Source organism: Parasteatoda tepidariorum, chromosome 4, assembly GCF_043381705.1.
Source record: "Parasteatoda tepidariorum isolate YZ-2023 chromosome 4, CAS_Ptep_4.0, whole genome shotgun sequence".
NCBI lineage: Eukaryota > Metazoa > Arthropoda > Arachnida > Araneae > Theridiidae > Parasteatoda > Parasteatoda tepidariorum.
The window spans coordinates 5684218-5737949 of NC_092207.1; the positions used below are offsets into that span (position 1 = coordinate 5684218).

At 29.1% G+C, this 53732-nt stretch overlaps 2 protein-coding genes across 14 annotated transcripts; one reads left to right on the forward strand and one right to left on the reverse strand.

Annotated features, from left to right (window-relative positions):
* Positions 1 to 6820: 6820 nt before the first annotated feature.
* LOC107442440 (peptidylprolyl isomerase cyclophilin-33) lies at positions 6821 to 30059 on the reverse strand. Its single transcript, XM_016056011.4, has 12 exons — positions 29778 to 30059; positions 27619 to 27717; positions 25638 to 25681; positions 23768 to 23794; positions 21644 to 21725; positions 19241 to 19338; positions 15706 to 15832; positions 13388 to 13467; positions 13055 to 13160; positions 10943 to 11018; positions 7034 to 7100; positions 6821 to 6939 (listed from the first exon to the last, which is right to left on the reverse strand). Exons 1-12 carry the CDS (start codon positions 29809 to 29811, stop codon positions 6871 to 6873), a joined length of 909 nt encoding a protein of 302 aa, XP_015911497.1. The 5' UTR covers positions 29812 to 30059; the 3' UTR covers positions 6821 to 6870.
* A 107-nt stretch (positions 30060 to 30166) lies between these two features.
* On the forward strand, positions 30167 to 38756 carry LOC107442438 (beta-1,4-galactosyltransferase galt-1). Of its 13 annotated transcripts, none has more exons than XM_016056007.3 (5): positions 30180 to 30353; positions 30998 to 31063; positions 31169 to 31310; positions 34472 to 34520; positions 35888 to 38756. In XM_016056007.3, exons 4-5 carry the CDS (start codon positions 34516 to 34518, stop codon positions 37281 to 37283), a joined length of 1401 nt encoding a protein of 466 aa, XP_015911493.2. In that variant the 5' UTR covers positions 30180 to 30353; positions 30998 to 31063; positions 31169 to 31310; positions 34472 to 34515; the 3' UTR covers positions 37284 to 38756. The 13 variants fall into 13 exon arrangements, with proteins under 13 accessions (XP_071035469.1, XP_015911496.2, XP_071035468.1 ...); XM_071179374.1 differs by having other exon boundaries at positions 30200 to 30353; positions 31195 to 31310; XM_016056010.4 differs by lacking the exon at positions 30998 to 31063 and having other exon boundaries at positions 30174 to 30299.
* Positions 38757 to 53732: the final 14976 nt, after the last annotated feature.

Consider the following 53732-nt stretch of genomic DNA (forward strand, 5'->3'; position numbering starts at 1 on the left):
GCATTGGAGGAAGTTTTTAAATATTAAAAAGGAAATTAAACCACAAACGCATTTCATTTTGGCAAAACTGCAGCTTTTATCTGTATTGACGTTTTGCTAAAGCCTTAGGAAGTTTAGAATTTTGATTTAGAACGCTCTAAACTTGTCCTGGTAGTCATTAGTAACAGTTACANCTTGAGACTATTTATTGTGTCGTTTTGCGTTTCCAATTTTATTTTGCAAGGGTCACGGTGCTCAGCTATTTTTTCGAGTGACTGTAGCATATTATTTGATAAAAAAGCATAATTTCATATGATGACGAAGCCTTTGAAAAATAACCTTCATATCCTATTTTGCGAAAAGAAGTGCATAAATTTATACTGCGAAATTACCAACTGAGTTACAAATCGAAACAAATATCAAAGTTTTTAACTGTAGGACTAAAGATGATCTTTATTTTGCCATGATGCAAATTGTAACAACTGGATTTTATTACTCGTTAAAACTTCGTTTAGAAAAAAAAGAAATAAAAAGAGAAAGATGCCATACAAAAAATTATTTATTTATTTTGTTTACAATATTTACAATGAAAGCAATAAAAAAAATGATGTTTGTTTGGCTCTTTCGTTAAAAATCTTGCTTCTGTTTACCTGCAAGTAGAAAAAGAAAGATGTTAAAGAAGTTGGTTTCAATCAGTAAGTTAGTTATTTTTAATAATCGGTTAAAAATTTATAATATAGATACTTAAATTTTTTGCTTCGATTATATAATAACAAAATCGAAGTTTCAAACTAATATTATCCATTATACAGAATTAAACAGAGCAATAACGTTTTCAATATTTATTATTAAATTTGCTTTTATTATTTTTGTTTAAAAATATGAAAACACAAAAAGTGTTTGTATAGATGCGTATCAGATATAATAAAAAATTTAATTATCATTTAAATTAAATTTTACAATTTAACTTTAAAATTAAAAATATAAAAAGTTATTTAACATTTTAAAATTCATAGCGTGCTAGCACTCATCAAATCATAATATGGAAAAATAGAATGTTAAATCTTTACCATAAACTGCATTGTGTTTCCTTGGTTCCAAAAGGATCAGATGTAACAACGAGAAAAGTTGGCGGAAATCGTTTTACTTCCGAAGCTTTTATAGGGGTGGTTGTATCGTTGTCCTTATCTTCTAAACAATCGGGGTTATGAAATTCTTGTACTTGAAAATACATTGTTAATAACTCATTTAACATATTGCACTACTTTCATGCACAAACTCAAATAAAAACTATTTTATTACTTTGAATAACATGGTGAGATAAATAATTGATAGTTCATAAATAGCTCCTAATTAATGTTGATATAATTTTAGATTGTAATAATTTTAGATACCAAGAGCAAGTATAAATTGGTGAATGAATTAGAAATTACAAGAATCAATTCACTGTTTCAGAAAAGGAATTTTATATCAGGATAGTACGTAGATTGTTGAATGTCCGATCCCGTGTAAAATCAGCTTTATTTGATGTACTTTTCTGAGATTCTAGTGATTCCTAATTTTTTTTTTTGGGGGGGGGGGAGCTTACGAGCACTAAACTCAAACTTCATTGAGTTGCCCATTTCAAATTCTTATATAAAATGTATAATTCCGATTCCCCAAAAAATCTGTGACATCTTTAAATTTTTTATTTATTTTTGAATGAGAAAAAATTTGTTCCGTCACATTAAAAAATTTGTGTAAAAGATGTAGATAAGAATAAAAGAATTCCATTAGAATATTTTGGTGCATGTTTTGGATTTACGTTCGCAGAACAAATTCAATCCACATTCAGGATCACTATTTGTCATGCCGTGTTCGTTCGGCAGTCCTCCGGGTGAATCGCTTGGATTGCATGCTTCTCCTTCCACTGTAAAGGAATAAAAATTACTTAAGAACGCCCAAAAAATAATTTTCCCTAACCTATAGTTTGCCTACGGTAAAAACTCCTCTAAGAAGCGAAAATTTCACGAAAATCGCTTTACTTCTGGTGCTAGTAGTAATGAGATTGCTAACACATCGGCTGATGCTAAAGTTGATTCTGCCAGTGCCAAAAAGTTAAAATCTGGCTATGAAGAAGTAAAAAATACTTTTACAGATAAACGTGAATCTGTAGAAGGTAATAGAATTGTCAGTTTGGCAAATTTAATTGCTATATTTTCCATGGTATGTTTCCCTCCCTGATTGTTTCTCTCTTGGATTAGAACTGGTAGAAGACTCTATCACAGGGTTATGCTCAAATATGACCATTAAATGCGAGCATTGTCCTTATTTGAAAGCATTTTCAACAACAGAGAAACAAAAAAATTCTTGCTGTATTAATTCATCAATTGTTTTAGTGCTACGTTTAATCGGGAAAGGATTTTCAGCTGGAAGAAAGTTATGAGCTTTCCTCTGTTTACCCTTTCTAGCAAAGGGTGCTTCTCGAAAGCAAGAAAAAAAACTGTTGAACACTGTGCAGAAGTTAACATGCAATCTGCTTTAGATGAAGTTCACGAGATGTTGCTAAATGTGGAATATCTGTCGATGGGACATGGCAACGCAGAGGATACTCATCATTAAATGGATATGTTAGTGCCATTTCCATCGACACTGGTAAAATTTTAGATGTTGAAGTCATGTCACAGTACTGTCGTATATGCTCAAAAGGTAACAAGTCATCAGAGCATATCTGTGCAAACTATAAAGGTTCAGTTGGTAATATGGAAGTTGTTGGTGCTTATCGCATCTTTGAACGGTCAAATGCAAAAAATGTGCAATATAGTGAATATTACGGTGACGGAGACTCGAAAGCGCCATTATATCACTTATGGGCTGTAATAGTGGCACAACTAAAAAAAAATATGTGTTTTGGACTAAGAACAGGTGTAAATATGAAAATACACATTCTTTCAGCAGCACAACTCATAATTCAACTTGAAGGTAATCTTCGTTTAAGCAAACTAAAGCATTTTGCTTAGCAATGAAAACTTGAAACCCACTTATCTCAAACTTGATTTTTTGAGTTGTGCCGCTATTGCAGCCCATGAGCGAGATAGTAAAAAATTGTCAAATCACTTTAAATGTACTGGTGTTTTTTTACATTGCATTATTAGTTAGTTCAAATGTAAAGATTTAATAATTTCTTTTTGGCAGCAAAACCTAACTTTTTTAAAATATTAATTTTAAACGTTATAAATGCAAGGAACAGATGTTAGAAATTTTCTTTTAGTGAAAAATGATATTACACTTTGGATTAAGATTTAATTTTTCTGGTTTTTGAAAATTTGACGCTTTAAAAGACTGAAAAATACATGCTTGAAATTTTACAAAATTAAATTTTGATTTCTGAAGGCCTTTTCCAAATCTAAGAACTAGAATCCAAAGGCCTTTTTTGTTAAAATGCCATAATGCATCCTTAGCATAAATTTAACATAATTTTTGGCACTAAATTAAATCAAGAGCTATAAAGTCTTAGATTTGTGTAAAACATAACTTTTGATGATTTATATTCTTAGATTTATAGTATTGTTTGAACGTTGAATCTCGGTAAATTTATAGATAACATTTTTTAATTTTAAAGAATATGAAAATAGTACTTAAAAAATATTAAACGGAAATTTCTTGCTATTTCGCTTTATAGTATTTGATTTCTTTTGACTTATAAAAACATTGGATTTTAAATTACTTGGCAGATTTCAATATTTTAATTTGCATACTACATGTAAAATCCTTATTTCTTAATTCTAATACAAAGTGTTTGTCACTAGCTCTCCTATGTTAATTTTATAAAAAAAATTAAATATTTTTTGAGGTGCTGTATGGAATACATTAAATTAAATAGTTATTAAAAGTATCATTTACTTCATCATACATTCTAAGTGTTTTAAGAACAGGTTTATTAAATTCCTTTAACCTGCTGAAACACGCGTAATCTTGTAGAAAAATAATTTCAAAAATTGTGAGTTTTTTGAGTTAGCAAATCTGTAAATTTACTTAATATTTCATATGAGATTTAACTTTGGTTAAAATCGCAGTAAATTGAATACATAAAATCGTAAGAATTTTTTTAAAGATTTCAGTAGCTATTAGGTACTGATTTTAATGTGCCGTAACATGATTGCTTACATGCCGTTTATTTATAGTCCAATATCTCTCCCATGCCCTGAGCATTTCCTCTGGAATAGACGACTTTACAAGAGGAAACAACGTTGAAGCATATAGTTTGTCTACGTTAAGAACTCCCTCTGCCACATAGTCTGAGGCCATCTGCTGTTATGGAAATAATAGTGCATTACTGGCAGGGTAGCTTCTCTTCACTAGAGAGCGAACACAATAGACCGTATAAAAAGATTACCTTTCTCTCGCCGACCTGTCATCTAACAAAGACCCCTCAGCCCTACTTGAAATAGTTATACTATAGTCACCGCCACGGTTTCAGACGAATGACTAGGGAAGTAAGCAAATTATATTTTTTTCTTGTTACTCCTAACACTTCTACTGATCGAAGTTTCGATTAAAGTTTGTCATAATTAAGTTCCGTAGAGATTTCTCAGATTTGCTTTGTTTCTGTTGTAAATATCTATTCTGCTACTTTTATTACGCGGCGTCTCAACTCTAGTCCATTCTGTTGTTTTAGATGGTTTTAATTTTGAATCTGGAGATTTAGCATGATTTTTCTCATTTTCAATATCATTATCAGAGCTGTGGTGGCTCAGAGGACAGAACGTTCGCCTTCCCCTTAAATGCGAATTTTCCTTTTCTGGCGAATTTTTTTTTATTAAATTCAATCATATTACATAATTTCATTAAATTATGTCCTAAACAAAACAAGTATTAGCTCTTTTAGAAATAGAATTTCAGAATTGCGACCCAAAACTTTACACCCTTGTGAAACTGAAGAACACTTTTTTGGTTAAATTTCTTCGATTCACGTTTGATCCCTATTCGATGGTAAATGGTTTCTCAACTGTAACTTTAGTTAACTGTCGAACTATAAGGTTCGTCCATCGAAGAAACCTGTTTTTTTTGGCAGGATACGTGAAAGAAATGATTGAATGACCAATGAAATAATTGATACCAGTTTTCTGAAGTATGGGTAAGGGGAGAATTTTTAACTGTGACTTTAGAATTAGAGTCTGCTCGCTAAGTTTCGATCTTATCATCGATATTTGTATCTATAATTATCTAAAATATTGCTTCTAAATCTTCTACAATAATTATTCATCTAAAATAATGCTCAAAGTATAATAATTTTTCAAACAACTTTTTTTAAAATAGAATTAAATAGTTGATTAAAAATAATTAATTAAAACAATTTCAAATACAATAATAATGAATTTTCATTTTTAAGATTTTCTTTAATAAACATTTTAAAGCTCTTTAGCATTTGTCTTGAATATAAAAATGCAATTACTAATCATTTTGCAATTTCAAAATACTTATGCATCAAAAAACACATTTAACCAAATCAGAAAACGCAAGACTGAATCAAGAACTGTTATGAGATAATATAACTTCAATTACCTTGTAGAAAACTATACTTAATCAAATATTGGCTATTTATTTTTATATAGTAATAAATAACAAACATGAATTAAAAGAAACTACTGATGAAGATCGAATCATAGTTTTAGATTTCAATCCTGAAATTGGGTTATAAATGCCAAGAAGTAATTCGAAATATTTGCATCTCTTAATTAAAACTAGTTATTGTTCAATCAGAGTATTATTTACATAAAATTGTCAGTAGGATTGTTTGTAGCAAATTGGCAATCGAAATGGGCTACAGCTGCGGTAGAGCAAAACTCTCTACCTATGGCAACACTTCGCATGTTTTCACCATAAGCATGTGGAAAGTCACAGAAAAAGGAAGTATGTTAGTTTCTGTCTTTATTTTCAAGTAGATAAAAAAAACTTTTAAGTTAGGAAACTATATGGAACTGAAACTTGCATTGAACATAGTTTTTAAAGAAAGCATAGTAGAAATTAAAAAAAAAATGTTTTTGACAATTAAATACGATAAATATTAAGAAAGGGAAAAATATAGTAGTGCATTACTATACAATTGAGAAGAGAAGGAGAGGGAAGGGTAAAGACATGGAAACAGCCTTCTTCCCAGATGGCGTATTCGATCGTTGCGCTCGCAAATAACCAAGTTTTTACCATTCTATACTCTTGGTTTTTCTCCATAGCTGCCGTTGAACAGCGAATATCTGCTTTATGATTGGTCTGTTCAACTTGGCTTTCGAAGTGTTGGTCACTTGACAAAAAACGTTCCAGATGAATCAGAAAACATTTTTTGCGAATAAATCGTTCAGAAACCAGCAGTTCGACCAAATTTGTTTCAGTTGCATAAGGGTTTCATACTCTGTAATTACTGTCTGTCTTATACTCTGTAACATAATTTATTAATTTTTTTAATTTTTGTACTTGAAAATTGATTGTCAGAAAAACTAGATTACAATCAAAGGTGAAGTCACCAAATTAAAGACAATTATTTATATTCTTAATTCTAATTATGAAAGGTGAGAGTGCTATCACTATTATAATTATTTTTAATGTTAGATCAGTAAAAAGGTAAACACTAAAACATCAAGAGTCTAAAGAAAACATTTCACCCACGATGTTCGTTTATCATAAAGTAAAAAATAATAAGTTCAAAAAAAGAAGTTGAAAAAGTGAACTTAAAGGTTGAAATACATTTCAGAAATTAAAAAACTTAATTTGCAAATATTTATCAACACCTTTTTCATCTTTGAAAATTAAATTTGAATAAAACTAGTGGTGAAAGAAAATAATTTCTAAAGTATTGCACCAAGGATAAAATAAAAAATTACACTTTATTATACAGATTTTCTTCCATTAAAAATTTCACGTCAATTCTCCACAATTGCTTATTACAACTTTTTGGGAGGGCTTTCCACTTTTGCTGCCACATTTCTAAATGAAAAAAAAAAATATAAGGTGAACATGAAAAAATTATTATCTAACAAAGCATTAAAGAGTAAGACAACGCAGCAGCATTGATAATTACCTCCATTCTTTTCACGATTTCCATTCCACTGATCACCTGACCGAACACAACATGGAAGCCATCCAACCTTTAAGAAAAGTTGTATGAATAGATTGAGCTGCAGTTTGCAACAAAATTTCAAGAAAGTTAAAAAAAATCATGTTGTTGAATATTTAACAAGGTTTAAAATAAGCAAACAAGAAAAACCCTATATGTTACATCAAACTTCTAGGGGAGACAGTGCTGTAGTTAGGGGGGGGGGTATACCATTCCAAGAGATATTTGGTTTGATGTAGTGAAAAAAAATTTAAATGTTTGTTGCGTGCAGCCAGTTCCAAATTTATCTTAAAGGTAAACATCCACCCAATGTTTTCATAGCAGGTCCATATAAAAGGGAAACAAGTACCAGGCGTTCACAAACACATTTAATAAGGAAGATACAAAGACAATCAAAATAACAGACAAAACTCTGAGAGGTCTTCCTTCTCTAAAATCATAAAGCCATCCGCCCGTTCAAGGTTAACACCAACACATATATGCCTAACTCAGAGTGAAAAATAAAGACACTTTCCACAATATTTGAAAAAGATTTTGAACCAGTTTTTTTACTTTTACATTTTCTATTTATTTATTTTTTTTTTTTAATTTTTTTTACGAAGTGAAATATTTTTTGCTCAGTCTGGGGAAAATCATCTTTATTTTGACCAAAGTAAAAATTTTTACTATCCAGATTTTTAAAAAACAAGTGAATATTCAAATGTGAATAGTGCAATTTTCAGACTCACTTGCAATCACACACAATGAGAATAATCCTGTAAAAGAATGTCATTTCAGAAATGTAAACTGTGCTTCAAATTTGTGACGTAGTTGAAAAGCTAAGTAATTAGAGTAAATATATAAATTGGATTTACCAGTATTTAATAAGAACAAAATCTTTATATGAAGTTGCTTTTAACTAACTTCATGTAGTTTATAAATTTGTGAATATTAAATTATATTTCTTTATAACTCTGGTAAGCAAAGGAATCAGTTTAAGAGCAAATAATTATGTTCATGCAATAAAAAAAAAAAAGAGGAGCTCATAGAAATACCTTATTTTATATTTGAATAAAGACACTTTAAAATTAGTAACAAAACAAATCTGTATCCCTTTTTGGGTACATTTCCCCCTTCTAGCTATTAAAGCAGCGTGTTTAACAAATAAATAGTCAAAGTGCTTTTCAAGTGCTAATGAAGAATTGTGTACTCACTCAATTAGCAAAATTCCTTTATTAATAGCTTTTTTGATGAATGCATCAAAGATAAAAATAATGCTTATTAGTAGCAAATCCCCTTTTATTAAAAAAAAAATAAATGTCTTTTTTTAGAATTAAAACTGGTCAATTTAAATAGATCAGTATTTTGACAAATAATATGACACAGGAACCCACACCCAGAAATGCCATTACGTCTTTAGTGGTATTTATTCTAGGGTTGTTATATGATTATGTAAGAGAGAAATGGTAGTACTTTTGATAACTTTATACATAAATGAAACAAATTAATTTACATAATTGTAATAAAACACATTTTTTCTGAAGCTGACGTTTTTACATTGTTGACATTTTTTGTCACTAATTTCACTTGATGATACTCTGATTTTGTCACTATTTTCACTTGATGACAACACGAAAGCATCCATTTGCCAAAATGAAGATTAGATTTTTCTCTTCTCTAAAAGCATTTTTCATGAAAATATGAACATGCAACTTATCTTCCTATTGCTCCAAATACTTCATACATAATGGAACATGCTTCTACAGTATATACATTTTTCTACAATAAAAATGTGTTTGATATCATTTGCAAATAACTGCCTTTCTGTATAATTATGTACTGCAATCTGCAAATGAGAGCCGTGATGGCTCAGGGGATAGAACGTTCGCTTTCCAATGAAGTGAACTGGATTCAATTCCCCAGGGATGGCTGGTCGAAACGAATCCGCATCCGGCTTACACAGGGGTTGAAAAAACACGGGGATTTTTGAAAAAATTCAACCCGCCCAGGTTTTATTGAAAAAATCCGGGAAAAATTGGGTTTTATTTGAAAAAACCCGGGAAATATTGGGTTTTTTCATTTAGTGCTCATAAACTTTAAAATTTTACTGTGAAAATATTTTTATTCATTAAATAGTGTTGTATAAGCTTAAAAATAGAAATAAATCCAAAAAGTTTATATTAAATATATATAATAAAATTAAAATAAGTTTAAGTACTGCACTATCATTAATACATGTTTGAATCTTTATTGTTAAATAAATGACGTTTCACAATTTTTAACTATAAAATATAAATGCAACAGTAATATAAAAGGAACAAGTTTATTAATCTNAACTGTAGTCCGTGGATCGAGATTCAGACAGAAAGTAAAAGTTTATTAACAAAAAGCAAACAAACACATACAAATTTAAAAAGAACGCCATCTGGCGGTATAAAAAGAAAAAGACTTCGTAGCTATCCTTCCCAGGGAATGACAACAATATGTCTATAATTTTTCTTTGTTTTATTCTTCATTTTGAACTTATATATATATATATATTCTGGAAGCTCGGAATTTTTTCCATTCTTTTTTGGTCATAATTTTCCACTATTTTTTGATGAAAATTGTTGAATAACAATGTCAAGCATCATTGATTTTGGAAAGTATTCAGAATTGGAAATTTAGAATGCCATAACACCAGGCAGAAATTCTGGACGATACTTAGAAAGACAGTTTTCTGCTAATTGCTCTTGTTCATAATTTAAAAATTGTCCCCTTGTTTTGGGATCCAGGATGCATGTGCTAATAAATTAGGTAGCTGAACAGCTTGATGAAATCTTTTTACAAAATGCTTATGGGGTTCTAATTCATCATACATAAGTTAATTCATATTTCAACAGCTTCAGAAACAATTGATATCTGTTTTTTCAAATTGATAGTTAATTGGTAAAGCCCAAAATTATTTAATATTTTTGACATATTATTATTTGATTCATTTTGATGTTCAAGAGCAATCTCTTGATATTTATTGTAATTTTTGGCAAAAGTTTTTACACACTCACAATATGAACTCCACCAAGTATCATTTGGCGATTGGGGCATCAAGCAGTTTTTTTTCATTTGCCGATCATGTGCTTGATGCACATTTCTAAATTATTTGTTAACTTCCACGATGTATCCAATGATAGTATTAGGAGATACTTCTTTTTCAACCAAATTTAAAAAAACCAATTTGTGAAAAAACCCATCAAGTGGGTTTTTTCAAGGTGGGCCCACTTGGCGAACCCTGGGCTTACACTAACCACAGTGCCGACGTGAAATATCCTCAGTGGTAGAGCGATCACGAGTAACAGTTTCTTTGCCGTCAGGCTAGCCATGGGAGGTTCTCGTAGTCTTCCTCTCCATGTAATGCAAATGTGGATTAGTTCCATCAAAAAGTCCACCATAAAGGCAAATTTCTCCCAATACTTGATACAGGAGTTCCCTTGTCTTCTGGATTGGGTTCAAAATTACAAGGCTACAGAGTTGAACAACAGTAGTCGTAAACCCAAAAAATTGGGTCGGCTGTTCAACAGGATTATAAAAAAAATCTGCTAATTAAAATTTTCGTTATGTGTTACACACTATTTGATTCACAACTTCACATGCATTTTTGGATGACATGAAAGAAGTAACAAATTTAGACGAGGGAGTACTTTAGGCATTAAATATTATTGGGGGAAAAAACGGTTTGTTAAGTTGAAAGTAATTAGTTTCCAAACTTGGTGTAAAGTGTTATAAAAATTTTTCAAAAGCCATTAAAATATTATTAAAATAAAACAACATTTTCACACTTCCATTTTAATATTCGATTACCCAAATCAAAAACTTAAATGCAATGTAGAAAAATAAAAGAAAATATAATTCACCAACCATTCAGTTTTTGCAGTTGTGAGAAAAAATTGAGAACCATTGGAGTTTGGTCCTGAATTTGCCATTGATAGAAGCCCTGAAAATAAGAGAGAGTAAAACAATGTATAAATTAATATGGATGAATATAAATTAAATATAACACATACAGTAATACATAACTGGAGGAAGAATTTCTCAAATATTCGTGTATTTATTTTGATTCTTAAGTGTTAAATGTAAAGTTGTTTCAATATACTAGTTCAATAGACTGTTACAAACAGGGGTGTAGTAGAGCTGAAACACACCTGTATACAAGGTATCTGCTACATTTTAGATTTTCAAATTCATGACTAATTCCAAGAATTTTTCATTGCTTAATGAAGTTACTATTTTCTCAGACAAAAGCACAACAATAAAAGTAAAAAAGCATTATAATAATATTAATTGAAATGATAGGTATAACCAAAACTGCTATACTCTGCATCTTCACATTTATACTCACATCTCCACATATCACCTTACACTAATTGCAAGGTGATAAAAATTTTAGAAAAGAATAATGTAATTAATTAAAGAAAAACTATTAAAAAAGAAGATTGAATTTTAAAACAGTTTTTATTTTTGTCATGTTTGAACAATTTTGTTTTACTATTGTATTAACTTTCAGAATTAGAAAAAAAATATCTGCAATACGTGAACAGAAACTTGGCTTATTCAAAATCTTGAATAGAATCCTACATTTTTTATTTAACAGCAATTTGAATTTTCCAGTGAAAAAAATCTAAACTTCCCCTACAGAGTGTTGCAGTTTGGTTAAGAAACAAAACTGTTATTGTAAAATGGAAACAAAGTACAAATTACTTAAGGAGACACTTCGAGAAATATAGTTCAGATAAAGGAAAATAAAATCAGTAGTAGTACTGATATTGAAAATAAAATCAGAACTGATTTGATAAATTGAAAATCCTATTTAATGACACCAACCCTATTGGGAAGGAGCAGAGTTCAATGTCATTAAATGCATCTTTCAAAAACATTAAACACATGATATATTTGGATTCCATATCGAATGCAATATCATGCAAGATATTTGATTGTGCCCATACTATTTAGACAACCTGTACATAAAAATGTTATTTAATATTTCCCAGAATATCTTGTAAAATTTTTCTTGTAATAAACAGAGCTATTTTTTGTTGGCACACATATTAACATTAAACACACATTATCATTAAAATGAAAGATAAAATGGGTATTTTATAACTTAATCTTTTTGTAAACAATAAAATAAACTTTGATATGTTTAAATGAATAAAGTTTAAGGACCATAGTTCGATTGCTTTAAATTTAATTACTGAACAAAGAAACTAAACCGTTTCCAAGTAAAGATTAAATATGTAAAGCGTTGTGGCATAGCTAAAAAATTTACAAAATAAAGCTCTTCTTCGATGTGTGTGTTCTCACGCACGCACACAGACATCAGAAAATTAAGGGCCATTAAAGAAAATATAAATGTTCATATTCTTTTTCTTTTCGGTAACTGCACAGAGAACTTAAACCTATAGAAAGCTTTAAATTGTTTTGCAACTGAAGATACGAATTTGGCTTAAGTTTGAAAATGTGTTATCCTCAACAGATTTAGAAATCAATCAGATTTGAAATGAACTTGGGGGGGATAAATAGCATCCTGTGGAATTAGTAAATTCAATAAGCAAATATGATGGGAATTAATAATTAATTCACTGTAATTTTATTGTTTATACGTAACTGTTTTGTGTAGTTTGTTTCCCTGAAATTGTGCTGTCAATAAAATTATAAAATGAAAATTTTGATACATCAATGCAATTTAAAATTGGAACTATCAACCTGAATATGGAATAATTACTTCATCTCTGTACAGTAAAAATACTAAGCATAAAGAGGAAAAACCCTAAGAACACTTTTACGAAAGACATACACCAGAAAATCATATTTTTTCTCAGTTTTTAAAGGTTTTCTGCAGTTGCATGGAGAGAGGCTAGAAAATCAGAGTCTCACTGCCTTGTTATAAACCTGTCTTTTAGAGTAAACAAGTTTTGAAAAACTGAGTGAGAACACATATTTTGGAAGACAGATATTTAAACCACTGATTACCTGGTCCCGTGTGCTTCAGAGTGAAATTTTCATCTTCAAACTTTTTACCATAAATAGAACGCCCACCTGTTCCATTATGGTTTGTGAAATCTCCGCCTTGGCACATCTGTGGCAATAGTTAAGGAACACAAATAAATAAATGTATTTAACAATTAGTAATGAAGAAGTTCATTGGATAACTAAAGAATATTTATAGAATTGAAACTTCTAAAGCAATTGAAAAAATTCAGAGCTTAAGTCTTGTTTTGTAAAATAAAATGATTTTGATATAACTGAAGAAACCAGTTCAGAATATATTTTGATCAGACATGCTTTTTAAAATAAGAAGGATACAAATCCAGGTATAATACGATGAAAGGAGCTTCCTTTAAAACCAAATCCTTTTTCATGAGTACACAAACAGCGGAAGTTTTCTGAAAAAAATAAGAATTATAAACAATTTTGTTATAAAGAATGATATGAGTGACATTCAAATTTTCTATTTTCTTAACCGTTTCCCTGATTATCCTGAGTTAACTCGGGTATGTACATATTGCAATTATTTATTATCCCAAGAAAACTCGGCAAGACATTCAAATTTTCTATTTTCTTCACCGTTTCCCTGATTATCCTGAGTTAACTCGGGTATGTACATATTGCAATTATTTATTATCCCAAGAAAACTCGGCAAGACATTCAAATTTTCTATTTTCTTCACCGTTTCCCTGATTATCCTGAGTTAACTCGGGTATGTACATATTGCAATTATTTATTATCCCAAGAAAACTCGGCAAGACATTCAAATTTTCTATTTTCTTCACCGTTTCCCTGATTATCCTGAGTTAACTCGGGTATGTACATATTGCAATTATTTATTATCCCAAGAAAACTCGGGCGTAGCAGAATTTGTCAGTTTGTTTTATTTCATCACTGTTTTTACTCGGCTGGAAGCAAACAAAACATAATCTGCTGTGTTTGGAAATATGCCAAATTTTGTTTGAGAGTTTTGTTGTTGGATTGTGGGACTGTACACTTTGCACGATTGCATATACTATGGTTACTGAATTTACATAGAAAAAAAAAAGAATAAATAAAAATGGTGTATCACTTCACTAGTGTTTGGAAAGTATCACGTTGTGTTGTTCCTTGTTTTAAAAACTATCATACAAAGACTAATATTTAATTTTTTTTCATTTGCCCGAGATAATTCGGGATAGTAAACTGATGGTAAATTAAAAAATTTTTACGCATAAAAATTTTTTAAAATTTAACTTAAAACTCGTATATTATGTTTTGGTTTAGTTCCTTGTAGTTATTAATGAAATAAAAAAATAGATAAATGTTTTTTTTTTCTTTAAAAAAAAAAATCGGTAAGGGTTAAAAAAAAAGAGTACTTTTAAATGGGGACTTGAAACTACTTAAGCAGTTAAAAATCACAAATATTCAGGATGAAAAATTATGCAATTGCTAGACTTTGTATTTTCCTGCAAAAACATTTTTAAAATTGAAATTGTAGCTATAACCAGAAATGAGGCATTGCTTTTAATTAGAATTTCGTGTCTACTGCATTATTGTAACAGTTATACTTAAAAATATTTATTACTGTTACTAAAAATTTTTACAATGTCTGAAAATATATATAATTTATTTACAGAAATCGAAAATTATAAATTTAATGATTGAATACACAATTAAAGATTTATATAGGCACAATTCTACAAATACAAATGCATATTTGAGGCTGCAGTAAAGTTAAAAAACAAAATTCAATGTTTTTTTTTTAATAGAGTAAATTCCATTAAGAGAAATAAAAATTTTTACAGAATTAATATTAGGTAACTCATAGTAATACTATTGTTTCAGAAGAAAAAGGTGTACTAGTTTTGCAACGTTACCTCTTTATTTGTACACATATTCCATAACCTTAAGACCTTTCATTTAGTGATAGTAAAAGTCAATAAAGGAATTCTAACATTAAGATTGTAATTTTAAAATAAAATTGCAGGAATATGACTCAAAGATACAACCTTGCTTTAAAGAAGCTGAATTTTTAATTTTTCATAAGTATGAAAAAACCTTTAGTGCAGAAATTAACAGATTTATGAAATTGAAAAAGAAAAAAATACCACTCATGGGAGTAGCTGATTAACAAAGGCACATTTCCTCATCAAAGTTAGGGTAGTGTGGGACAAACAACAGGTGCAAAATATGCTGGAGGGCACTTTCGAGTTGATTGAGTGCATTTTTAATTTTACCTTGAGCATGACTTTCCAGACATAGAAAATATCCCGACTTTTTCGGTTTTTCAGAGATTTCCTAGTTAATTGCTATCATGGAAGTTTTTTTAAAAATTAGTTTATTCTTAACGTAAAATAAAATTTTACATATATTTTCCTCACATTGTTCACTGGATAAAATTTCTCTTTTCAAATAATAATAATAAAAAAAACTTTTGAGTATATATTTAAATATTAAACTAAAAAATATTTTCTGCAATAATAAATAGTTTTAAAAGAGAGATTGATTTTTTAAAAATATAAATCAAATAATTTTAACTGCACTTTAAATCCACTGGTTTAAATCACGCTAACCCTATTTGTATGAAGGCTAAAAATTGAAATATCAACAGAATTTTTTAAAAAAAGTGTCTATGCATTCAATAGCTTACTCACCAGCTGTAAGAGGGACAATGTCTTTACGCAACATGATTTGTACCCGGCCAATGTCTTCACTGTCTATTGCTATGTCAAAGTAGACTGTTGGATTCGATTTACGCTTCTTTTTCTCTGGTTCCTCTTCCTAAATAACATGAATATTTTCATCAGTACAGCAAATACAAAATATCTAAAAAGCTCTCAAAATATGTTAAATATCTAAAGAGATACAATAATATGGGAGATGTAAAAAATATATAGATACATAATAATTACACTTGATGAAATTGAAGATTCCTAGAGTAATGAATAAATAATAAAGTGGAGTCCTAATTATTTGAGGTGAGTGAACTAGACAAATCACAAGCTACTATATAAAATTTTAATTATTAAATTCATAAAATTTATTTAATAAATAAATGAAAGCAAGTTTTAAATTTCGGAGTTAGTAAATGCATATGAATAAATACACTTTCAATTCCAGTACTACCAAATATCAACAAGTTAATTATAACGTAAAATAACATAGCACTGTATTCCTGCCAACACTTATAGGAAAAATACATTCATTTTATACCATGTTTAAAAAAAATACACCTTTTTAATTTGAGAAGCAGCATTGAATGACAATACACTCACTTTATTGCCTTTATAGAGAAAATACACCCTTTTTATTTAGGAATCAGCACCTATTTATTTGCATGCATAGAGAAAACACACCTCTTTTAATTTAGGAATCAGGACTTATTTAATTGCATGTATAGAGAAAATACGCCCCTTTTATTTGAGAAGCATTTTACTGCAAATGTAAGAAAAATACATCCACTTATTTTTTTACTATATTGTTGTTTTGTTTTACTGCAGTAAAAAATGTGTTTTAGGTATTCAACAAGATTTATCAAACGTACAACATAATTAAGATACACACCATTGAACAAAATCGGTTAAATTTTGACGCATTGAAAATTCAAAGAGTTCCTTTTCTTTCACTTAAAATCTTGCAATCAATAATTATTTTTCCCTAACTTTATTGTTTAATAGATAAAAGTTTATTACGTTATAAAATATTTTTGAACTCTTCTTTCAATTAGGTACAGATTCTACTAATATTCAAAAACCAATGATAATCTAGCGAAAATTTTAATGCTGAAACTTTCCTTGGAAACATAACTATATATATCTAGTTATTATTTTAAGATAATTATCAGATCTCAAAGCAAATTCAAATTATTATTTTAAAATAATTATTAGATTAAAAAAAAAATTATTACTTTAATTTAATTATCAGATTAAAGCTCTGCTGCAGAAACTGGTGGTTAGCCAAGGGGTTAATAGCTCCCCAGCAGCCTTTCAAAAGTTGGATGCTTTTACTTTCCAGCACTCATCAATTTAAAGCTAATATCATGGTAAATTTTTTTCTTCTAAGAACCAGGTTCGAATCCTGGCGATGGCTGATCGATACGAATTTTGCATCCGGGTGGCACCGACCACAGGGTTGCAATGAAATATCCTCGGTGGTAGACGGATCATGGGTTAGAGTCTCTTCGTCATCAGACTAACCGTGAGAGGTTCGCGTGGTCTTCCTCTCCATGTAACGCAAATGTGGGTTAGTTCATCAAAAAGTTCTCCAGGAAGGCACATCTCTCCCAATACAGTACACTCTCGATTATCCGTGCTCGGATTATTCGGTTTGTGGATCATCCGTGCTCATTCCGGAGTATCACAGAAAATTTAAAGCGAAACAATTTCAAGATTAAAAAATTTTGATTCATGAAGTCATAACACTACCAAAGTTTTGGAAGCAATATTCCTCATTGGATGGCTGTAAATGAAATATCAACAGCATGGTCAAAGGTAAAATCTTCTACGTTATCACGATCGTGGAGAAAGATCATACTGCTTGATGAACAATCTTTTTCAGATATTCAAGAAGAATATGATAACAGTATTCTCGAACACGCAAAAGAAATTCGAAATTCTTAATGAAGAAAATTTAGAAGATGGGTTTCAAAGTGTGAGCCTGGCTTCCAGTATTTGACAGATGAAGACATCGTCATGTTATTAAATCAAATAATGATGATAGTAACTGATGTAGAAGATGTAGTAAATGAGGGGGGAAATACGATTTCTGTTGCTCTACGATCTGTGGAAACTTTATTAGATTATATGGGAGGATTTGATTACGGTGACATTACTAGGGTTCGTAAAAATATGTGTCCATATATGGCGCATTACACATCTTTTTAAACAGCAAACGTTAAAAGGAAAATTCCTAGTTTGATGTTATACAGCATGCAAATGTCAGTATTTTTTATTTGTACTGATATTAATTTTTTCTTTAATAAAAAGGAATTTTCGTATTATCCGTGTTTTTCGATTGTCCGTGCGACCTGTCCCGGTGATTAACCCGGATAATCGGGAGTGCACTGTACTTGATACAGGACTTCCCTCATCTTCTGGATTGGGTTCAAAATTACAAGGCTACGTAGTTGAATATTAGTCATAAGCCCACAAATTAAGTCGGCTGTTTGATGACGGTTATAATATAAAATGTTTTTTAAAGTACAATTTTTTTCTTCTAAATTTAATTATTTTTACAAGTCACAAAGGATTTTTTTTACTCATAAATTATTTCTTTAGATACTTACACAGCACTAGAATGTCTCTTTCTAAGTATCAACCCTGAATGGAGTTCAGGAGAAAACTGATAGCGTTCCAAAACAGAAAAGTTTTCAATGTTATTCAACAGGAAAACGTTTAGCAGTTTTATACACTTTTCAAAACAGGCAGGAAAAAACAGTTTTTATTTTCCTACAAAAATTCATGACATAACTATTGCCAAAAAACACATTTTGTGCAAATTTGCAACTCGACAGTTAAAGGATTAAGCTACAAGCTGAAGGTGAAAAAATATTTTTCAGAGGATAAGATAAAATTATAGATTGGAAAGATTAATTAAATATTTGGAAAAAAAATATTTCTATAAGAAAATAACAAAAAATAGTGCTCAGTCAGGTATATAGGTGGTCAGTGATTCCACTTATGTTGTATAGCAGAAAGGGTGATGCAAAAAAAAAGTTCTGATACATCCCTCCAGTTCCCTAATTCTCCAACATAAAAAGGTAGAAAAAAAAATAGTGTGTGAGATGATTTACTTCAGCAAATTTAAACTTAATCATTTTTTTGTTGTTGCTTTAACAGCAGTAGGAGAAAAAAAATTGAGTGCTTAATTTTTTTTAAAATTCTTTGTTTAATTTTTATTACTTAAAAATTTATTACATTAGTTATAACAAATTATTTTATTAGTTTCTCGTAATCACAAAATATTACATTTTAAATATAAGAATTTCTATTTTAAAGGTAAGTACATTTTTAAAACAGGAATTTGTATTACTTTTAATAGGAACCTGCTTTTATTAAAAAAAAAAAAAAAAAAACCTGATATTTGGAAGTTTTGGATTCTAAGGACACATAGTCTACAAAGTCCTGCAGAATCGCTGTCAGTAATTGGAAACTTTATATACATTGTTAGTACATTTTGAACATTTATTACTTCATTTTCATCAAGTTTTCTTTTATTTTCTCCATCAGGCTCATCTAGTGTAAGTGTTTCTCCTGCATGTTCTTTCAACCAAGCATCATCAGACCACACTATAAAAAGAGGGGAGGGGGGATAAACAAGACTTCAAATTATTAACTCAAAATAAATTCTTCAAAAATATATATATATTTACAATTATTCACATATATTGTATTAGTACTCACTATTGCAAAATCAAGCATTTACATTTTGTTTGTGCGGCATTGGGTTTCCAATTTTGCCTATTTAGGTACAGTTTTATCATTCTTTACTAAGGGTTAGGAACAAACACACACAGAAGTTTAATTTAAATTACACTGCTATTGTTTTTCAAATTAGTCTGTTCATTAACTGACTTTCTGCTTCTTCATAAAATTTGAAAAAGTTAAAATTAGTTTTTGAATGAGTTATTTTGAATCTGCGATGCAGTTTAAAAATTTCAAAATCTATTAGGTACATTCAGATACATACATTCTTAATACATTTCAGAATCTAAAAAAAGATATTATTTATTTTAAATTATTCAAAACAATGTTTTGAACATATTTGCAAAGCATAGCAATTTTTTTGTAAGGAACACAATCACTTTTTATTGAATATGCAAGGAAACTCCCTTTCATATAGAAAATATTTATCAAATATCCAGGTTAGTTAGAAACAAATATCCTAAGTAGATTTTACAATAAATAGGCACACTTATATTAATAAAATGTATTAGAATTTTTCCTCAGAAAAACAATTTATTTAAAAATAACACTGAACATTCAAAATGCAATTCCGTTTATGAAGAGGTTCACAACAGTAATATAGCCATCCTAGAACATACTTGTCATCAAGAACAAAAATAAATGTATACATCAAGCCTAATTTTAAAAATTATCACCAGCTTACAAGGGAAACTAGGGAAGTGTGACTCGCCAATTTTGAAATAAACTAGTGGGATGTATGCCTTATGAGGAATAATTTTAGGGGGAAACATTCGTTTCGGCCCATAGAAGGTCCTGTGAGAGATAAAAAATAATTCAATATATAGAGAAATCGGTATTTTATTACTTCAATGCAGACTATTAGTTATTGTAATTGTCTCATACTCCAATTAATTTTGTGGTACTTTGACGTACTATATAATGCATGTTTATCGTCAAAATTGATTTCGAAAATTTTATATATCTGTAGTTTTTCAGAAAAACCTGTATTTTAAAAAAAAATTGACATCAAATTTTCTTTTTTTTCTTTTCTTCGAAAAAGTTTCCAAATTAATTGGAGTATGTAATTGCAAATCAATTAATTAAGAAATAAATAATTAACAATTAATTAATAATTAATTTTCTGATTTGTTTATTAATTAGAAAACTAATTAATTATCCAATTAATTACAAATTAATTGGATTATGAAACAATTACAATAACTAATAGTCTACACTAAAGTAATAAAATACCGATTTTTCTATATATTGAATTATTTTTTATCTCTCACAGGACCTTCTAAGGGCTGAAACGAATGTTAAATAATTTATCAATTACCAAATTAATTAATTATCCAATTAATTAGATTATGAGACAATTACAGTAACTAATAGTCTGCATCGAAATAATAAAATACCGATTTTTCTATATATTGAATTATTTTTTATCTCTCACAGGACCTTCTACGGGCCGAAACAAATGTTGCCCCCTAAAATTATTCCTCATAAAGCATACATCCCACTAGTTTATTTCAAAATTGGCGAGTCACACTTCCCTAGTTTCCCTTGTTAGTGAATAGTATTGCTTAACAAATATTACCGACCCCTAATCAAAATTAAACAAAAAGTAAATCTCTAAACAAAATTTGAAACACAAGAAAAAGTTTTTTGAGCAAACTTCTTATAATCTGATTATAAGAAAACCTAACAAAATTGAGATGCATCAAAGTGTCATTTGTTGAATAAACAATCCTAATAGATTTTGGATTTAAGTCTTTTAATTTTCTCGAAATCTGCGGTTGTACATGTTATTTTGTTAAAGTTCTATACGATTTGAGATAGAATACAAACAAATTACTTTCTAAATTCAATTTTATTTATTTATTTTATAATTTTAAAGAATAGGATACATTTACAGAAATAATGAAATATAACTTTCCTTCCTTATTCTTCGATAGGACAACAATTTTTTCCCTATCCATAAAAAGTTTTTAGCAATGTCAATTAATTTTAATAAATTAAATAATAGGAAAGTAAGCTTGTTTTGGGACAAAAAAAAACAGGCAAAAATAAATAGTATGTTCCCCTTATTTTAAAATTTTACATTGAAATGAAAATGCTAAATATTAATTAAGAGTATAATATTAATAACATACAAAAAAGTAATTTGAAAAATACAAAAAGATAATACCTGCTCTTGTAGATCCTTCCTTTATTCTCATTGGTTTGGCAATATTCACTCTAATAGTACGGCCAAATAACTCAGAATCATTCTAATAATATACAATTTTATTAGTAAATACATTAGAATTTTAATGAAAAAACAATAGCAATATGGATGAAAAAAACAAGAATAAATGCACACACAGTCAAACTCGATTATAATAAGTACAAAGCGGGCACAATATTTGCTGCTTACAACCAAATGCTTGTAAAAAACTAGTGCATGAAAAATGATAAAAGTTAATACGCAATTGGCAAACAATACTACTCAATAGTAATACAGTACTTGCCTTATTTTTTATTTCTGTATAGTAAAAAAGAAGAATAATCTCATTGCTGCGTTATTGCTCTCCGAATACGACTCGTATCCCAAAAAACATCATCAACATAAAAAAGGATAGCGTCAACCCAAAAAACATCAAATGGAAATGTTTTTTAAAAAAAGGTTAGTCGAGCAAGAGAGGCAGAATTAAGAAAATATAATTGAGGTTTGCTTGTTTAACACGTTAACTGCGGCACGCACTTACAGTGAAATCTCACTAAAAAAGAGGTATGTTCATGCAGAGAAAGTACTGTATATTTCTGAATGTAGATCAAGAATTTTTTGAAATGTTTGAAGATAAAATGGAGGCTTCAGATTATAAACAGATTCCTTAGCTGGCTAAAATTCCAGGCAAACATAGTCGACAAAAATACTTTTCTGTTAGCAAAGCATAAATCATAATTTGATAAATAAAATGAAATAAAATTGCACTGATAAAATTGCATACATTTATATCATTCTAATAGAAATCTAAACAATTTTATTAGTAAATACATAAGAATTTTAATGACAGCAAATACAAAATACATAACTGTTAAAAATAAAACACCAATGAATAAATATTTAAAAGGGAATGCATCAAAATGACAATAGGAAAGCAATTTTTTTGTAATAAGAATTTTTTTCTGCTCATTTTTCCACATAAAGCAACATGACGAACACGAAAAGTTACATTTAACACTTAAAGAAACATTAATGTGAAGAATACCAGATAAAAAGCACTCTAGTTTTTTTTAAAAAAAAACATTAGGTATGGGAATACAGTTCTTTTCATACTTCTTTTAAACCTGCAAAAAAATAAAAAATAGCACTGCACTGTTTCGTAATTTTGCAACAGGGCCACAAGTTTGATTAGAGTTTTATGATTATTCAGTTTAACTAAATTATTTGTTAGTTTTTTAGCAGAAGTAATCTTAATAAAATTGAAATGCTGTAAACCAAAATGATGACTTCCAAAAGTTTAGGGAAGGGGTCAAGTTTGAAAAAGAAATTTCCTTGACCTGTTTCAGCTCCACAAGAATTATAGAGAAAGCAAGTTTTTTTCATGCTCAAAGCCAAAACAAGTTTTTTCTCATGTGAAAGCTACTAAAAATACTAAGTGCAAAATATATTTATCTAAATGACATATTCTGTTGATAACAGAATATCTCCTGAAATAGAAAACAGACTCAATCTTGCAAATAGGGTTGAGAAGATTTATTAAATCTAGGTTTCTTTCCAGAAAAACAAAGTTCTTAATTTACAAAACTCTCAACAGGTCGGTCTTGACATATACTTCTGAAGCTTGGACAAGGACAAAACTGGAGGAAAATTGTATCACAATATTTGAGAGAAAGATTTCGCAGAGTATGCTTGGTGGTGTAAATGAAAACAATTGTTGGAGAAGGAGATTTAACTTTGAACTGTACAAGAGAGTTATAAACAATCTGATATTATTAAATACATAAAAATAAATGGAATGCATTGAATGGCCCACGTGATTCGAATGAGTGATGACAATACAATAAAAAAAGATATTGCCTTTTAGATCAATATGAACAAGAAAGCAGGAAAGGCCGAGGTTGAGATGTGCTGATTCGGTGGAGTCTGATTTTCTTACAATTAATGAAAAGAATTGAAGATCAAAGATAAATTGGATGGATTAATCTTCAGAGGAAGGCCTTGGCCCACATTGGGCTGTTTGGCCAACTATGATGTTGAAATAACATATTCTGAAATTAGGAATTTCTTTTTAATAGTAAAAAATATTAAAAAAAATATGTTTCTTACCATATTGTCAATGGCAGCAGCAGCTTCCTAAAAAACAAAATATGTATCAATGCTACTTTATTCATTCAACACAGCCATAACAAAGGAATGGAGACATACACAAAGAGAATATAATTATTAAATAGCGTTGCTAACTTATGATACATGACAAGCATATTCTTCAAGAGAATGGAATAATATTTCGCAGAAATGTTTTTTATAAGGTGTGATCGCAAAATCAATATTTAATTGATATTGGGGGCAAGAAAAACAATGTAGTTGATGTACAGAGACTGATTTTCATTTGTTTTTAATATTTTATTATACTTGTTTTAATGCATTTACTGTTATTGTTACGAATTTTATACAACTGTTTTATTTTTACTCAATTTTAGGGAATTTTCTAAAATGTAGGAAAACCAGGAGACCAAGAGAAACTGACAAAATCCAGTAGTCTACTAGAAAATCCTGTAGAGTTGGCAGCTATGTTAATATTAATGCTTTTTAATTACTATTATGAAATAAAAAATCCTGCAAATTTATTTATTATGGTTTGCTTGAATCTTCTACAGTAAGACTACATCTCTGCCTATGAATATACTTTTTTATACTAAAGATACTATTTTAAATCATTTCTAAAATTTTTTACTGTAAGAATCATATTTCAAAGAAAAATGTTGGTCTGCTGTCACTGGAAGCTTTGTCAACCTAACTATAACCATGAACTCTGATGGAAGTACTTAACACATTTCTTGGGAGCACAGCTTATAATGTTATTTACACACTTAATTCTGTTCTCTCAAACAATATCCTAGTCAAGAGACTATATATTGCTTACATAAATTATTAACTGCACAACTGCACAAAAAAAAATTCATTATAAAACTAAGTAATTTTTCTTTGCAATATTTTTTAATTAATGAATATTTAACAATTACAGTTGTTTAGGAAATTTATACTTTTTGGACATACTGTTGGGATCAATAAAAACTATAATAATCAATAAAAACATACACAAAAAAAGTGTAAAAAAACTTTTTAAAATAGATTTAAGAAAATTAAATATAAAAAATGTATTTTCCTATCCTGAATAAAATTTACTAACTATCTATTCCTCCTCTGCAAAAAAAAATTACTGCTGCGGCTTTGACAAAAACATTTTTGATTTTTTAAAAGCAATAAAACACTTTAATACAAGAAAACCTTGTTTGGAAAAGTATTAAAAAAATGAATGTCTTATAAAGTAAGTGATATATCTTTAAAATAAAATATTATTAACCTCTATCTTGCTTTGGTACAAGAATTTTAAAACTACCTGGTCCATATCATTTTAAAATATAATTTAAATAAAGGAAGAGTTAAGTAAGTATCAACAATAATACATTAAAAAGTTAACATTTTCTTCAATTCAAAATTTGAGTTACTTTAAAACAGGATATATTTTACTTTCTTCAGTTATAATTATGAATGATTTGATAATTATATAATAAAATTTAGATAATAAGATTTAATAAAATAAATAATAAAAAAAGAATACAAATTTTTAAAAAATTAAGTGCATTTTAAATAGTTCAATGATTTTGGTGTTACAAGAAATTGTGCTTTATTTTTAGCTCTACTAAAAATTAATTATAATAAAAATTATGAGATAAGAAAATCAATGGGTGAAAATTTAACTTTTGAGCCAACAAAATAAAAATATGTAGTTAAAAAATAAACAATATTTCAGTGCAATTAATGCTTTTTTTAAATTGTACATTACCAGAAGATTTGTGCTATAAAGCAGATTAAATATTAATAGATTATATATAAAAATTTCTTAAGATAATAACATAAAATAAACCACATTTGATGTTATGAGAAATACATGTATTAAAAATAAAGAAATTACATCAGCTGCTTCAAATTCCACAAAAGCAAACCCTCTATGCTTTTCTACAAAGAAGTTAAAGATCTCTAACAAAACACATGACTCATTAAAAGTAATAAAAATGCTTCAAATGAAAAATACTGATTATCCAAATAAATACTTTAATAATTGTATAAAATTATTTAACTTGAACAAAAACTAGAACACAGTAAAAAATTAAAAGAGCATTGTCCCCGATAGAACATCAACAGTTATGGAAACATGCTTTTGGTTGTTGATGTTGCTTTCTGATGTTGATTTTTTTTTTACAATCAATACAACTATTTATCTTTTTTATACCCTTATTTCACAAAGAGATATCCACATCTTTATTTATTGGGAAATAATTCATCATTTTTAATAAATATAAAGAATGCAATACTTGTTTAAAAAATACAACTTACCAAAGATGAATTTTTGCTACATTATTTTTATTCACTGATTCATTTTATTTAACACATTTCTTCTATTTTGGTAGAAATTGACAGCAATTAACTAAATTTAAGTGGAGGGGTTCGGAAGTAGTGGTCATCAGCTGTTCCGAAATTTTGTCTCTTTCTCAATTCATCAGCAAAATTTTTTTTCTTTTCTGCTTATGAAGATATTGGTTCAATTCGTATTTGAATTTTGCTTTTATATTTATAATTACTTAATTAATGACAGGATGCAACAGGCTAACTTCTGCACAAGTTGTGCTGTTTTTTTAATAATATTTTTTTATTTTCAATGGGTAATGTCCCTGATGTGATTTATTGATTATAAAAATAAAAAAACACACACATACAAATACAAGTTATTGTAAATAACTAGATGAGTTTATAGCATTATTTGTAAGGTAACTGGGGGTTGAATTTATTGAGAATATAGCTGCCTTAATCAATCAATATAAAGAAGTAAGAATTTAAACTTACACAATACCAAACATAAAACATTAATGTAACGAAGCATTGCGATGCATCAAATACTGTGATGTGAGTGTGATGATACATCGCAATGCCATAATCTTAACATCGCCTAATCTTAATAACTGTATATATGGGTGCTGGACTGCACCTGTGCATGCAGATAAGTGTGCTGCAATGATCGAGAGTGTGGGAGGAGTAAAGGTTTTGACTTAATACTGTCAATTTTCTTAAATTTTTTTTGTTTAAAGTTTAAGTGTGATTGACTAACATAAATTTGCCCAGAATTCACTACACTATTTTTTTTTAAGATTAAAAAAATTGTTTCCATTAGTATAGTAGATTTTATATAAACTTTTATGTAAACAACATCGGCATTCATTATAACTTTTAGCTTGATTGTTAGGTATAAATTTGTCTTAATCCACAACTTTAATAGACCTAAACAGACAAAGTTAGAACGATGCATTTACAGAGTAACTTTCTTTCCAAAGATAAAATAAATGTATTGGTCATACTTATCTTGTTTGAAAATTGTATTCGATCATTTTGTGATATGTTAGTCCCTTCTGTTGTTTATTTTCAAGATGAAACATAAGTAGTCTTACAGTTATCTTAATAAATGTTATTTATCAAAAAAGACAGCACTAAATGAGCATCTAATTTTTAATTCATTTTCCCTAATGAAATATTATTTTAAAAGGTTCTTTTACATGTATATTAACATAACAAAAATGTTGTGTCATTACCTATTTGTTTAAACTAGTCAAGTATTATTTTAGCCATGAGTAGTTAATATTTACGGTATTTTTTTTTGTATTCACGATATCACATAACTAAGTTTGTTTTATGCAGCCAACATGAGTCGTTATATTGAGCACTGATATGGACTGCAAAACTTCCCAAGAAGTCTTTCGGAGGAAAAAAAGAACAAAAAAAATGTGTCAAACATCTAAGTTATGCCAACATCTGCATTACTTGATTTGCAAGGTGTTGACACACTTAATCATGGATTTAGGATGCAAAATCATTAGAATGAAATTATTTAGTATAAAGGATACGAGTTTCATAATCCAAAGGAATTTGAACATCAATTATTTCCCCAAATGGAATAAAAGCTGCATGAATAATATCTTTATTTACTTCTTCTGCTAAACCACCTACGAATAATAGAACAATTAGTATAATATTTAATAGAACAATGCTTAAAAAAAGATAACTACAATAAAAAAAAATTTTCTTAAATTAATATATTATGTAATAACAGAGAAAAGTAGAGACATATTTTTTTTATATAAAAAAAGACATACTGACATCTCAGAATAATATAAAACATGAGAAAATATTTAAATATCTAAATTTGATGATAAATATTAAAATAACCAGGAAAAATGCCTGGTAATGGCCTGAAAAAGGGGTAAGATATTTTTTTTCAAAAATAAAATACCTATGTAATTTCTGAAAATTTCTAAGAAAAACAAATGAAAACATGTCAAAAAAACTGACACTTTTCAACAGGATTTTGGTGTGTCATGTCAAAAATCAAACATTGATATTGACTGAAATACTGCTTTAACTTAAATTACAATTAAAATAAAACTGATTTATTTCTTGGCTGTGAAACTCATACATACAGTTATAATATTTCACAGTGAAACCCAAAATTAAAACAATGTGAAACAATAATCATTAATCTAATTCAGATAACTAGTAAAACATATAAAATTTTTATGCTTCAGTGAACATTTTTGGTACCTATATGTTTTAAAACTATGGTTCAACAAACATGGAAAATATATAGCTCAAATCTAAAGAAAAAATCATAAATTTCAATCAGCATCATTGTAAGTGAAAGAATTCACAACAACAGTCAACAAATCTGTAAATAATTTACCAAATAAACATTTAATTTATAGACGTATGAATTTAAATTAAATCAAAAAAAAAATTTCTAAACAAATCATTATACTGAAGAAAAAAGAACGATGCATCTAGTTACACATTATGTGTAAGCAAAAAAAAAAAAGAAGTAATGTGAAATTCTTAATATTATAGGGAATATTTCACGGCTGATACTTAAGTCAAACAAAATAATTATAGAGTTCCGATGACTCATGAGAAGTGGGATGCAAGAAACTAAAAAAACACCGCAGAAAAGGACCAACTTTAAATGTTTAACTCGCAAATCTCTAAATATTTCTATCCAGGGGTAAACCTCTACATATTTCTTTCTTAAAATATTTTCAAGTTTAATATTTTTTAGGCAATTGTAGAACAGAAAACGATACCGAATCATCCCTGTATTAAGCAAAGTTTTTTTAAAAATGGTTTTTGGAACTTGACAGATGTCTTCTTTACCTAAAATGTAATATAGTTGGGGGTTAAAAGGTAGAATCCCTTGGTTAGGCAACAAATTTCAGTTGTAAAATTTTTTTAGCACTCAATTTCTGATAACTATATTTTTCTTCTTGCTGTCTCTGTATTTAATGACATCAGCATCAGGGGAATATTTCCGTATTGTAACCTGCCACACCAACTACAATGTCCAAAGCCCCAAATTGATTTTAAACGGAAATTAAAAAAAAAACATCTAGAGGTTTGTCTGTAGTTCATTTACGTCACACAAGAGCTGCACAATGGGCTATTGGCGACGGTCTGGGAAACATCCCTGAGAATGATTCGAAGATATGCCATCACATTTTTAATCTTCTGCACAGGGGATGGCGGCAATCCCGCTTTGGTAGCCTGACGACCTGCAAGCGAAGTCGAGCATTTTACGGCAGAACATTTTAACGAGGGCCAATACCTTACACCCTCAGTCCCTATGCAGACTGATCCAAGTGGTTACTCACAAGCACAATGACAGCAACCAGTGATGCTTGACTTCGGTGATCTGCTGGTAAACGTGTTTTAACGATCAGTCCACAGTGGGACGATGTTTGTTTAGAGCTGGTCCCCATAAGTGATGCTTTTTTTAATTTTTCGAGGGCCGCTGCCGAGAAGTTGCCAAGACTTGGCGATTATTCTACCACAGATCACGATACTGAAATTTCCCTGGTTACCTCGATTCTTCACTTTAACCTAGCTGGGCAATAAAATAAAATTGCATTACTCTCACAAATAGTAACTTCGATTATGCCCAGTCTTATACTTAAAAAAAGTGTAAAGTAAGGGTTAAAATCACCAAAACTTTAATGGCATTACTAGAAAAACGACTTACCCACATAAATCGTACGTTTCGAATTGGCAGACATACTCAAGTTAAACAGAAGACAATTTTTGTTTGGAAATCTTTTATAACTTTAATAACAATTCGAATGATTTCATAAACTATTTGTTTAATGCTTATAAAGATTAACCAAGGTAGAGATTAGCAGATAAATTATAAATCCTTTAAGATTTAATCGTGGTTATTGACTTTTCCTGAGTTTTAAATTTAAGTTTAAAACATAGAGGAATGTTTAAAAATTACGGCATGAAATAGTTGTGAGATGATAGTTTAATAATAAAATTTAAGCTTGCAGCTTGTGTTGATATGCCGGGGTTGAATGTTGAATGCCGGGGGTTTGCATGCCGGGTTTGAACGGGCTTCCTACCGACCAGCACAAATGTAAGTAGTAGGAAACTTTTTTTTGCTGTCTGCAGCAAACTAATGTTTTGTTTAGACCGGTTTTGACGGGGGCGAAAGTACCCATGCATTAAATTTCTTACTATTTTGTGATTTTACATCTATCCATTATGAGTATGTATTATGAAAGAATAAAACAATAGAAAATTTTGTTGATCATTGATGACGGTTCAAAAAATCAGTTTATTAATTCATTTTTAAATTAGAAACTGTGCACAAGCTCTTAAACTTGGAAATTTAAGTACTAAATTTGCTCTTCTGCAAAGTAATAGTTAATATAAAAATAATATAGAAAGGCCATTGAAAAGTAATGAAGGTAGTCACGAATTATCTGTGTTAATGTTCTTAAATTGCGTAATGACTAAAAATACCTCTTCCCCTTCTTGCTGTCGTGTGAGATTGGTTGTTCTCATAACACCTTAACTGATTCTCCCCTAGTTAGCCTCAGCCAGTTTACCCAAATGCCTTTATTGACAAAATTTCAGGTTAAAAAAAATTTACCAGTTATAGGGTTAAGACCATTGTCATGTTTTCAATTGTTACCAGTGCCATATATAAAAAGTTTAATTAGTTTTAATGTAGGAAAGCAAAGAATTTTTTTTTGTGTGTGTACACAAATAATTTAGTTAATTAATTTTAATGCAAGAAAGTTTGCAATAAAGAAACTTTTATTTGTAATAGTAAATATTAAATAGCAATGTGCCAATTGTAATTTTTGTTTTTTCATGAAAATGAAAACACTTACAAAATATGTGTTGTAAATTAGCATTACTAGAGTGCAATGGAAGAAGACTCATCGGGGGTCTGTCCAGGCCAAATTTACTACTATTAAGTAAATTTGGCCTGGTACCTTCACAAATTCAACTTTAGGAAAAATGGTAGTTTCACAAAATACTTTGTCTTAAAATTTTATTTTTGTATCCCGTAAGAAACGATCAAGCCATATTTTTATATTGATTTTTTAATATTTTTAATTTTTACAGATTATGTCTAAATTTTCACAAAATAGGTTCCTCTCAGAAAAACCTAGACAGATCCCTGCTCATGATTCTTTTATCAGTTGATGTGGACTCCCAAGTTTCTGAAAAATGAGGAATCTGATGTTGATGAATTATTATTTGTGAAGTAATATACCTATCTTTTTTATATAGTTGTTTTTTGATAAAATTATTAAAAATGTTGAAAATACAATAAATTATAAGCTGATTTGCTCAAAAACTTACAGTTGAACACATGTATTTAACTCAAAAGTTGAAGCACTTGGGTAGCTGTGTGTTGCACTTGCTCTGGTTTTTAGATTACACCCACTGGTTAACTATTATTAAATTAGGTTCATTAATGTCAAACATAGGATACACCAATAAAGGATTATGCTACCCCTAAAAACATTAACTACTATATTGTTGGTATGAATTAAAATAATTTTAAACAGTGTTTATTATTTTGCACAGTATTTTAATCTGAGAAAATAAACTAAGGATCGCGAAATTTGACTGAAATATGAATAATTGACCCCTGTTTTGCCAATTTTTTTTCCCTTGGCATTGAGAGTTATATGCAAAATGTACTGAATAGCTTGCATTTTAGAAAATGTGAAGCAAATAAATTACTTACGGGATTGGTGAAAAGTTTGGATTCATGAACATTATATTGTGTGTTTATTTTTTCTGCATTTTTATGTCTGTCAAAGTTATTTTTTGTTTCATACTTCACATTTTAAAAAAAAATAATTCAAATTAATATAAACTTGGATTTAATAACCTTAGCTGGAAAATTAAGGTAATTTTTCAATATTTATTAGGAGTGTTATAAATTTTCAGATTAGAAATCTGAATTCTTTCTCAAAACCTTTTCAATCTCAGATCTAGTTTGAAACATGGCCAAATCAATGTTTTTTTTGTTGGTACTTTGGGATTATCCCGTCGACCATTTTCATTCTTTGGGATTATCCCATTAACCTTTTTCTCCAAACCTGATATTATTTCCAAAAGGTAGCTTCTGGGTCACTAACTGTAGATTTTATCATATTTATTGTGTAACGCTCTACTACATGAGCTTGTTTTCTTTAGTGTATTTCAACAAATTTCTGTGGTGGCGACTGCACAAGGGTAGTGACTACTTTGTTTGTGCTTTAAAAGCTATCAAGAATTTTTGTGCTCTGAAGTAATTTATAAGAATATATATGGNTATTACTTCATTGCTTTTTCTTTTTAAGATTATTTCCAAAAAAAAATTTTTTTTTAGTTGGGTTTAACAATAAAAAAACGGCTTTTTGTAGCGATTCAGAAAACCGGAAAAATCAGTTATCCGGAACAGCGATGGTCCCGATCTTTCCGGATAATCGGTTCCCTACTGTATATGGTTAGATTCAAGAATAATTTAATGCGTAATTATAAAAAGAATAATAAAGGTTTTTACTTTGTTTTGATTCTTTTTGTTACACTTTTTCATTGCAAATTTTTACACTTACATTTTTTTTGTTATTATTATATTATTATTATAATTTGATACATTTAATGTGTTTAGAGTGTTTATTTTAAAAATTGCTTTTCATTAAAATGACACCAAAGGATTTGTGCCTTTTTTCGAACATTGACAGGTTGACGGGATAACCCCAAAGTGCAGGTCCACAAATAAACCCAAAGTACATTTTTCTTAAACATCTGTTGTTGTTGCTTATCCTCATAGATCTGACATTAGTCAGCTCAACTCCAAAAAGTTGTCAACAGCCAGAAAGTCGATGGCAAGAAGGGGATCAGAATTTAAACATCTTATAATAGTAAATAAATGTGCATAAAGAGCAAAGAGAGTGAAAAAGTATCCTTGTGCTGCAGTAGACCAACAATACATGAAGAGCATAAATTATGTAGTTTTCAATGTTAATTGATCAGTGCAGTGTTGAGTATCCTCTTTAGTTCCAGAACACAGAATGTTGATGACAGTACTGTGACATATATTATTTGGCAATTCATTTACAGTCTATTATTCGAATTCTGAGTAGTTGACCTCTTTTTTAAAGAATAATTATTGTTAGTCCAATCCAACAATATAATGTTATAAGCTAAGAAAAATTGTCTAACAAGGATGTTTCTACTTTTTAATAGTAAACAAAATAACATTTTTAATAGGTAATAGATGTTTTTTAGTTGTTAAGAATCAAGTGTACCATGTATCCTGGTATACAGGTCCACTTTTTAAAACTCCCAAAATTTTACCAAAATCGGACGGTTGTTTTATGTATCGGTAATAAAGTTGGACATACGTTTATCTTGAAATATAGCTGCATTATAAACCATGTGGATATAAATAATTCTGTATCAATTTACTCCTTTCAAAAATTATTTTTAATGTGTTTTATAGAATTAAATTTGCATTTTCTTTCATCATAGTTTTTGTTTTTACATATAAAGTTATCTTTTTTTACAAACATTGCTCTAAATTACATTCAGGAAAATAAGAAGAATAGTTATAATAATTTATTCGAGCTTTACAAAAAATTTAAAACAATGAAAACTTTTAAAATATACCATAAAGCTGCAAATTACCTGAATAACTGATTAAGTACAACCTGATTAACTGGTCGCCTCACAGCATATGATAACTCATATTTAATTGAAAGAGAGCCTCGTTGCATCTTGATTTAAGGATCTGGACAAAGTTAAATATATTTTACTTGAGAAAATTTTGTGATGTTATTATTTTTTTTAATTTTAGAAATTTTCACATAAGGTTATTTTATAGTTCAACTTTTAAACCCAACTTTCTTATCTTGTTATCAAAAATAGGGGATCACTTTATTATTAATTTTGCTAAGATCAGCTGTTATTAATTTTGTGTGATAATTTAAAAGCGTAACTTAATTAAAAATGCTTTGTAAAAAAGTATAAAAACAATAATTTCTTTTTAGAAAGATATTGATTATCGAGGATGGTTTTGATTTGCTATTAATCACATGCTTTTGTGTCTTTTTTTTCTTTCTAATTTATATAATAATCTTCGATTATTTTTAGTGTATTCTATTAATATATTTTCCCTCTCTCTGGTTATCATAAGTACACTTTATTTATTTACAGATAATAATTTTCGTTACCATTGCTTTATTGCTAGTTTTTTATAATTCATTGAATTTGATCTCTAAAATAAAGCACAATGTAAGAATCAATCAGAATGCAAGCTTAATGTAATAAAGCACATGTAAACATTAATCAAACACTTTCTGCGGTACAACCTTTTTTTTCTTCAATAATGGTGTTTAAGTGTTTAATATATTTACATATATATTACAGATAATTTACACTTGAAGAAAAGGAACTGATGACTTCTTTCCAAAATGATGTAAGTGTGTATTTTTCTACTTGTTTCTTAGCAAACAAACTAGAGTAAATAAAGATTGTAGATATCATAAAATGAAAACAGGAAATTAGTTTGAGGAAACATTAGTTTTAGGAAAAAATTAGGGCTGGAGATTCTTCATCTTAAAATTTATGATGGCACTTGAAATTTAAAAGAATTTCTTTAGACATGGAGCACTTTTCTTTCCATTCTCAGCTAGCTGCTTTAATAACTGAAAATATGATCTGCTTTTGCATCTTAAAATATTGTCAGCTCTCATTCAGGGTGAAAAATTTAAGTTTTAAAAATACTTGCTGGAATAAAAGTTTTGCCCAATAGTCTGTAAAATTCAACAGTTTTTTGGTGACCAAAACCTCAAAAAAAAAATTTTAATATATATATATATAAACTTAATCTAAGCATATTTATTGCAACAATCATAATATTAAATCAAAATAAGACTGTCTTAATATTTCAATGTTTTCATAAGCAAGATTTTCTTGGTGGAAAATGGGCGACTTATTTTTTGTTTGTTCTAAATCAAAGAAAAAGACTGTCACTTGATACAGTTCCACAAGTTGCATCATTGAAATGCAATATGGTAAGCTGATGTAGTTTAATATAAAGTTCAACATTTCATAAGACCTACTCACCAGCTTTAAATATTTAATTGCCAGTGGCAAGCTGGTGAATAGAAATTTTGTGCCCTTCTCTAATTAATTAGCATATCTAAGGTTAGACCTTTAAGTGAAAATCTGATCACTAGATTAAAAGTTATTCCCAATATTACAATGTTTTGCACACTGTACATTGTTTTAGTAAGTTAAAATTAGATTAAAAAATGCCATTTGACCTTCAAATTATACAAGTTTAAGAAAATTATTGAACAGAATATAAAAAACTACCATTTAAGACTTTTCTTAAAGAGTGAAAATGTCTGTTAAAAAAGTTTAATCAAAGATAAATTTCGTCTTCAAAAGGATATCGTACTTTTCATTGAACCAAAGATTTAAAACATGTTCCAAGAGTGTTCACTGAAGTTGAAGTATAAAATTTCTATATGTTTTTCTACCTATCTGATTTAGATTAATGATCAATGTCAAAAACTATCCACACTATTTCACATTGTTTTAATTTTGGGTTTCTTAGTGATTTTGCATTTAATGACTTGCTGAGAGCTATTGTGGCAATTATTTGTATATATTTACTAATGTGTACATTTGTAAATGTAACTCTTTTTCAGTACTTTGTAGCAACTTCTTTGCTCATTGGTATAAATCAGATTTACTTTCATGTATGAGCTTGTATTTTTCCCCCCATCAGAATAATAATCTAACATTTGGAATTGTAATTATTACTTATTTTTGTAGGTTTCACAACTTGAGATGCCTGATGTGTTCATGGAAATGTTTTTTCACCCTCTGTATTTTATGCACCTGTCTCAATTTGTTACTCTTGAATGTTTACTTGCGTTCATTTGTGTATCCCAAGGAGGTAGATTGCATCACATACAGAAAAAATCACAAGGAGGATTTTATACTTAAAGAGGACTTTCCGATGAACACAAACCTAATTACTAACAACACAAAATGGTTTGCAGTTGCTGAGGAATCATATGTTTACTCTGTATATCATAGCAAATGCCCCCCAAAATTTGGTTTTAATTACTGCATACAATTTATTGGCATTACATTAAATGCCACTGTTAGCAATCATAAACTAAACGGTCATGTCTCCACAACATATATTTCTTCCTTAAAATGTGGCCTCAGAAAACAATCCGTGACTTTCGAGGAAGGTCTAGTCTTCGTCGAATTGATGCCAGAAGGTCATTTTTTACCATATACGGCTGCTTTTTTTTACTGTGACTTGAAAAGTATGACAGATAGTGAGTTATTTCCGGAATATGTAACCATATATGATAAGAAACCTATAAAATGGTTTCCAATTGAAAAAGTTACCTTTAAAGAGGATTTTAAACTGCCATCTTTGAGCTTGTGCGTTCGACCACTCTATGGACATTTCTCAAGTCTGTTTCTTCTTCAGTTTTTATCATATTATGTATCTGAAGGAGTTGACCAGTTCATCTTCTACCATCATAATGTATCGCAGTCTACTTTAGAGTTTCTGAGCTACATTGCTGATACTAGCATTGTTAGCCTGACACTATTACCTTGGAATGTACCTCTGAGTAACAATGAAGTACACGAGTACGGGCAGATAGTTTTCACACAAGACTGCCTGGCGCGCAGCCGATACAAGTACAGTCACACTCTGCTGGTGGATCTTGATGAATTTATTGTGCCAAAAGAACACAGAACTTTAGTCCAACTTGTTACATATTTAGATGAATATTATCCATATGGCGGAAGCTATGTTATACCAAATGTATTGTTTTGTGAAGAATTCCAAACTGTGCCAAATTTTTCTTTGCCTGCCTTATACCATGACCAGCGGCAGAAGACTCCTTGGGCGTACGGATATCGTTCTAAATATATTGCTCGAGCACACAGAGTTAGGTATGGAGGAGTACATCAGGTTTGGGGCTTTGAAAATGGATACCAAGAAGTCAATGTGCCTTCATCTGTGGCATTGCTGCATCATTATAAGCCCTGCTGTGGCATGCAACAGACATGGTTTTTGCACCTCCTCTCTTTTAATGTTTTAGATGATCAAATCATGACTGATAATAGCCTGCATCAGAATGGTGGACTTTTTAATGATACACTAAATCAGCTATTTCTGAGATTAAAAGATAACATTTAACTTCCACATACAGGTATATTAAATGATAATTACTTTTAAAAAAACTTTTAATTTAACTGTTTGATTTTCATTTTTTAAAGTTGAAATCTTCAATCAATTCAGACATGTTATTTGATAAAATTATTAATATTTATGTATATTCTAAGCCTTCTTAAATTTTTGTGAAGTTTAGTCTTTTTTAAGTAGTTTAATGCTTGTTAAATTTGTAATTGAATTAGCAATTAATTTTAATTTATAATTGAATTAGTTTCTAACATGGTGTGTAGCATTTCTAAAAAGTGCTTAAAGGGGCTTATTTTCGTTTTTTAAAAGCCCTTAAAGGTTTTTTTTTGTGGATGTTTTTAAAAAGTGCTTAATTTTCCCTTTTCGAAAATGAGATTATCAAAAAAGCAATGCCGATTTTTGCCATTTATTATGTAAAAGCGTGCTTTTCATATTCATGCATTCAATGTTTTTACAATTCATTCAACCACAATCTATTTCTGTGTACTGTTAGTCATTACCATATGAAAGCGCCAATCATTTTACATGTCTGATGAAATACTTACGAGTCCGCATGTGTATTTATTAAGCTTGGTTCAGTGAGATTATTGCACTATCATGTGCAACTCTGCTGCATTTTGCAAGATAATCTCAATTTCAAGCTTCATTTTCCACCCTCTGATATTGTATCAAAAAATCATTTTATAATGGCTAATATAATCAAGAAAAGACTTTTTTGTCAGAAACTAGTTATTTTATCATGATCATGTAAAGTCTTTGAAAATTATTTTGTATTTTTTTAATGTGTATAGTGCTTAAAAATATTTTTTGAGTGTTTAAGAAGTATTTAAAAGGTGCTTATATTTTGTTGAAAGATTTGGGTATGCACCTTGTATAAGTTTATTTTTTTATTGACTATATCATTGCTTTTACAATTCAAATTTACTGTTTTTTTTGTTTTTTTTACGTTTTTCAGTTTAATTGTTTTTTTAAAGTAAAACTTTGACATTTTTTGAATGTTTTGCTTTTAGAATTCAGAACCACATCTAAACTGCTATGACGCTGTTTGTAGTCCAGTTAAAAGAATTCACCAAGTCAAACAGCGCAGTCTTCTAAATTTATACTTATCTGTGATAATTAGAATTTTTTATAAGTATACCTTGAGAAAATTTAATTAAGATACAGCCTGAAACTAAAAAAAAAAAACACTTAAATTTTTTTTATTACTTTTAAGTTAATTAAAGGAAATTTAAATAAATTTCGAATTTTAACAATCTGAATTGTTGAATTTTAGTCTTAAAATTATGTAATACTGCATTTCTGTACTAATAAATCTTAATATAGGATGGAACGAGACTAAACTATGAATCGATTTTTGTATGTACTGAATATATTTTTATGTTATGTAGTTATTAAAAAAAAAAACCATATTCTGTGATGATGAACATTTGTACTTCTACATGGTTTCAATATATTATTTTTACTGTTGTAGATATTGTTATGTCCAGTGCTAAAAAAAGGACAAAAGCAGGACCACACTGAATAACTTTTGATCCAATGATCGGATCTTCACGTTCTAGGACTCTATCTTAATGGCTCAAGGGGGTGACCTCTGATATAATCAATAAGTGTAGACGATATTATAAATTGCAAGATCAGACACAAAAATATACTTTCTCTGAATAAGCATATGTTTTTTTTTTGTACAAATTAATCAAAAAGTTTTGACCGAAATATAGGGGGAGCCACAATCTGGGAAATATGATCTTAATAGTTTGATCTGGAGCTCCAAAGATTGGACCCCTTAATGTTAATTTCACTTTTTGCGTATTTTGCAATGTTTTGAGAACTTTTTAAGGGAATTGAAAAGATTTTAAGCACAATCATAAAATTCGTTTATCAAAGGATAATTTGTTGCTAAAATTAACTTTTATTAAATATTTATTATTTTTATTGTTTTATTTAAGAATGGACAAAAAATATTTGAATTGTAGGGTATAAAAAATTTTTTTGCATCACTTTAAAGAATATAATTTAACATGGCAAAATACAAAATTAGTGCAAAATCCGTCGAATAATTCCTGAGAAATTGAATTTCAAAAAAGTCAGATATTTAAATTTTGATTTTTTAAGAACTATTCAATCGGTTTTACTCAAATTTTGTATTTTGCCATATGAAACTACATTCTTTAAAATGCAAAAAATTTTATACATATTTACTAAAAGTTATTTTTGCATGGAATCATCTTTGGATAAACAAATTTTATAATTATGTTTAAAAATGTTTCAATTCGCTTAAAAGGTTCTCGAGATGTAGCGAAATACGCAAAACGTAAAATTAACATTAAGGGGCCTAAACTTGGGAGCGTCTTCCTGGTCGAAATATTGGGTCTGTATTTCCCAGAATTTGAATTTGTTGAAAAAATGGTATGTTTATTCAGAGAAAGTACGTTTTTGTATCGGATTTCTTAACTTAAAATATCCTATGCTTTTATTAATTAGCATATTTCAAATCACCTCCTCGAGCTATTAAGATTGAGTCCTAGAATGCGAAGATCCGATCATTAGATCAAAAGGTATCAATGGCGGTTCGTTTTTTTTGTTTTGCGCACTAAACCACTATAGAGCTTAACATTGAATAAACAGATGAGTCAATTTGAGAGTGGAATTCAATCATTTACAGTTATTTTTTATAAATCCTTCAAATATTGCTAACATTATAATCTTTTTGTTTAACATTTTTAAACATTAAGACCGATTTTTTAGAAATCGAATCTCGACCCACTTGAATTTATTCTAACATAAACCAAGTACTTTCTTCTCGAAAGGGGGCTATAATGAATTAAAATTAAATTAATAATAATGAAACTGTTGTTAATTATGTTAGATGTAATATAATTATTGTAGGTTTCGTACTCGTAATTGTCGTGATTTAAAGTGTCTTGATATTCTTTATTATTATTTTTTTTCAATATTTACAATTTCAACAAATGCGCGTTTTTAGAAAGAATTATTTGGATTTTTTTTGGAAAGCAATAGAAAAAATACTAGACCTATCAATAACAAGACCAGTATGCTTATTTTAAAAAAAATAAATAAAGGAAATTTAAAATCAAATGAAAAGGAGTTAGCTTGGAAAACAAAAGTCTTCTGCCCTTTTCCTGAAAAGAACTCATTATTGCTGAATCAAATTTTCTTATTAAACATCACCCTTCGAGCAAAATAGTTTTCTATTTTTGTCATTTTGCACCCCTTTTCATCACAATAGAAATTCACGGGCATTAGACTGCGAGATCAAGCACAGCAGGTATTTTTCATGCATAGGGTGCTTAAAAAGAACAATTGTTTTCTTTCATATTTTGGAGTTCTATCAATAATGAATCCAACTTGATGATTTGATTAAAAATCAAGAGAAGTTTAGTGTTATCTTCTAAGCAGTGATGTTAGTGCAATTATTTGTTACATTTAAAAATAGAAATTGAAAAAAAAGGATTATTAGAAAAAAAAGTTGAAAAATCTGTACCTACAGTTTTAAAGATATCAAACCTTTCTTCCATATTATAATTTCATTATTTGTACATAAAATAAAGAATTCGCGTGTGTGCTTATGTACGCGTACCTGATTACGGGTATGTCGTTGGCTCTAGAATACAAAATTTGTCATAAAGTTCAGTGCGGGGGGGAGGGGACCCTGAATAGCCAACTTGTTTTAGGAACAATACAAACTTGTTTTAAGATTCTCACCATCAAAATATATATCTAATACGATACTCTCCTTTTAAACAGTTCGTGAGGTCTTCAAGATACTAAAATGGTGGCAGCTAAACTAAAAAGAAGAAACGTATTTGTTTATGTTCACATTCACCATAATGTTAAATTTCATTTACTCCAAATATTTGGTTTAAAAATTTCAATTATAAAATAAAGACGATAACTTCATAATTACAATAATGATGTCACGCTTCTCTTACTTTTTTAAAGGCTGCATGAATCCTGTTTATATATTAAAATACTACAGATGTTTACATTTATGAGAGTAAAATTCTTATCTAAATAATGATCAAGACCCAAATGTAGCGCAGTATAATTGATAATAAAAGCTTCCTTGGATTCAAAAAATATAAAGATGAAAGTAAATGTTGATGTGTTTCAAGCGCTCAAAAGTAAGCACCCGTCCTCGAAAGGAGTGATTTGTGACGTCAATTTTTGAACACTTAAAACAAGTTTGCTTTTATTGTGATCTTCAAATTTTCAGAAGTAATCTTTTCGCCTCAGTTTCTTGGAATCATTCAGTTAGTAATACAGTGTATTAAATTACATCACGCGATATTAGAATTGGTTTGATGCAAGATAACGGCACAGGCTCTTAAATTGTAAAAATAGTCACAACTTTCTAAAAAAATCAATGCAAATTTCTATACTTTAAGGAAGCAAAAAAAATTTCGTTTACGATTGAAATTTCATAAGTTCAGTGAAAAAAAGGGATGCCCCCTAGCAACAGGAATCGAAGTTAAATAGTTACAAGGACAGTTATTTCAAACAAGATAACGTTCCCCTCCTACTTGAAATTGTGTTTTTTATGTACCGATTTCAAAATTTATTCTAAATATACTTCAGACGTACTTCGATTGAGTTTATTTTTACACCCTTATTTGCTTATAATTATCAAATAATTTGCTTAAAATAAATTACTCAAAGCTATATGATTTAAGGCATTTATAGTATAAAAGTTAACAGGGCTTCCATCGCATATCATTAACCCCGATACTGCTATCTTTTTTTAAGGAAAAAAACTTGGATAAATAATAATAGATAAATAATATAAATAAATAAAACTGATAGATTTTTCTCGTTAGTCAGCTTCTTAGACTATTTGTGAATTTAAAATAAGTGTTCAATACGAAAGCAGCATTTACAAACTAATCACACTTTCACTTATATTTAAAACTCCCTTTCTGTTGTACACAAAAATGAAATCAAAGTGAAACAACATATGACGGGTTCAATTATAAAGTCAATTTATTATTAATTCATTTACGCTACATGAAGAGGGAACTCATAGATGTAATATTGTGCAAGAGTACATTAGTCCCTATTTCATTGAAAAAAAGGAAACTAGGGGGGAAAAAAAGCACCTTGTTTGTAATTATATGGATTTCACAGCTGATAAAATTCATTCTGTTAAAATTAAAATTTAGTATAATAAAAAATTAAAGAAATATAAATATTTGAAAGACATTAGATATTCTTAAAATTATTTACTTTTTAGAAAAATATGCCTGCCAACTTCCCTCAATTTATCAGGAGATTTTAAATGCAGTCTTCGAATGGGAGTAAATTTTATGTTTTAACATTAAACTTCATGTTGATATATGTGTTGAAAAATGAGAGAGAGGAAGAAAGAGAAGCTGATCGCCTTCATATATAAATGCTTGAGCACATTCACATCTAAAACAGTTATCAGTTTAGTCGCAGCTTCTACGTCGCACTGGCGAAAAATAAGTAGAAAAAAAAATAATTGCTAAAATTTCCCTCGTCTAGCCTTTAAAAAAAAAAAAAAAAAAAAAAAAAAAANCGTCAAGCCTTTTTTTTTTATAAAAAAAAAAGAATAAATAATAATAGTATATATTTTATGTTACAATCCATATTAAAAGCTAAGTTATGATAAGTTAAAAAACTTAACAAAAATGTTTTGTTGTGTGTTTACCACTAAAAAGAAATACAATTCCAATTCACTAGTATATAAGACAGCGTTAACTCCATTTTAAGTTGGGGTACCTTATCATAGATGAAGGTTGACATTGTCGATCACAACTACCCCCACATTGGTGACCCGAACGTAATGTGAACACGTCTACCTTGACAGAAACGCAAACTAAGATTTGAGCACCCTACTTCGATGGATGGTTCACACTGAACAGTTAATTTGCTAGTTGTGACTAGGACATTATTCACCTCCTCTCGCTGTTGCTACTCAGTCTCGATCACACACAACGTTGGCCTGCATACACTCGGGGATCTTAATTCAGCTCTCCCGGCTTCTCACAAAACAACAATGAATCAATTGGTGGTATCCGTTCATCGAATTCTATCACAGATATAACTCTGGCGAGGGAGTACTGTAGTGTGTGTCTACCACTACGAAAATTCAATTCCAATTCACTAGTATATAAGACATGTTAACTCGATTCTATGTTGGGGTACCTTATCATAGATGAAGGACGGCATTATCGTTAACAACTCTCCCCACAGATTGTTTCCTTTTTACTGTTTATGCTGATAGGCTTAATGTGAGGGAGGCGCACTTTTTGCTTTTAAAAAACTGTTCGTGTACTTTTAAGTTTTATAAATACCACTATTTATACATGCACATCAATATACATACGTATACGAAATAAGACATAACACTTCAAATAAACGTAGACATAGCACTTAAAAAAAAGTAACAGTTTTCTAAAAACAAAAAGTGTGCCCCTTTTATGTCACGCCTATGAATAGATAAAACAGATGAATGAGATAAAACAGGAATCGAACAGAGAAGTTATAAGTGCTTTGAGCAATTATTTATGCATCTTATATTGGTATTGTCCCCTATATTATTTTTTCCTCGCTTAATCGAATGAACCGAAAAAAAGAGTACAAGGTTCTCATATTTTAAAGGTTTAAAAGGTGTCCCCCCCCCCAAAAAAAGTAATTTTTTTAAAAATTGTTTTTATTATGAAGAGATCCAGGATCGTATCTAGGCTGGAGCAGCCGGTTTACCACACTGAGGCCCCCGAAAGAGAATCCCAACTATATATTGAAATATAATATCGAAATATATCATATTTTGGGTTTTCTTTTTCCAAATAGCATGAGTATTTTTATTTCTACTCTCTAAAGTTTCAACCAATGTTTCTCAGCTTAACATTTCTTCGCTTAGAGGGGATTTTATTTTTTATTTTATATCCGCCGTTGAACAGCCGACCCAGATTATGGGTTTACTACTACTAATGTTCAACTCCGTAGCCTTGACATTTTGAACCCAGTCTAGAAGACAAGGAAACTCCTTCATGAGTACCCCCAGAGGTATGATTTGTCATGGGAACATGGAGGACTTTGTGACTAGACAGATTTAACCAGTCACCATTTACTATCCGGGGAGTATTCAGCCGACGGGGATTAAACCCACGAACTCTCTGACATGGGCCCTGTGCCTTATCAACCAGGCTATCCCGGCCTAGAGAGCCTAGAGTAAAAGAGAGTGGACAAGGGAGAAACGATTCCTGATTGGTGGAAAGAAAAATTTTACCGCCGGAGGCGAGAGTGGAAAATTCGCCATTGGAATTACACGGAATGAAAATTATCTGACTCAAAAAAATTATGTTCTGTATTAATAAATGCATGTAATAAGTTCATTACTTACTTTTTTTCAATAAGAAACTTCCCAGTTACAGTAAATGTTAAAATTATGGCTGAAAACTTGAATAGTTGTTAGTTATTAGAATTTATCCTTATTATCACTTACTTGCGTGCATATAAAGTTATGTTTATCTCATTGTAAAGAGAACAAGGTGATGAAATAACTAATGGTTAGATAAGAATAAATGTATTTACTTTAAATGCACATAATTTCTATCTAAATTACTTATAAATTTTAAGATTTGAGCATCTTTTTATCAAAACTTCAGAAGTGCAGAGTTTGGCGATATTACTTTGACATGTTGGCGCGTTACAATGTTACAATGCGCGTAACAAAGTAGCATTTGTTTACTTTTCGTTACCAACTGTATAAAATGCTTATTTGTTTTAAATTTCAACTAATTATGGAAATTTTTGTTTACAATTTGTTGAAATAAACAATACATTTTCAGGTGAATATGCGATAATTTTTTCCTGAAAAAGTAATAAATTATATAATTTGTATTATTAATTACTATTTCTGAAATAAATGGCATAATCATTATTAATTTTTATATTTTATTTAAGGCATTTATTAAAAGCTGAAGTCTTTTCATAAGTCTTTTTTTTTCATTAACGTTAATTTTTTAACAATTTCAGATGCTAGACAATGTTTCTTAAAAAATCTGTAATATCATTTTCTTTCCAATCTTAAAGTTTATATTATTGATACTTTCGTATATACTCTTAGAATAACAGAACCTTCAGAATAACAGCAAATGAGCGAGTGGCGCCAATTTCGGTGTATCATCTGGCAACCCCCTTGGACAAAAATCTGACTGCAGCGCAAGCGCTCTTGGATATTGTCATCACTCTTTTCAATACAGGCACTCTATCCCGGCCCACTTAGAAGGTATTGCAACATCCGGTAGAGATTCAAGTCCAACACTTCTTCACCCGGTGATAGCGGATTTCGCTAATGGATATCTAAACTAATAATAGCAAATAACGCAAAATAGCTAATATAATAGCTAAAATCAAAATAGTTTCCTAAAACCTGGTGGACTGCGCCGCTATCATCTTATGCCCCCCTCCTTTGGAACGGTTGTTGTACTGCGCTCAAAGTTGCACTCAACTATGCAATTTTCATTTAATAGTAATTTTTAAGATGTTGCAGAAATTTTTTTACTTATGTAATTTAAAAATACAAGCCATATTTAAACAATTAAAAAAAATTATTTCATTCCTTTTAAGGTGACAAGGGGCTTTCTAAGTTTTGAAAATCAGTCTGAATTTTAATTAGACTGATGCGATGTTTTCAATAATATTGGTCAAGAAGTTAAAATAATCTTCGATACCCTCTTGTCGCTATAAGTTGGTTAAAACGAAAAAGTTCAGGGTGCAATACCAAATTGCAAATCAATTGGGAAAGCCTTATTTTAAAGTGGTTACATTTTAGTGAATTTTAAACCAATTTTAACCAGTCTATATTAACCAAATTTCTGCATTATTTAAAAAAAAGATATTCACATAAAATGTTTAAATTCTTACCAAAAAGTTAATAACTACAACACTGACCAGAAGCCAGAGTCGGCAAAAATCGTGATTTTTTAAAATTTAAATCAGATTTTTTGGATTTTTTAAAATTTACTATCGAATACATCTGATAAAAGATTTTAATAATACTTATATTGTTTTAAAATAATATAACTAAAATAGTTATTTCTTACTAAAGTGGATAAAATTATTTTTATATTATTGCTTACTAATCACTGGGTTGAAAAAAAATCATAGTTGTATTTTTCATGCTCAACTTGCTGATGATTGTTAAAAATTGGCAAACAATTTGTCAACCAGATACCTAATGAAGAATAAATTAGTTTAGATAAGTAAACCTTACTTTAAAAAAATTTATGCTACTCTGTATTGAGTAAGTATTGATACACGCTAACTACATATTTAATAAGATATAAAAGCCCTGCATTTCAATTGGCAAAAAACTAAATGGGTATAATTGAAATATGTTTTTATCCAGAACAGAAAATTATTTTAATTGTATTAGATGAAAAATTATAATTTTAAAGTTTCTCACTCTTATTTACGTTTTTTTTTGTTTTTTTTTTTTGTTTTGAAACATAATAAATTACAGGTGTATCCCTTTCAATATTTCTAAGTAAAAAATCCTCATTATCAATAAAATCGCACCCAAAAGAATGTATTTATTAATTATATTGTATAAAAATATTTATATTTAAATTACATATTTTTTTCAATCAATAATTTTCATAGTCAGTTTGTTTAAATTATTGATTTAAGTCAATGCATTTTGAATGAAATAATGAAAGGGATAATATAGTAATTTCAATGCATGTGCTTTTTAATATTTCGTAGTAAGAAATCCATTCATTATCAACAAAATCAGACCTTTAAGAATTTATTAATTATATTATAGGAAATAATTTTGAACCCCTAAATTAATAATTTTTAACTATGTTCATATTGAATGTTATGAAAATTACGTTTGCTTAAGTTAATGTTTTTTTTAAAGAAAAATCTCAGCTAATTTAAATCAGTGGCTTCTTTAAAAAAAGTTTAATGATTAAAATCAAGATTATATTCGAAATGCATGATATTCTAGTTGTGAAGCTAATCCTGAATGCAATATCTGAAATTTAATCCTGACATAAATTGGCATAATATATTCCCTCACATGTCAATGAGAAGAGCGATTAATTGAGGTAATTACTGAGCGCAGTTCACCACTGCCCAAATTTTTCTGCTGCAATGTATGTTGGACTGATAATAGGGAAGTTAATCTAAGGCAGGTGTGAGGGACGCTTAATTATGGGTTTAGATACAAGATCGAACCGATCGATTTTTCTCCCTGAAAAGAATGAAATCAATATCAAACCTATCATACAAATAGTTTAGAAGTTATAGTACAATCTTGTACTTATAAGTACTTAAGAATATGACCTAAACACAGGACCTTACTATCGCCTAGGCTCAGTAGGTATAGACAAGGGCCCAANGAACGGTTGGTGTACTGTGCTCAAAGTTGCACTCAACTATGCAATTTTCATTTAATAGTAATTTTTAAGATGTTGCAGAAATTTTTTTTTTACTTATGTAATTTAAAAATACAAGCTATGTTTAAACAATTAAAAAAAATTATTTCGTTCCTTTTAAGGTGACAAGGGGTTTTCTAAGTTTTGAAAATCGGTCTGAAATTTAATTAGACTGATGCGATTTTTTCAATAATATTGGTCAAGAAGTTAGAATAATATTTGATACCCTCTTGTCGCCCTAAGTTGGTTAAAACGAAAAAGTTCGGGGTGCAATACCGAATTGCAAATCAATTGGGAAAGCCTTATTTTAAAGTGGTTACATTTTAGTGAGTTTAAAACCAATTTTAACCAATCTATATTAACCAAACTTCTGCATTATTTAAAAAAAAAATATGCACATAAAATGTTTAAATTCATACCAAAAAGTTAATAACTACAACACTGACCAGAAGCCAGAGTTGGCAAAAATCGAGATTTTTTAAAATTTAAATCAGATTTTTTGGATTTTTTTAAAATTTACTATCGAAAGTATCTGATAAAAGATTTTAATAATACTTATATTGTTTTAAAATGATATAACTAAAATAGTTATTTCTTACTAAAGTAGATAAAATTATTATTATATTATTGCTTACTGATCACTGGGTTGAAAAAAAATCATAGTTATATTTTTCATGCTCAACTTGCTGATGATTGTTAAAAATTGACAACAATTTGTCAACCAGATAGCAAATGAAGAATAAATTAGTTTAGATAAGTAAACATTACTTTAAAAAAATTTATGTTACGCTGTATTGAGCAAGTATTGATACATGCTAACTACATAGCGCTACAAAAAACTAAATGGGTATAATTTAAATATGTTTTCATCCAGAAAATTGTTTCAAATGCATTTAATGAAAAATTGTAATTTTAAAGTTTCATATCACTCTTATTTACGTTTTTTTATTATTATTTTGAAACATAATAAATTACAGGTGTATCCCTTTCAATATTTCTTAGTAAAAAATCCTCATTATCAATAAAATCACTCCCAAAAGAATGTATTTATTAAAATAAAAATATTTTTTATTTAAATTATAAATTTTTTTAAATCAATAATTTTTATTATCAGTTTGTTTAAATTATTGATTTAAATCAATGCATTTTGAATGAAATAACGAAAGGGATAATATAGTAATTTCAATGCATGTGCTTTTTATTATTTCGTAGTAAAAAATCGCTCCCTTAAAAAAATTCGTTACCAATAAAATCAGACCTTTAAGAATTTATTTATTAGTTATATACTATATGAAATTATTTTAAACCCCTAAATTAATAATTTTTAACTACGTTTGTTCATATTAAATGTTATGAAAATTAAGTTTGTTTAAGTTAATATTCTTCTTAAAGAAAAATCCCAGCTAATTTAAATCAGTGGTTTCTTTAAAAAAAGTTAAATGATTAAATTCAAGATTATATTCGAAATGCATGATATTCTAGTTGTGAAGCTAATCCTGAATGAAATATCTGAAATTTAATCCTGACATAAATTGGCATAATATATTCCCTCACATGTCAATGAGAAGAGAGTCCTACCAAAAGAGAAGCCAACTAAGCACAATCCGCATATTGTTAAGGGTGGGGGTTATATTTGAGGTAATTACTGAGCGCAGTTCACCACTGCCCAAATTTTTCTGCTGCAATGTATGTTGGACTGATAATAGGGAAGTTAATCTAAGGCAGGTGTGAGGGACGCTTAATTATGGGTTTAGATACAAGATCGAACCGATCGATTTTTCTCCCTGAAAAGAATGAAATCAATATCAAACCTATCATACAAATAGTTTAGAAGTTATAGTACAATCTTGTACTTATAAGTACTTAAGAATATGACCTAAACACAGGACCTTACTATCGCCTAGGCTCAGTAGGTATAGACAAGGGCCCAAAATTTCGAAGGGGTCTCAGTAAAATGTTCCCAACATTACTATATCTTTTAAATACTATAAGAAACAATTTTTCTAAATAAAAAAAATGCATTTTTTATTATTTCAAATTTTCTTTATATTGTGATATGACCAAACTCACGTAAACATTGCACTAATCAAATTCGAAAGTAAGATGGGCTAGCTTTGTGTACGTTTAACTTATGAATAATTACAGCTTAATGACACAGCAAAAGTTCTTGCTAGTGGTCACCAAATGTCTTTAACTATTTTCATTTGAACATGAATTTGTTTCTTTTATTATTATCTACTTTTATATGCATTTAGTTACATTTACGATCAAATTTTAAAACAGTAAAAAAAAATGTTATAAGTTGTATCAAATATTACTATAGAACAGGATTTTTAAATTCTCATAAAATTATTTGCTGAGAAAAGAGGTAACAAAAATTGTTGTATTGAATACTTTTAAATATATGAATATTTTGAGTATAACTTTTTCATTGAATATGAATTTTAATTTTTTAAAATGTGTTATATCTGAATAAACTATTATTTAAATAAGTTTTTAATTATCCAGGAGCATTATTTATATTTTGACTCTTTTGGATATTTGTGTTGAAATGCATTTTTTAATAAAAATTATAATTAATAACCTTAATATCTTACCATCCGTGCTGAACTTTAAATTATATCTAATGAAAGGTGGGCTATCTTTGTGTTTGTTTAAATACTAAAAAAATAATTACAGCTTACAATAAAAATAATTCAGCTAATCAGTGACTTTTAGCAAAAATCTCTGATTTCAATTGTTTGTGGTCACCAAACCAATTTTCTTTTGGCATAACATTGTTTTATTGTCTTATATTTTACTTTAAATTATAGATACGTAAATTTTATCTTAGAAAAATAATCTTCAGCTGTTAGCTTTCAAAATTTCTTACTATGTTTCTCCTGAATCATGCAGCTCAATAGATTATTTTTCATTAATTTAATTTTAAACATTCTGTAAAGGGCCCGGAAAATCTGGAGGGGCTTGGGCCTGAATTTGCCTTTATCGGTCCCTGCCTAAACAAGTGACGCATTGTTTCTGTACAATTTCTTATGATGGATTGAATGAGACTACCCGCGCCAATGGACCAAATACTGTCTGACCTCTATTTAACGAAGTCGCTAAATCCCGATAATAAGTTCGTTGTATGGAAAATTCGTTAAATAGAAAATCAACTTTTAAGATACTTAAACACAAAACAGGTTTTAAATTCATTAACCCTAGACGTAATTAAAATAGCAATTGATACACCGCTATCTTGTAAACTAGTACCTACTATTTATAAATCTTAACCATAAAAGAAATTTGGTTGGAAAGCAAGAATAGAGCAGAACATTCAGTGTTACACTATCATGCTATACATTTTCAACTAAGATAAGCTAAATTTGTGAAAATTATAGTTGCATTTAATATAAAAGTAATTTTAAACATACATTACCACATGCATTCTTAAATTTCATTGCTAATGATAAAATCCGCTAATTTTGTCTGATTTTTAAATTTGAAATGGAAAAAAAGGATTTTACTGCTTTCTGTAAAAGTTTAGTGAAAGAATTATCAATAAAATTCATTAAAAAGTTTGAAATGTTCGGAAATATTTTGGGAAACAGGGAAAGTGGATCTCAAAAAAAAGTTCGTTAAATAAAAAAATTCACTTAGTTATTTCGAAATTATTTCATGAAGAAATTTCCAAAATAATCTTGGTTCCCCGAAAAAAAATTCGCAAAATGAAAATTCGTTAAATATGTTTTAAAGATGTTAAATATGTTTATGTAATAAAGTACTACTTCCGACGCATACTTATGCTTTACACACCTCTCAAGGAACTATCTTAACAGTTAAAATATATTTTCCGATGAATCTTATAAGCTGAACTAAAAGAGACCAATCACGAGACTCACCGGACTAATTAACCTGTAAATAAAGCGGTTTTTGACTAACCATGGTTTTCCCTATTTCTTTACTTTCTGAAATTTTCAAGTTCCAGAATGTTACCCGCACAATTCTTAAAATATCAAATTTTAAGTTTCATTTCTTAGTAATTTATGTAACTTGGTTTAACTATGAATTAAAATTTCCATTTAAATGAATAAATTTGCCTTTGATATTTCTCCAATAAAAATTTTTACCTCAAATAATATTTACACATTGTATTTTAATTTTGAATCAAAATTTTTTAAGAGTTGATTAACAGAACTGTTCATTGAATTTCCTTTGCGTTGTAAAACTAATTTAGATGCTATGCTTTGGAGATTGAAGGATCTTGTGCCATAAAACTTCTACATTCAATCAATTGGAGATTGAAGAAGTCATGCCACTATCTTAACCCTATACAACTTACCTCTGATTAATTATTAGACTAGGTCTACAAATTAAAATACAATTATTTCTTCTCATGTCAAAATATCAATATAGCTTAAGAGAAATGCACTTAAATTCACTCAAGTAAGATTAAATGCTAAAATTTCACGTTCACTCTCTGAAAATAAGACGGTAACATCTAGCAATCACTATATATGCAAAAGACAATAAGTCGTAAATATATATGAAGAAGGCTAAATTTCTTAGTGATAAACGCTAAAAACATCATGCTTTAATAATCAATTTTATTAAGTCCAAAATTCATAAAATATACATTAATTCTTGGGTTTAATCCAAATATACAATTACACTTAATGCTGAAATTTCAAAATACAACAATATACAACATCTTTTTAGTCTTACAATAAGGAACTGTATGCAAAATTTGCCAACTGCAATTTTCGAAAATATACTACAGTCAAACCCCGCTATAGTGAATACGGCCTATAGTGAACTCCCGGATATAGCGAACGAAATACTCGGTCCCGTGCCTTGCTATACACGTATAATGTTATTTTAAATGGATATAGTGAACCAAAAAAGTGAGGAAGTTGGATATAATGAACTTTTTTCTGTCTTCGACTGATTTCCCCCCTATTTTCTTTGTAATAATTTTGAAATATCTACTTCAAAATAAATACACATACCGATTTTCAAAACCATCTATAGAAACTACTTTTATGTGCTTGAATGGCAGGTTAAACAGGTTTAAAAAGCGGAATAACAGAAATTCAAGAAAAATTACCTGAGAGTCAGGAAGTGTTTCCATAACTGATGTTGAGGATTGCTCATCAGCTAAAGATTACTAATTTTATTTGTACGCAAGTCGCGCATTTTTTGCTACTACATAATATTTTTCAGTCATTTATATGAATATAATGTAATGAAAGGGAGAAGTTTGGGAACTATTAGTGAAATTGCCTGCGTAACGGATATAGTGAACTCCCGGTTATAGTGAACCGAAATTTCGGTCCCTTGAAGGTTCACTATAGCGAGGTTTGACTGTATTATGAAACTTTTCCACAGCTTCAATATACTTCAATACAGTTTTTTCTCTTAATTTTATTGATAATTTTGATTAATCTCTTTGTCATGGTTTGTTTTAATCCTTGTTTTAACTTAATAGCAGTTAACTTATTTTGTTACATTATGGAATACTAACAGTTTTGGTCTAGTACAGATATGTCTAAAATTATATGAAACAATTACAACTTTAGTTTATAAGGAAAACTGAACTATATGAATAATAGAACTGAATTAAACATTTAAAGAAATTGTTCTTATAATATATCTAAGTTGCAAAATGCAGGTATTAATTTAAAAACAATTTTAACTGCATCCAGTAATTTAGCACCCTCCGTCCATACACAGGCTGATCAAAGTGGTCACCCACCCCCTAAATGACCGCAGTCAGTGATGCTTGACTTCGGTATTCTACTGGGAGCCCGACCCGATTTTTTGAGTTTACGACTACCAATGTTCAACTCCATAGCCTTGTGTCCCGCAGTGGACTGATCGTTAAGACACGGTTCCCAGCAGATCACAGAAGTCAAGCATCACTGGCTGCAGTCAGTGTGCGAGTGGGTGACCACTTGGATCAGTCTGAGTAGGGACCGAGGGTGTGCGGTATTGGTCCTCGTTAAACTGTGCTACCGTAAAGTGCTCGACTTCGCGTGCA

Excerpts from the sequence above, each read along its gene's own strand:
- LOC107442438 (XM_071179368.1), top strand. The coding sequence starts at position 31,249 with ATGTGGACTCCCAAGTTTCTGAAAAATGAGGAATCTGATGTTGATGAA. Across the intron at positions 31,311-35,887 it reads GATGAATTATTATTTGTGAA|GTTTCACAACTTGAGATGCC; the intron begins GTAATATACCTA and ends TTATTTTTGTAG.
- LOC107442440 (XM_016056011.4), bottom strand. The coding sequence starts at position 29,811 with ATGTCTGCCAATTCGAAACGTACGATTTATGTGG. Across the intron at positions 25,682-27,618 it reads TCCTTTGGATTATGAAACTC|AAAAGCATAGAGGGTTTGCT; the intron begins GTATCCTTTATA and ends ACTTCTTTGTAG. Across the intron at positions 13,468-15,705 it reads CATTGTCCCTCTTACAGCTG|AAAACTTCCGCTGTTTGTGT; the intron begins GTGAGTAAGCTA and ends TATTTTTTTCAG.